Genomic DNA, 72,089 nt, shown 5'->3' with positions numbered 1-72,089 from the left:
TAAAGCGCTGGCTCTTGGGTGGCAAATGTGAGTACTGGAAACTTAAATGAAAGGTCAACTTTCTCTGGGAAATTTTAATAATTTTAAATCCTAAGGAACCAAACTAATATGGTACTTACATACTTGTCTATGTAGTTTAAAATTTGATCACTCTTTAAGAGGTAGTTTCATTAATTTTTTCATAATGGCAGCACCATCTCAATTTACAGTAGGATTTCAACCTTATTTATATAGGAGCAAGATGAATGGAAACTTTAGCTCTCGTTTCCCCCATTTATCCATACAATTGATTTTTAGTCTACTTCCAAAAAGTTTCTGAAGATGTTATAATCTAATAAAAATACCGTAAAATAATCTATTAAAAACCAGTTGTGCTGGAACAGTGATGGAAATAAGTGTTATGGTGGATGAAATGAATAAACTTGAAAAATAGTTATTAGAGTTTGTGCTGGGTTTTAGGGTCCTTGACCCCTATAGGGTCCTCTGTATATCAGCTTCATTTACAAGAGTGAAAGTAACCCCTTCTTGGGTATGTGATGGTGGTAGCATCTGCCATTCATTACATGTCTGAGCTGGTAACTCCTGAGTTATTCCTTCCTTATATGCAAGTTTTCTTAGTACTGGTAAGAAATTAAATTTAGAGATAGGCACTAGTGAGCCAAAATTTTGGGAAATGATTGAGACAGAAATCCCTTACTTCAACATGTAAGGTAGTATTCTGTAAACTGATCTTTTTAAGTGCAAATGAATTCCCTAGTTTTACAATCAAGTTATGTAAGACATAGGTAGGTCTGCATTTGAGAAGTGTCAAGAACGCAGACTTTTACATCTCCACTTTGCCTTCTCAGAATGTAAATCTTTAAATCATCTTTTTATACACCGGCTATGCGCCAGTGTCAGATTTGTCCTTTGCATGTGTATGAAAATTTCAGTCCTTCCTTTCTGTGAGTTTAAGAAGCTTATATAGTCCCTTCCATGACAGCCAAATGAAGTTTTGGTGTCAGGCACCTTATATAAAGTTTGCTTCTCTTCTGAATTTGACCTCGTATAATTTCTCAGCAATATTGAAAACTAAAATACAGCAAAAAGATTGAAAGCAAAACAAAAATAAGGAAGAAGTCCTGTTTTCTTGTTTTTCTCCTCTATAAATTCCAGTGCTCATAGAAACTCTGTGAATGAAGAGAAATAGTTTTGGTAAGCATTTCACATTTTTATGTATTGAAATCAACAACTAATCACCCTACTTGAATATGCATAATTAAAGTAATTACACCATTGGATATATCTCCCCTTATCTTGTCTACTTAAATCATCAGGTAGTACTGTGTGCAGAAATAATTATTTTTCCAAAATAATTTAAAAAGTCTTCATTATTAAAAAAAAATAAATAGTTGATATTCATCCTGTTCTCTTCTCAGTTCCCTATAACCTTCTTCAGCAGTACTACAATAATTTTCTGGACATTCACTTGTCACCAATGTTTTAAAAGGTAAAATATTCGACCTTTAAGGTACGCTATTTATAAGACCATGGAAAAAGTTGTAAAATCAAATATATCGTTTACAGATTGTCAAAGCTTTCCTTTTTTCACATTTGTTAAAGGAAGGTTTTTTTAAATGGTAATAAACAATCTCTCTCTGCCACTCCTTGCTCATCACCCCTGCCTGGCCTGTCTCAGCTGATCATGTTCTGTCCAGCAGTAAGGTGCTCAAGGTACTGTGCTGTGTACCTGATTGCTACTGATCTGCACATTTAGATACCTCATACATAACATAAATAATGCTCCCCCACCTTCTGAAGTAGTTCTTAATTGGAAAAGAATTTTTATACTCAAATTCTGTAACACATTTAATTACCAGCTCTGTAAGCCGCTCAAGAACATTAGCAGTTGCAGGCCCACCAGGTAACAAAGCCAATGCTTAAAAAAGTACAGGAAATTCAGGAAAACCAGACCAATCTTTACTAAATTAGGCTTTAACTTTTGTGGATTTTATTGTCCATATACCTGATAGATTCAGAGGTTAAGTAATAACATGTGGGCTTAGGCAAACACACAGATGTACATAAAAATATGTTCTTGAGGAAAGCACATTAAAAGGATTTGGTTCCATTTTCACAGCTGTAATTTATAGACTACCAAGGGCATTTTTAATGGCTTGTATCAGACATCAGCAGGCTGCTATATGTGGCTGGATTCAGGTCTCAGTTCCACCAGAAGAGCTATCACCCAAAGCTTTCTGGTTTTCATCCTCCTTGGTCTCCAGAATATGGGAATTAAAGGTACAGTGGCAATCCTTATCAATGCTGCCAAAATGCTGAAAAATTTGACTTGAGAAAGATGAGGGAAAGGCACATATTTTCTGTAAACTCATTTTTCACTTTATGTCACTTTATGTTGGTATTTCTCTACTTTTTGAGCTGCACTCCTCCGCAGCCCAATCTCTACTAAAAAATTCTTTGGGTCAGATTTCCATATTTTACAGTGAGTTACCTACTCCTCGGGTAACCTAATTGGAATCCAGCAGTTGTGACACGTTTCTCTTTTGAGTTGCAAATGTCCATTTAACTGTTAGGTAAAGATAGTCAAATGGGACTCTGCTTGAATTAACTCCAGAATGGAGAGCTCTTTAAGCTCTAGGTGTTTTGTTATTCACTGCATTTCGATCCCTAAAAGGACTTAGGAAGTACAGAGACATTATAAATCTCTGTCACAGAGCATGCAGGGACCTCAAAACAAGCTGAAAATGCATTGCTTTCAAGCATTTCAGGCATGACCTTAAACAAAGAAACCTGCTCCCCTTGTTCACCTCAGCATTTCATGACTTGGCTTCGACAGCCAGCTTGTCCAGACAGCATCTCCAAGGCAAAGATCCAGGGCCTACCCCCACCGCTGACTTTTCCATGCAGAGGGTCTCCAGGCTGCCGGTTGTGAGGAACGTTGCTGAACCATGGGAGACAATCCCAGGGAAACGCCGCGACCTAGCCGTACCACTAACTAGATAGGAAGTTAAAGATATATGGGTTCCTGTAATGATGGTGATAATAATTAAGCTATGTTATTTTGGTACCAGTTTTTCCACAAGGAGAGCTGTTAATTAGGCTACGGTTTTCTCATGTCTCTAGACCTTTACTTTTCTCCCCAGGCGAGAAATCTCATTGTCATTGCTGACCCTGAACTTTTTCTTCCACCAGCATCTCCCTCAGGTTTATTACTATGGTTGGACACTTGCCAGAATTTGCCCTCACCCTGACCTTGTCTTTGATGAAATACTTGTTTATACCTTACTCAGTTCTCCACTCAGCTAATGCAATCCCCTTCTTTAAATTCCCTCCTGAATGGTCTCCTTGAGTTGTCTGGATTTAATTCAGTGTTGCCAGGAGAGCACAAGATCCATACTCCTGTTGTAGCAAGCTTATTTGGTACGGGATAAAGAGTGGCAAGCTGAGGGATAGGATTACAATACCTTTTCTTTTTCTTTTTCTTTTCTTTTTTTTTTTTTTTTTATTTCTCCTCTAACATGCTCTCTTGTTTCTGCTGTCAGAACCCTGTGTGGACAGATTGTTATTGAATGTGTCGGGGGTGGCAGGGACCCAGCCAGACACAGGAGATGAAACTTGGCTGCTGCAGGAGGAGGAAGGCAGGTGGGCAGGCTGAGCTACAACAGCCTGAGAATAAAAGGACAGGAGGTGCTGGTGGCTGCTGGGACTAGGGCTGTCAGCTCTCACAGCTGGTTCAGAGATCTCAAAGCTCAATGCTGGTCATGGTTTGGAGGGGAGAAGGAGCCTGTCCTGGGGGAGCTTTTGTCTGAGGAGTCATAGTAAGAGAGAGAAATGGGTGAAGTGGGAGGATCTGGAGGAGTTGGGTATTTACACTGAAAGCTTTCTGGGACAGGTAAGAGACAATATGTTACTCATAGCAGGGTGCTTTTGAGGATGTTAAGTCTTACCTTTAATTTAAAAGGATTGCAATCACTTTTAAGTTCAACTAGTTTCCATTAATAAGTTCAGCTTTGGGATGAAAGAGAAAACAGGAGGGAGATATTGAGGTGAAGGGGAAGGACTAAGAAGGAAACAGTTTGCTAAAATAACAGGAAAATTATGAAGACGTGAGCAATGTGTAAAGGGTGATTCTGGAGCAATGTCTGTGGAATTGGGTAACTGAGACCTAGGAAGGAAGGGTCAGTGAAATGAAAACTTTTTTTCCAGAAGGGAAATAGAAGAAAGCCAAAGACATGAGGGCTTCTGCTCTAGAAAACACTGCTTCTCTGCAATAGTAATCATTTTTAATTGGAGAAGTGTCTAACATGTGTTCCACCCACAGTTAGTTTGGTTGTCCCTGTAAAATGTGTTCTTTGCTCTTAGTTACAATGAAAGACTGACAGTGAAAAGGGTCTTACAATAGGAATAAATTGACTTGGTGTTTTTCAAGCCAAATTTCTATGACAAGACTGTTTCAGGGACCAAGCCAAAATTTAAATATTTCTAGTGATGCTAAAAGGCAGAGAGTGCATCTCTCTTATTACTCTGCTGGCCTATTGACTCCAGTGTGCTCTGCACAGCCCACTCTTTGATTCCTCTATCAGGACCCTATTCCTGATTTAATCCAGTCTACTACTCCTGGAGCAAAATTTTTCCAGAAGGAGACTAGACAAGACCAATGTCTGAACACATTGCCTTTGTTTTAGGGTTCAACAAAAAATCTTAATTCAAACAGCTGAATTTTATAAAATTAGATCACAGTTCCTAAGCATCTATTATCTTGGTCTATCTTTATGTGTATCTACTGTCCTCAATGTTTTAGCACCAGAGAGGTGTTTGCTCAGATACTTTTCTTATTTCAGTTTACAAAGAAAATAATGAGCTACTGTTTTGCACAATCTAAAGCTTTTTCAGAATGACCCCATTGCCTACAATGAGACAGGAAACCTATTTTGTAAATTCATGTCTTACAGATGCCCCAGATTACTAATAATTGAGGATATCTTGTTAGAGTTAGTTAGTTTTATTCCATAATAAATTTTAAATTCCAATTATATTTATAATGTACAATTATCTAAATAATTAAAACCACCAAGGAAGCTATTATTAATTACTGCTCTTAATTTTTGGCGGAAGTTACAAGATCCTTGCTATGTTTCTTCTGTTTCTTAATGGTGGACATAGCTTCCATGAGCTGTCAGTAAGTGTCTTCTTAGAAAAAAATAAGTTATAAATTAAGTTCTCCTCCTGTAACATCAAAGTAATTGAAGAAGCCTTTGAAACTTGTGGGTGAATTTTACTGTTTTGATTTCTTGTGCTTCAAATCTAAGCTATATCTCAGAACATCTGGGCTCTAATTCATTTTAATCTACAAATGTAAAAAAAATACGGCCTTCTCCAATTGAATAGAGAGATGCTCTTAGAAATAATAACATCCCTAGAGTAGACAATCAGCATCATCCACGCATAAACCATTTTAGGATTGCAGAATATTATTGCTCAGTTTCAAATTCTGTCCTGGACTTGCTTAGTGATCTTCATTACATTATATGATGTTTATATGCCTGTTTCTTCTTTGTAAAAATGCAACTGATGTAAACTATTTTGAAGTCTGAAGCCATGAAGATCACACATTACATTGTTGTTAGAATAAAATTTTTAACTGTGAGGGAGTTATACTGAGTGAATATTATTCTCACTGATTAATGGTGAGAATTATCCTCAAATGTTTGAAATCAGTACTCTGATATTGTGGACATTAGCATACCTAAAAAGAAAAAAAAAAAATACAGGTCAGCAGTCCATACTAATTAGAACTGTAAAAACCACAAACAAAACCAAGTTCAGAACACAGCTTAATGTGCTTCTATAATGTTACTATGATCAAATTTCAGTTAATTGCTAAAACTTCATCAGGCATGTGATTAGATAGAAAAAATATGTTTAGATATATGAAAATTGGTGTTTGTAATGAATGGATACCATATCCAGTTAATACCTTAACCCCATTTCAGTTTTACCCACCAAAATAATAACCCAATTTAACAGCTTTGATTTAACTTTTTACTCTTTTGAAACAATTTTGCTTTGACTTTAAATGTAGACCAAATTATATAATTTACAACTTCAAATTACATTCAAGGAGTGAATTGTTGCCACCTATTTTCATTAATCCATCCCTCCCTATCTAATGCTTAAGGAACCACCCTATTACAAGTCCTGCACTGAAAATAAATGGGAAAGTATGTAAGCATTCATTTAATGAAGTCCTCTCCAGCTTCTAGGGGACTTTTTTTTTTCTACTTTGTAAGCCTTCTGTCTTCTGTCTTGGTTTAAATATTGTACAAACATCATTTGACCTTTCTATCATCGTCTCATGGAAGTCTATCTGTAAATATATTTACATGGTGCTAGGTGTATGCATCCAGGGGAATTTTGGCTAGCAAGATTTTTAAGAAAAATGTAAAAAGAAAGCAGAAAATACATCTTAAAAGCATTGAAAAATGCTAAGTGGGCATATAAATGCATGAGATTTTAGATCTTCTACTCTCCAACTCAGCTTCTATTGAATTGCAGGAACATCCAGTAAAACCAACATTTTTTTCCTATAGCAGTTCCTTGAAAAGTTAAGCTTTGTGCCACAGAGCTCCCAGAATCACTTTAGGTTATAAAAATTGAGTTTTTCAACTCAGTGCCTTCCTCAGCCCAAGCTTGTCTGGTACCTTGAATATCCCTGGAGATACCCAGCTGGACAAAGCATAAAGTAGCATGATCTCATTTTGAAGTCAGTCCTGTTCTGAAAAAGGGGGTGGACCCTTCAATCTCCAGAGGCGCCCTCCAAGCTAAATCATTCTATGATTTTATAACTGCTGGCTTTCATTAAATCTATAATTGTTCATTCCACACCTAGATTTTACTCAGTGCTAATGGATATATTCCTGATTGATTAGCACTTAGAAAGAGAGCGAGCAGTCTGGCTCATTACATGTGCTTCTAGGTATGAATTTTGGCCTGTCCAGTGCGTTAATTAAGCTAAAACTTGCATGGGACACTCAAAGGCTGTACAGAAAAGCAGTGTCTCTTCAGGATGGCAACTGGTTTCTGTCCCCAAGCCAAGGAATAGGTTAGACCTGAGCTGGCAAATGGGCAAAGTGATGTAGGATTCATTTAGTTCAGTCCTAGTTCCTTCCAGGGGAGACTTTTTTAGTCTTCCCTAGGCATTGCCAGGGCTAGCAATATGTTAAATCAGCCTAGCTATCTGTAGCATTAACATCTTTTCCCATGAACATGTCAATTTGCAGTATTAATCAGAAACATATGCATAAACTCTGAATTCCATTGTTCCTTCTTAAGCATAATACACATGACTTTAAAAAGTGAAGCATAAAACTAGGAGTTAATCATGCTTAAAAGGCCTTAAAGGATATTGTCATAAAGTTCCTTTACCTTTAAGAAAGTTAAAGTTGCTGGGGTCTCCTGGGAGTCTTTTCTCTTGACCAATTATCGGTCATTGCTGAGAATTGACAGCAGTTTTAGCCATTGAAAAGTAGAATCAACTCGTGAACCCCACCTTAAAGTGTACACCCAGAAGTCTGTGGTGCTCTTTTGTTTTTCCTGACTGTGAAGCGTGGCGGAGCTCCGGCTGGCCTCCGGTTCCCTGCCCAAGCCATGTGGCCGGGCAGGGGCCGGGCCGGGGCCGAGCCGGGCCCGCCGCGTCTCTCGTCTCCCGGCCGGGAGATGAGGCTTGCCCCGAGCTAGGTCGGGCTGGGCCGGGCTCGGCCCGATCTCTGGTTCAGCTGGAGGTTTTGCTGTAACTACATTCACTAGAAAACTGCTGAGTGAAAGAGGAAAGGAACTCTGAGCTTGCAGCAAGCAAAGACAGAGACTACGCTCTCTAAAAGCAGCTATGAAGAACTTTCCAGCGCAGACGGCTCTAGCTCCTGTTCAGCAGAAATCACCGAACCATCTACAAAAGCTTAGGCAAGATTTTAACTCTTTCTTATCCAGATGAGACTTGCGGATTAATCTTTTTATCCAGAGAGAGAAAAAGAGAGTGATCAACATGAAAAGAGACTTTATAAACTACTAGTGGCAAGAAAGAAAAGAGACTTCAAGAAAGGTAGAGAATTAAGGAGATGCTTTAATTAAGCTGAAATATCTTTCTGTTAAAACTATGGAAATGGACAATGAAGTCTTGAGAAAAACCCCTTTAATTCATAATAGAGTATGGAGAGGAATAAGGTGTTCAAAGTGTAAATTTAAGTAATAAGTGAAGTAATTGTGGTATAGTGAAGTGCTGAGAAATTTGAAGCCTTGAGAAGCAATGAGAAAAACTGTTTCTTAGTGAAGCTCACAGAAGCAGATGAAGAATACTTTTTTTGCCTTTGACTAACTTATCCTTAAAAATGCTATCTTCAAACTCATGACCCATAACACATTTTCAGAGTGATGTAGAATGGGAGGGGTGGGCTTTAATAACAGTAGCTCTGAGCAGCTGATATCAGAGAAACGAGAAACTATAACAAAAATAGTTTTCTTGTGACAAACTCCATAAATTAACAGAAAGGAACTTCTGTTTCTCTACAGAAACTGAAGAAAAGACTATGGAAAGAATTAGAACTGTTTAAACCATCAAAATTATACAGTTTTTGTCTCTGTTGTCATGTAAACAAAAGAATAGTGAGCAGTGAGAAATGAAAAGGTTTTTCTAAAAGTTTATTCTGGTGTTCTTATTCTTGTAGTTTGTCAATAAACTCTTCTTTATTCCTTTTAAGTTTTATGCCTGGTTTGCTCTTATTTTAATCCATATCTCACAGCAAGAAATAAATAATTCCTTTTTTCCCCTTTTTGTTAATTACTGGTTTAAAACCACGACAGATATTTTCAGTATCCAGTGATAGGAACCAGCACAAGTGCAACCCTGTTTGATACATTTATTCTCTTGTGCTCATGGCCTTGGACATGTTTCCAGGTCTGAATATCTGACATAGAATATCATCCTATTTTTTCTCATTCTCCAGTGGATCTACAAAACCCACTGAGTAGATCATAGAATTAGAATGATTTTGATTGGAAGGGACCTTAAGCATCATCTAGTTCCAACCTCTCTCCTATGGACAGGACACTTTCCACTAGATTAGGTTGCTCAAAGACCCATTCAATCTGGCCTTGAATACTGCCAGGGATGGGGCATCCACAACTTCTCTGGGTTACCTGTTCCAGTGCCTCATTGTATTCAGAGTAAAGAATTTCTTCCATATATCTACCTTAAATTTGCCTTCTTTCAGTTTGAACTTTTTACTCCTTGTCTTATGACTAAAATTCCTGAAAAAAAGTCCCTCTGTCTTCCCCACGGGCCCCCTTCAGATACTGGAAGGTTGCTACGAGGTCTCCACAAAACATTCTCATCTCCAGGCTGAAGAGTCCAAATTTCCTCAGCCTGTCTCCATAGCTGGATTCAATTCTCTGGGTGGGGTCTCACAAGAACAGAGTAGAGGGGCAGAATGCTCTCTGTAAATTAACTCAGAGCAAGAGATAGGAAGGAAAATGAGGTCCTCATTTCCTCTTTTCCTGACTAAGGTTGTCTCTTCACATGCAAGACCTGCAGAATAAAACTTCCTAAGATGCCATTCTGCTGGTAATTCAAGGAGCAACCATGGGGAATTCTAAAGACTTATTTGAGGCAGTCCCCTGTATTACTGGACTTTTCCAGATTAGCTGTCTAATCTTTTCATCCTTGAAAAGGGTAGGCTTATTTATTCTTTCCATCTGAGGAACGCTTTCAGGATTAAGACCAACCCATAGGGTTGCAATGTCTATTTTCAAAATGTGTCTTAGGTGGGGTCATACGGTGAGGATCACCCTCTTAAATACCACATAAGAACATGTCTTTACCTGTCTACAGACTATCAATTTCCAAATGATAATGAGAAAGTACTTCAAGGAAATGTCTTCTTGGAAAGGTCCTCTGTATAATTCTACAGATTTCTCCAATTTGACCTGAATTATAGATATTTGGAGGAAAGGCTGCACAAACTAACCCTTGAAAAAAATTAAAAAAAAAAAAAAAAACAAACCAAACCCCCAAACCAAAACCAAACAAAAAATAATAACAAAAAAACCCACCCTGAAACAAAACAACACAATGCAAACAAACAAACAAAAACAAAAAAATCAACAAACAAACAAAAAAAATCCCTATCAACTTTCCTCAAAAGCTGTGCTGCAAAAAAACTTCTGTCATCAAATTTATTGTATCCACTTCATCTAACAATGAAATCTTTATATGACGTCTTTCCCACCTTTAGTATGTACACATTTTTGTGCACACTGTACTAAAGACATGGTGCCATGATACAGTCAGAAGTTTTTCAGATTTGATGATACAAAGTTCAAGTCTTTCAAGTCCTACACCCTGCAGACCTCAAATTAGTCTCAGATGGCTTGATGTCCTCTAATACTGATCTTGTATGTCTGTGAAGGCTCAGTGAATTGGTTTACTATTTGTGCTTGGTTAAAATGTGTTTAAAAAATCTGATCTGAGCAGTTTTTGATTTATTTGCAGCCAATGTTTAGGAAGTTCTTCAGCAAGAAGATTGATTTATTTTTGACATTGTAAGTGGGATTTTGCATTTTGCATTTTTTTGGTTTTGTTTTTACAGCTCTGCTTTTGGTTCTTTTAGGCCCTGGGGGTTGGTAATCTAGTTGTTTACTTAGCTTTGGTCATTCTGAATGCCTATTCTTCCATTCTTCTTCTTATCTCTCAAGCAGTATCCTCTCCATCTGTTCAGTAAGAACTAACCATTTTCAGCCTTATCTTTTAAGACCATCTTCAGAAGCAGTTTTGCAACAGTTTTCTGAAAAGGTCTTGGCACTTAGAAAGTCCAGGTGCAAAACCATTTAACTGAGATTTCAGGGGAGAGTATAAAGAAATGAACAAAGGTATACTGTTGCTATTTCCTTTCTCTTGTGTAGAGATCTTCTTGGTTTTTTACTGAGCTTTAATCTCTACCCATAAAAAAGCAACATATATTTATATTTGCTTCAAGTAAAGCTCTTTATTTATTCCACCAATATCAATGTAAACTGAACACTATTAAAGGAGGAATAAGTGACTTTTAATATGAGTACCTTTTCAAGCAGCAGATTTAATTTACAATAAATATATAATAAAGATGAATGAACATAGTTCTTCCTTCCAATTTTCAAATGGGAAACTGAATTCTGAAACTGGATTAACTCCTGTGGGCTGGACCATTTATTTGGTTTTCTGAATGTATTTTCTAGCAGCCTTAGCCCACCAACATGATGTAGTTTTGTACGGTAAAGCTATTAATATACTGTCATTAACATCCAGCATAATCAATCATTTGTCTTATTGCTGGGTGTCTTACATACTTTGACTTGTCTGAAGGAAGGAGACTGTAACAGTAAAGGACACTGTTATCCAGATCACCATCTTTCCAGTGATAGGTGCCATAAATTATAGAAAATGGGAGAAACAAGAGCTGCTCAAAATTCCTCTAAGTCTTATGAGAATTATGGCACTTCCGAGTATGTCTGTATCCTGAATTGGTATAAGAAAATCTAAAATTGCCTTGTAAAGGAGTTATATGTCAGTTTAGGTAAATGTCTAAAGCAATGGCTCGCCCAAATCCCATAAAGAAGTGGGAGTGGGAAAACAGGGAAGATTTTCCATATGGATTAAAATGGTTAAATAAAGGAAATTCAAACTAGAAATACATGCTTGATTTTAAGTGCAATGAGATCACCTCTGAAGTTCCACAGAGATCTCTGCTTAGACCTGTGTTGTTCAAGAAAGAAATAAATTATTAGACAAAGGGGATGTATGCTCGTGCGAAAAAAAAATACTGCTCTGTTGCAAACTGATTGTCTCTAAACTGACTATTATTAAATAATTAAATCCTGGGCCAAAATATGAAATGTCATAAGAATTTCAGCTCAAGATCTGGTCCTAGTCAAAAAGTCAAATTGAGCATTTCAAGCTGCTTGTGAAAACGAGGGCAGCAGAAGAGCCACTGTTTGAAGAACACTGCTGTTTGACTTCATCTGGGGCTCTGAATGTGGCAGCAAGAGAGAAGGCAGCAGCTGACCACAAGGACTCCCACACCCTCCCAGCCACATGACATTCTGCAGAAATGTAATTTATCTTCAGCCACTGACATTTGTAAACAACTCATGACATTCGGGAGAGCAATCACAAGAGTTAAAATCTTCACCCTCATTCAACCAAATGAATGAAGATCCATACTGATTGAATCAGAAAAAAAGCCATACTGAGAAGTAAATAAACAAGCAAGGAAAGAGAGGCCCTTCAGAGAGAGCTTGACAAGTCAGAGATGGGCAATCAGCAAAGGCAAATGTCAGATTCTGCACCTGGGATAGGGCATAGACTGGAGTTTAGGACAATAAATCAGGTAGGATAAAACCTGAATATAGAAGGAGAAACTGGGGATTCAGCTCAAGCGTGCAGTGGAGACTTCATAGGGAAGGTTAAGCTAGTGTGCACCTCAGTTATATAGCCTGCTCTTGGGCCTGGACTGATATCAAATGTTGTTGTTTTGCACCATGGAGATACCAGTCAGAGTTTGTTTTCAGAGTGTGCCCTGTTGCTGCATTTGTAGTGAATTTGAACTCCAATCTAAAGATAGACTCTTCTGTGTTGATTGTAATACAGTCAGGTCTGTCACAGTCCCATCCTTGAACTCTTTCAACTGATCTCCAGCTCTATCACCAGCTGTGTTTCCATCTTGAGCTCTCTGAAGCTCATCCGACTCCATGTTGCACTGGGTTCGGGAAGAAAAGGGAAAAGCACTGGAGTGAGTAGAAAAACAAAATGGTGGGGTCTTTTTAATTTTTTTTTTTTTTTTTTTTAAATTTAATCGCTTTTAATGTTTTGAAATCATGGTGTTCTCCCAGGCAAGAAACTTGCCACCATAATGAAGGAAAAAGAAAAAGTGGGTCATGAAGAAAATCATTGTGGTTAGGAGTATTGTAAGTAGTATGATTGTAGTAATTATTAATTAATAATTACTACAATAATACATTAATAAGTAGTATTAATGTAGTAATTATTGTAGTAAGCTGTTGCTCTGTTTTAGATGGGTTTACATTGACAGAGAGCTGCAGCCTTTACCTCTTACAGTTCAGGATGTGCTCAGGGTAACACAGCAGTTTGGATTAGGATTTCCTTTGCCTTGTCCCCATGTACTGTGCTTTGGTTTGCATTGCAGAGAAGTCTTTGTGCCCAAACCACATTCAGGTTAGATAAAATGTTGTACACCCAGTGTACTACCATCGTGGAAGGAACAGTCAGCTGACATAAGTGACTTGACCTAGCCTAAAATCCTCCCACTAAACAAAAAACTCCTTCCCATTTGCATGCCATGGGCACCAACTCTTCAGCACCAGCTTTGGCTTTGCAGGTCTGCTCCTCTGGTGCTGTGTCATGGAGTAACAGCTTCACCCTTTGGACAACTTAGAGCAGACTGGGAGATTTTTATTTCTAGTTTTATTCCTCAGGCGTCTGGAGGGGATTGGTGCTCTGAGGAATAACTATCCTATATAAAGAGCCAGCAATTTTATTATCCCAGGAAGCCATTACTACATGGCCCACACAAATATTCAGCAAAGTTATGAGCCAGGCCATCTAAAACAGTAAGGCTTCAACAATAATACAGATTGTGATATTAAGATCTTATTTCTTATTTGGATTTTGACTCTCCTTGATGTATGTTAAACTAAGAAAAAAACAAACTGTTTAGAAAAAAGAAGAAAATGTAGAATACTAATTATTCATGTGTTTCTAGCACCTCATTTTCAAATTATTGTGAGGTTCATGTCAAAATCTCAAGATCTGGCAGTGCTGTTTTAAAGGAAAGCCGAGTTTCTAGAACAACAAACAAGAATGCTCACAGATATAACTTTGTAAAAAAGTACATGCTAGTGAGAAGTTATGGTGGTTATAGTGATTAATCATTTTCCCCCATTCCACTGCCAGCATTGAAATAGGACCAAATTCAATGGTTGCTCACTCTGAAGAATGCACTGTGATTATTCAAAGTATTTTTTTCTGAGTTTGTTCTATCTCTGTCTTCCACAAGGCTGGACACTGCTGCAACCAAAACAAACACAAACACACACACACAAACAATAAGAAAACAGGACTAAGTCATTGCTTGTCTTCCAGTAGCAAATATGTGCTAACTTTTCTATTTATCTTAAATGTATCTTCCTTTCTCTCCAGCCCAGTAATGTAAGATTGCAGTCACATACACAGCACCTGTGTCTAGTGAATTTTCTGGGTACTAACCAGGGGAACAGTAATTCAAAGCACATGTTAACTGATACTGATTATATTGTTCTAACAGTGCCATGTGAAAAGGCACCCGATTATTTTAGATGTATTACCATATCCTTAGATGGGCTCTTAGATGTTTAAAGTCTGTAGTATTCTGAAAGCTTGCCTTAAGTCAAATAGAGACTGTAAAAAATGAATAAAAAACCATGTTACTTCCTTATGCTGTAAAGGAGCACCATTTAACTGATATAATCTTTGTATCTGCTGTCCTACCTCTCTCCTGGGAAAAGGAACAAACTTTTATTCCTACTCCATGGTTTGTTTCAGTTGCCTGTATTGTCAGCAAGTATTTGCTTTGCCTGAAAACACACTGTACTTTAGTCTCAGCCAGTTTTTAGGTTATTTTTCCAACATAAACACTTTGGGTATGACTCTTGCACTCTGTGTTTTGTTTATTGACTCATTTGCACTTGAAATATGTTCTTGGAGAGGCTTCTATTTTGGTGTATTAGTTCAAAACTGTTCCCAGTCAAATAATTTTAACTTGCAGTAGTTATTATATATGTGTTCAAAGACAGGAATTGAGGATTTTCTTTTGTTTTTGTTGATGTAAGTTCACTGAGTAAATTAGTAGAGGCCAAAGAGCTTTCTGGGATTTCTTTTTTTGTCTGTTCAAATACATCTTAAGGTGTACCTATAAATGACTTTGATCTCCTCCTCTGGATGATCCCATATAAGTGTGAATTATTACAAAAAGTTGATACAGCATACCTCTGTTATGACATGTAGAACTGATTTGGGAAAGAGAAGAGTTTGAAGAATTCATCAAAAGATTTGATATTTCTGTTGCTTCCTTACCAAAGTTCTTCATCCTGCCTGGTTGTTCAGAGGAGAGCTGCCTGATTTTCACAAGTACAATGTTAGACAAGCCATTAGACAGATGCCCAGAGGTAATGTCTGTAAGTCTGTCTGCAGGGAAGGATCTTTAAAAACAAGACTATTCAGTGTTGAGAAATATTTCTGAGAGGTTGTTTGTTTTTCTGAAGTTTTGCTTTTCAACATGAATCACTGGAGACCATGAAGAGAGAGCTTTTTCATCTCTAGACAACTCTTCAAAGACGTGGATGGGAATTTGGTCACATGATGGGTTCCACTGAAGGAAGATGTACAATTAAAGCTATATATTATTTAACCAGTGGCTTTTGACCTTTGTCAGTCTGTGAAGTTGTAAACATTTTCTGCGGTAGATGTGGTCTCTTCAGAAATTTCACTAATATGGGTAGTTCCATGCATACATGAAGGTGTTTTTCACCAAGTTTCCCATTTGCATTAGAGATAGTATGTGTGTCACTTTAGCCATCTACAGACCATTCTCCAGAGGGGTTTTCTCTGTATCAGAATTCTGAGCAGCTTGCAAACATAAAAGTGAAAAAATTAAAAGATGTCTTGCTCATTTAGCCCTAGATGTCAGTTTCCAGTAGCACTAAGCAAGTATGAGTTACAAGCAAGGCAGAACTTTTTTTTTCTATATTGTTCAAGAATTGTGAAGGAAAAGAACCTTTAGGGCCTCAACCAAAATATACTGAAACACCTGTGATATGTTTTGTCAAGAAAAACTTATTGGTACTCCTGCTGAATAAAAATTGAAAAAAAGAAAATTCTTTACCTAGATTTGCTTTTATTAAAAACATGGTCTGTCCTCTGGTTACAGATTCCCCTGCTGTAATAACTGCACCCTCTGTTCTCATCATGACAATTAGACTTCATGAAAACCTTTTTTGAGGTCTTCTCACCAGAAGAGGAGAACTTTAATGTTTACTCAGAACTGCTGAGGAATTTTGCTTCTTGAATGACTCCATTAGGCAGCCTTCCTGATTAATCAGCACTTGAGGTGCCTTAACTCATTGTGGCTTCCTAGCAAAGAAGGGATTTCAGAGGTACACCACAGAATGATGCAGACTTGTCTGTTACATCTCACATCTTCTGCTGTGCCTGTAAGGGCTGGTGTAACACAGAGCTGAACTGATTTTGTGTTTGGCAAAATGTGTTGGGAGTCTTTGCATGAAAGTTGTTCTCCAACAGCAACCCCAGCTACTGTACATAATTTTCTCTGCTTACTCTCATTAGAATAACTTATCTAGTTGGAAGCATAGAGAGAATGAATTTAGGTCATTCAGAATGCCTGGGCTGGCATTTGGCCAGGATATGAGAGTTAACAACATGGAACTTGAAAAATACATTAGTGATGTTCCTTTATTTCCTTGCATTGTTATAAAGAAATTGCTGTTTCAGTAGTGACTGCTGCAGGTGACTACACATCTGACATTTCCCTTATGATGCAATACAGCTTTGTCTGGATTTCTACATTGCTAGGGAGGAGATGGGTCACTCTGGGGTTTTTTTATTGCTGATTGAAGAAGTTTTAAATGTGGATGGGCTACAGTTAAATGTAAGAAAAGAAAGATTACTGAAATAAGAGCTGCAGCTGTGATGAAGAAAAGAACTGTCAAATGAAGTATAGCTGCTTCATGTATGGATGGGTTTGCTCTGGGGTGACAGGGCTTAGCCATTTATCTGCGCATAGCTAAGTGTAACATTAATTTAGAGGTGAAGTCAATCAACACCACTGCATGCTAGAATGCTCCCTTTGAAAAAGGAAACACTGAAAACTTGGATATTGGGATGTTTTTTGAGGTTAAAATTTGGAAGACCTAAATTCTGTCTTCCACCAGAAGTTCCCTGTGCGATTGTACTCAAAGCACATTAAAACTTGAAGATGTGGGTTTTGGACAGGAGCCAGACACCTAAAAGTGATTTGCTGTGCCATGGAGCTATTGCAGTGCTCAAGCACACTTAGTAGACTTGAACATCAATCTCTCTATTCCTTAGTGTCTGTTCCTTGCAAAACTCTAAGTAGTCCCTCCCCACCAAGGAAGTGCGGTTAGAGCAAGTGCCACAGGCCAGAGCTACCCCTGGCACCTGTATAAATGCAGTGTTGAGAGAAGTGGATAAAAACAATGATTCAAACAGAAAATCTGTTTAGTGTTGTGGGCATTCCTTAATAACAAATATGTTTTGTGCTTTCTGGTAGCTGATCCATATACAGGATGGAAGGCTAGTCCTGTTTCCAGAAAACAGGATGACATCTGTCTTGCTTGACTCAGCTGACAGTGCAAGTTGTCCTTTCTAAACTGCAGATTCTGTGTGTAGTCAGGGAAGGGGGAAAGCTCCTCCAGGAGTCAGCTCATGCTGTCTTAAAATGGTTGTTTAAGCCAGAGAGGGCTGAGGACAAGCCATTTTAAGGAGTCTGTCGCTTTTCTCAATCTAAGGACAAGGATCTCTGGATATCTACCTGTTTGATGGCTACATACAATTAAATGAATCACACTGTGGACTCCCTCCAGATGACAGAAGACCCTTGAGGAAGTTCAAGTGTTTAATCTTTCCTCCTGATTCACAGGATATAATGATAATAAAAATCTAGTTCCTTAATATCCTTCCTTTTTATAAAACATTCTTACTATGTAGTCTGTGATGAATCTTTTCTCCTTAGTTCTTGGAATTACTTCTTTTCATGCCATAAATAGAATGAATTCTGTTAAAATCTCAGCCACTAAGAAAGAGAGGCTAATGTGGTTGAACTTTCTTCATGTCCATGGACAGTGACAAATCATACCCCTCCTGTGTCAGTTAATAATTAAAGTCTGATTGAAGTGTTGTTTACCTGAAATGAGTCATCTGTGGTTAACAGCGAAAACATCAGCAACAAGAAGGTAGTGAATGGTTTAATTGGAATCTTGGCTCCTTTTGCCTATGCCAAAGCAAAATCAAATGCAGCCTCTGTAATGCAAACCACTCTCCAGTTCCAGAGCCATGCATACAGCTTCACACTGTCACCTCTGCTAATATCCAAAGCCAGAGAGGTGCGTGTTGATGATGGACTCCTCAGGAACACAAGGCTTGATCATTTGTCTCAATTTTCACACTGCAGCAAATCGTCCACTCTGGGAAACCAAGACAGGTTTTTCCAAAGCAAAAATCTTAACCTGTATGCCACAGCTTGAATGGCCTGAAGGACACTTTTATACAGGCTATAATTTGAAGAGTTCATGAAGGCATATTGGCTGTCGCTGGAATGAAGCATATCCAGTGCTGCAATTCCAGCTGTGGGAGAAATACTGCACTTGCAGCGTCTGCTATGGCAGAAAGACTGGGACATATTTTATACACATTTCTACTCTTCCTTATATTTTGTAACATTTTCAGATCTCTTGTGAAAATATATGTAAAATATGCATCTCATATTTAATGAATTACTTTAATATTGCTGCAAAACAGACAAGGGTATCTGTAGGTCATTCAGAAAACTGACACTATTGCATGAAGTTCCTCACCTTTTCAGTGTTTTCTTCCATATTCTTTATTTTTACTTAAATCAGTGAATACATGTGTCTAATGTGGGGACATCTTGATCTCTTTACATGCAAGATGTGTGAAGTTTTTATCTATATTCCTTAAAGGGCAAAAATAAAAAAAAAGGAAGAGGGAAGTGATGTAGATGGATCAATATAAACATATATGACAGTAGCTTGGAGCTGCATGCAGTAGCCTAAGTAAACAGAGTGACAGGATGGCTATTCAAAACAAGCTTGTCATGTTTATGCTTGTTATCAGCTTTCCTGACAACGATTTTCCCATCAGCTAACTACAGACTTAATTAGGGCATTAACACAGTCCTGCCCCCACACCTCCTGCCTTTCCCCAGCTAAGCACTGGGTCATTGCTGGGAGGAGAGAGCACAAGTAAGGAAATGAGAAAGAAAGAAAGGAAGGAAGAGAGAAAGAGGGAGGAGAGAAACAAGAAAAAAATTGAAATAAATAGGGAGCAGAGGAACAAAAAACAAACTGTAATTTTGAATATATTGCACATGGTGGAAGGGAAACCAACACTGTTTTTCCACGGTTTTTTTACCAGGTTTTGCAAGAGAGTTCACAGGAACATGCAGGCCAGGCTACACTGCTGAGAGAAGCGAGACTAATTTCAGTGATCTCCACTTGTAAGTGCTTGCAAATGCAGCTAATATGAACTCCTCCACCGTCTGTTAAAATACATCCTCACCCTCATTCAGAGCAGCCACTCTGTGTAATAAAGATTCTTCCTATGCAGAAGACACTTACAACATGGAAAGTTGTAAGATGCTTTTGGCAAGCTGTGCTTTTGGGGAATAGAGATGCTAATTGCTCACAGGGAGCTTGCACAATGACTTCACAGCAATTAAAAGAGTGCAGTGCATTTTGCAGTATCCAGTCCCTGTGGGTAATTTACATGCCTGATAACCAAAGTAGAGCTCCATGGCAGACACCAGTAGTGACTGGAGTAACCTTGAGCATTTCTATCACAGTGTCGTTTTTCATAAAGACAGATTATCAAATAATACTACATTTAAACATCTGTGATTTTGCAACTAGCAAAAAACCTGAATTTCCTGTTTTTCTTTATTATTTCAACAATTTCCTGTCATTTATCATCTCCAGTATATGTGCTAGGTCATGTCTTGGCAGCAGGAAATTTTGCCTTGCTAGTCTTTTCCCCCGTTCACTGACATAAGATGTTTTCAATTCAGTCCAATTAATTGTAGCTTATTGCTTCTGACCTGTCAGAATGACCTGGTAAGTGGAAGCACTCATCAATTCAGACTTCTTCGTCAGTTATGCCACTGAAATGCACAGCTGAAGGTCAGTGATGTGGCAACCTATTGAATGCAGTGTCAGGAGGAGCCCAGAGATGGTGGTACCCAAATCCAAGACTGAACTGCAGCACAGGTATCTCTGCAATGCTCATAAGCAAGTGCTTTATCCACTATGTGGCTTCCAGGCAAACAGATACAATGGTTTCCATTTGAGTAAGGAGTAGGCGTTAAGCATTAGCTGTTAGAAACCCAGGGCTTTTGTAAATCAACATGTCCGGACACTTATTTTTTTTTCCTGGAGGAGCTCTTGGAATAGTTGTTCATATTTGATGGGATTTTGGAAAAGGCCAAGGAACCTTTTCGGGAAGAAGTGCAAAAGTCTTAAAAAAAGTAAATCTATGCTGCTCTAGATGTTTGTCAGTCTAGGGCAGAAAAATTAAATAGACAGTCTCAATCACGGTTAAGAAGGAGGTAATGGATAATAACTAAACTAGTACCAACAAACACATGGAATATGGAAAATGAAGCTTATTGTTTCTGCTCAGGCTAGTTCACTTGAAACAGATAATAACATCGATATAACAGGTTGCTGTAAAATGCTGGACTGATGTTGCACTGCTTTTTGATTTAAAACTCAGATAAAATCAGTATCACAAAAGCTAAACTTTGGAGGCATATTGGATCTCCAAATATAACTGTAAACAGGGAACCATCAATGAACAGCTGCAGGGTTCTGAGGAGATCACTGTTTTTCCTACAATATTTAATGTTTTTATAAAGAAACTGGAAGTGCAAAAACAATTACTGACTGAGCTTACAAAAGCACAAAGATCAAGGGAAGAATGATAAAATGAAAAAAGAATCACTCACTGTCACAGAAAAAAACCAAGCCAGTATGTGATTTAGGTAGGTCAAATAGGAAAAAATATGGTAGCAAGAAAGTAGATACATCATATCTATAAGACGAACCTGAAACTAACAAGAAGGTTATGAGGAGCAGAAAAATATATTTGGTTTTGCTAGTATTATGATTATAACTTTTGTTTAATATTGTGACTGGGAGCACCTGCTTTCAGGAAAGACTCTGATGCTGCAGATGCACAGAAAAAAAAGTGCAACTTCTTTATTACAGGAGGTGCCAGTGCAACTTTTCATCTAAAAGGTTCCAATTCTGCATAAAAGGGATGTTTTTGAATTGGAGTGGGGAAGCACCCAAACTGCATGCTAAAGGGACAGAGAGATGGATGGAAATGCATTGAAGCCACAGATGTGATTAAAGGACTGGAAAAACCGCCTTATATGAGCTGCTCATGATGTTCAGCCCAAACCCAAAAGAGTCTGTGGGTATCTTCCTTACACTTTGTAAATTTTGAAAGGTTAAAAACTGATAATAGAAGGCTTTTCCAGTCTTTAAAACTAGTTAAATATAGTTAGACTTGATAAAGGCTTCTTTTTTTAACAGCACTGATATAACTCACAATGTGTAAAGGGTGAATCAAGGCTAGTTGTTTTTGTTATGCTCTAGTTAAAAAAAGATTAGTTCAGAGAAGTCATTTGTCTTGTATTGCTTAGGAGGTCAGACCACATCATTTTTTGGCTTTATTTATCTATGAATCTAGGAAATCTATTATCATATTCTTTAATCTCATTCTCATTCTATTTGCCAGAAGACCCAAAGAAGAATAATAAAAACATAAAGCTATTGTTATTACTTAGGGAATTGAAATTTTAATGAGCTTTGATCTAAGCATCTTACCTCTTAGGGTAAAGTATATCCTCACCATCACAAAAGGGGCGATAGCATCCTGCTCTGTTTGCTCTTATTGGCTGCATACACTTAAGATAAAAATGTGAGGTAATTCAGTGACAGTCTTCCCACAGTGTATCTCAGAATGACTCTGGGTACCAGATATTTTTGACTGTTGTCATTGGCTTTCGCAGTACTCTCCCAGCTGAGAAGGCCCCAGTGAAATTATATGTTCTTTTAAGATGGGTCAGTTAGCTGAAAGAAGGCTGAAAATACCACATGGAGTTTCAGCTGCATAATTTCCAGTGATTATTGTGGGACCCTGTGCTCCTGGGCCTTGGGCAATGCTTTGAAAATGAAGGGGCTATTGCCCAATCTTTATATCTCTGAAAGGAGATAAAATTAGAGCACTTTATGAAGTAAGCCCTGAAGGTTTACTGAGCAGCTGCCTTCAAAGGAAATTTCCTTGTCTCAATAAACAAAAAACAGAAGCACCTGAGCCTGAACACATCAGTCTTATTTTTGGGAATAGTACCTTTTGAAAATCAGATGGCTGAAAACAAGTGTTATCATCATTGAGAAAATATTATTTATCTGTATGTGCTTTGTCCTGTAGTGATATTAAGTAGTTCTGCTTATATAATTCCATTAGCCCAGAGTAAAAGCATCAAGATGTTTTGAAGTACCTGAGTTGCCTCGGAAAAAGCATCTTAGTTTACAGCTCCAGTTTGACTCTGAATATTCCAAAGAGACACTAAATTTTCCGAAAATTACTTTATTTTTTAAAGTACTCTGAAAAATTATCAGTAATTGGAATAAATTGTGCTCTAATCATAAATTATATACAATCTACTTGAAAATTTAGCATAGATTGATTTTGTTCAAACAGTTGTATCTACCACCCAATAGAGACTATTACAGAGGAAATGTGTCTTTTTCAGGTGTAATTAAATTGCTGACAATGCAGACTAATCTAGCACATTATGGTAAATCAGCTGAGTCAAGATTAAAAAGCTTTTTTTTACGTGTTGATTCACTTTTCTGTCACTCCAAAATTCCTTTTTAGTATGCATTGTGTTTCTGAATGTAAGGTCTTGGTTTTATCTACTGTCAATCAACCCAAGGAGGCCAGGTTTATATTTGGATAGGAATTCAAGTAAGGAATTGAAACAGTTCCTTTCAATTTTTTTTCCCTGGGAGTGGTTTAACAAATGTCAATTACAGTATGGAAGATCAGGTCCTTTTGTGGATAGATCTTCTCTGTGCAGAACAATGGTCACTTTGTAATTATTTTAATAGTGTCAGTCACTACTTCTAAGTGTTCTTTGCTGGTCATGGTGAGGATGCTTGTCAAGTCTGAAGCCACAGGCAAATTAGGCAAATTGCTCATTTGCTCATTAGTTGGAGTACACGAACTTGAATATTTCTTTGCTCTAGACATAACGAGCTTTCTGATTAATGAATAATTCCTCTTTCTGATTTTATTTAAGGTGTACTTACTGCCAGGAGCCTAGTGGGAATAGAGGGAATTAGGATAGAATACTGTAGTGAGATTTCAACACATACATATAAAGAAGTGTCCATGAGCATCTCTAAAGTCTAAGTCAGAAGAAATCAGCCAAACCTTTTGTCCTGAAGGCTGATACTTAAAGTCTGCAATATCCACATGACATTGGCTTTCCCTCCTTTCAGCTGTGATTTGGTAGCTAAAGTGATACAGCTAGGTGGTTTTTACACTAAATTCTTCTGAACTACCAAATTAAATGTCTAACAGCTGGCATGATGTGGAAAAATCTGCTATATCCCTACGCAAGTGGTCTTACGAAGCATCACAGACTTTTATTCCTCCTGATCTGGTCAGTAAATTGAGCAGCAAGGAAGTATTTTTAGAAGGCATAAATATTTCAGCACTCCCAACTGGAGCCTGTTGTTCTATGGGATCCTCATGGTGTTATCAGTGTAACAGAATGATGCTGATTTATGTCATCTGAGAGATGTCTGGAGAGACTGAAATATGTCATCTCACCAACACTATCACTCCAAAAAAGTAGAGTGATAACATCTCAGTACAATTTCTGCAAATGCTTGGTTTTTGCTCTCTTTGTAGAAAGAACAAGCATGAGGAGCCAAAGCAAGCCAATGGCCACAGAGAATTCATGCTAAAAGATAACATCAGCTGACAATCTTCTTTCTCCTCTGTATCAGACTTCTTGGTTGGCAATGAGTTTTCATGTACACTGTCTTTAACCTCGAATATTGCAAACTGTCCTGGGAATCAAGATTGGTAGTCTGCTGATTCATTGTAGCTTTGCATAAACTACTGAGCTAAAACTTTCAGTGTCATGTATGTCTGGTGCTGCCTTAGCCATTTCAGACCCCTCTGGCCTTATGCTGAAGGCACCTGGTATTAGGGATGGAGAGGGAATCTTAACAGCATCTGCTAACAAAGATTTCATGGGTGCTGCTCCTCTTTGATGGAAGTGAAGCCTCTCCTCCTTTCTGTGTGTGGGTTAGGGGAATGAAGGGGGAGACAAATCCTGCCCTCTGCCCTTGTCCCTCGGCTGGCCCTTACAACCTGTAAAGCAATATCCTCAGAGACTGACCCTGGGTGCTGTGATCCAAACGGTGATATCCCGTGTGTCTCCAGCTCTCTAGACTGGAGTTAGTTATCATGTCATGTCCCACAACTGACAAGCACAATGTTATTGTGATTTCATCTCAAAACATAGGGATATAAATGACAATGAATATAGAAATTATGACCATAATAAAATTGAAATAATAATAATAATAACAACAATAAAAGTAACCATAGTAATAAAATAGTAATAGTAGTGTGTCAGAGGCACACAATGAATGATATTACCATATTTAAATGAGCAGAAAATGAATCATCTCCACTATGTTAGTCAAACATACAGTAACTGTGTACTTCCCTTTTCTTCTGCTGTTCCACTCTGCACACCCACTTTCTCTGAGCTGTTGTCCAGCATTTGCTGCCTCCTTTCCCACCTCTTCCAATGTTCCTGACCACCTCAGCCCAGTTGCTTCAGGTGGACTGCTTGGCCAACCCCACATTGCCCAAGCCCCCAGTAACCAGCCTGCACCTGAGCAGCACCTGTGGTGCCAGTGGGACCTCAGTGGGGCTCTGGGGAGGCTGCCTCTTCAGGGGCCTAAGGAAAATGAACACCAATCTGATTATTTAAGCAAGCTTATTTCTTGTGCAGAGTTAAGATATGGATGAGTTCTAAGAGGTGGCTAACTTAAAAATATCTTTAGAAATTTGGACTGCCTTAACCCTGAATGTATGAGAGCCTGAGCAGTGATTGATGTTTGACATTGTCTACAAGTAACAAGTGGGCAGAACCAGGATTGTCCTAATTCCTCCCTGTAAAGTTATCTCTGCAGTATTTTGACACTGACTTCAAACTGCAGACAAATCACAGTGCAAAAGTCTCTACCTCCATAAAAGTTGATTCCTAAATTCCAAAGAACTCTTATTTTGGGAGGTCTTTTCCAAATTACTTTAGAGCTAATTTATCTTTCCTTGGAGGCTGAATGGCTGAATCAACCCTGCAGTGATTGGTCCTCAGATGTGTTCAGCGCAGGGGTAAGTAAACAGTGTTTTATCAAGAGGTCTGTCTTGCAAATGATTTAATCAAGTAAATGCTACAATGACTAATAACATTATATTCTACCAAAACCTCCTACTGCCTTTATTTGAGGAATTTAATTCCTTTGATCAATGCTGTGGATAAGTAAAAAGAAAATAAAATTACAAAGGAAAGTCTTATATTTAGAAATGTGCAGCTCCAAAGACTGTTATGGTCTTAGACTGGATCAGGCTAATCTCTAGTGCATAAATGATTATGTTTGCAAATAGTAACATCATGTGCTGGTGATAAATCACCTAAATTTTAACCTCTCAACAGAAGGAATGCTGTTAACAGTTGCTTAAGACGAGAAAAAATATGCCCCCTCCACCCCATCTGTGAAAATGAATTAGCCCCTAATTTTTCAAAGTATTAAATAAGTATATGCCTTTTCTTTCTCCGGGGGAACTCGCTTTTCTAAGTGTCTGGGGCCAAAACAGTTTTGGCCTTGTCTTTTGCATCTAGCAGTTTTGCATAACTGATTATTTGATACTTTGAAGGTAGTTTATGGCTGCAAGCCAACCTAAGAGCTTGCTGCTACCACAGAAGAAGGTCTCACTCCCTCCTCTTCCCCACTCTGCGCTTTCCTTTCTTGCCCTGCCCTCTCAGAGCCCTATCTCCACTCTTTTGGCTCACCCTTTGCCTCTTGAGTCAATTCAACTCACTAACTAAGAGAATTATCCCTTTTCCGGTTATTTTCTTGCAGGTCAGGGAGGTGAGTTGATTAACAGCAGCATCTGAAGACCACTGGTGATCTGCAAATAGTAGAGTGGCAGTACCAAATAAGCAGGAACATACATGGAACACAAATGTGGGGGGAGGTGGGATTTGCACTTTCTTTGGCAATGATCTGTTAGATCCATCTACTACATCTTGTAGAAGTGAACCATGGGTGGTTTGTTGCCATTGAAATGTATGTGATTGTACAAAAATGTGGAAAAGTGCCAACAAGTTATCGCAGCAATGCTTTACTCTCTTCTGTTTGGATTCCCTCTATCTCCTTACACAGCAGTGGAAAGTCAGACCAACTCTTCTAGACAGTTAACTCCATCTGAGAATCTTAAGTAGTGCTTGAAGGGGTAGGTAATTTCAGAAGAGGACTAAAAGTGATAAATATATGAGGAATTATTATTATCCAAGGTCTGGACAATATTTTTAAGTTTGGAGGCACTCACACAGGTCAAAAGTACAACAAATAACTGTAATCCATCATCAATGGAAAAGATAAACACCTCAAACAAATGTGTCAAAGATGTTCACCATATATGGGTCTAAGCTGAATCTTCTATGTGTTTTACAAGAGAAGATCTGGTTAGAAAGTGGAATTCAGTCTTCTGTTCTGTTTATTTTAGCTAACAGGAACTAAAGCTTTACCTCCCACTCCCCCTGATATGCTAGGCTTTCTTGTTGCACTCTAAAACAAATTAATTAATAACTTGTAATTAAAAGAAAAATGGTCCTCTTTTCTTCATTTTGCAGTTAATAATGAATGAGAATTATGTGAAATATATCAAAACCATGAATGCTTTTGCTCATGTGTTTTCTAAAAACTGTCAATGTTGATGACTTATGAACATCATTGCACAAATATGACGAAGAATACTTGTTGCACTCTCTAATAGGAGAAACAAGGTTGTGTTATAGAAATTGTGGTATCTTTGATGAGGTGTGGAATCTATATATCTGCAGTGGTAAAGTTTGATTTTACCCTTTGCCGCTGTGCAAAGGCGTGTCCCTGTTTATCATCGCATTTGCTTGTGTTCCACAAGGGAGATTTCTTCACAGTGTGTGATCATTTGGTTGATACACTTGGACCATATTCAGCTGTTGGCTGAATGCTGAAGGAGAGAGCAAAGGAGCCCTGTGAGCACCTTCTGATATTACACAGTGTCCTGTGCTGAGATGTAATTGTGACTAAAAGCCTGTGCCATGGTCACTCATTATACAATCTTCTTTGTCCTTGATTATGTTACAGGTATCTGCTTTCTCAGAACAGTAAAATAGCTAGAAAGGAGTACAAACAGCAGGGAAAGACAAAGAAAGACTGACTAAATATAACAGTTGTGGATGACGTGATATTAAAAGGAGCCAATGTATCATATTCATAGAATATTTTTCCACATGAAGGTTCTTATGTGTTATCCAAAACATTTTCTACATTCTTTTTTTTCTACATCATCTTCTCTTCTTGTTTCCCTGTTAAGGGTTTGTTCCTTATATTTGTTCAGTTTTGAGTTCTTTTTAAGCATGTCTTCAAGAATAGAGAGAGCTGAGTATCTTTCATGAGCTCTTTAGTGTCATTATTGGAAAATTTTCCTCTGAACATGGACCCCAATTTCCTGTTAAATGTCAGTGGGTCTGTAAAGGCCTTTTGAAAATAGTTTGCATTGTATTTGAAGGGTGTGTGGGGGAATTGGGGAAGTAAGATTTTGAGCTACTTTCTTTGGTGCCTCTCAGTCTGAGATGGATTGAAACCACCAAGAAAGCCTTTACTGTCCCAACTTTTGAGGACAAAAATAAGCTTGAAAAGGAAAGACTGGATTTGGCTCTGAGGAACTCAAAATTATATTCTATGTACAGTTTATTGTTATAGTGCTTAATTTAAGAATGCTTTTGAACTCAATTCTGTTAACATAAAGTTTACAGACTTAAGTCCACACATATAGTAGAAGAAAAGAAAAAAAATCAAGTTTCTTAATATGTATCTTGCTCTGTAATTTTCAGATATTTTTGCAATGTTTCTTGACCAAAGGGCATATGAGGGAATTAAATGATTATTCTCTCTGTTTTCCTTACTATATTTTATTTTCTTACTGTTAATTCATTGAGGAGGGAAAAAAAAAAAAGAATTATGGATTTTTGTAGCGTTTTTTGGAAGAAATCAGAAAATTATTTGTAAATATCATACATAACTGAATTGTGTATCAGCCATTGTTGATTCCTAAAGCAGACTGTAGCAGTTTCAGGAAAGGACTTAAAAACAGTACTGAAAAATTTAAATTTAGCTATACTAACCATAGTACTTCTGAAGCTATGCAAACATCTAATTAGGTATTTTATATTTACCTTATTTGGAAACTGGCCAGGACACCATGACTGATATTACATCTCTTATGAAAAACTCCAAGACATCTGCTTTTGTCACAAGTGAAAAAGATTCTCTCTTCCTAAGATTTCTTTATGTCTATGTTTTTAAAGACTGTTCAAACTGCTGCTCAACCATAAACCTGCTGCTTTGAACAAACATCTAAGGACACTTCCTTTCTCCCAGGACAAGTGTCCTGAAGTGTTGCTTAGTTCTATCATAGACCAATGTCCAGGCAGCCCTTGTGAAATCCCTTTCAATTTGGAGGAAGGCTGCAAAACAGTACATAATGGGGGAAAAATACAGAATGTGTTGTTATCTTTGAAACCATGACTTCAAAACAATCCTCCTCAGTATTTTTCATTCTACTTAGTATGCATGTGATCAAATTCAAACTCTAGACAGATTGAAGAGACATTTTTTCCCCCAGAAAATTAAAAGGCACTGTGTATGATTGAAACCTACTCTTCTGCAGGAGAGAATTCTGCCCTTCTTTGCTTCCTAGTTTTATGTTTGGTTTGACAGATCTGGAAAGTCTGATTGCAAAATGTAGTAGTAAAATTGGCAGTACAGTTGGATTATCCACAAGGAAGAGTGCTTAAAACTCTTGACTATATTGCCAGCCCATGCAACTGGGAGGAGAGATCTCCTTTCAACACCAAACTGTTTTCTTTTTTTGAGGGAATATTTACCAGCCTCATCAGTTTGGCAAAAAGTCATGCCCAACACAGAAACTCATGTCCCCATAACAAAGAGATGTCTAATCTCAGCTTCTGTCCGGAGCCATAGTGTCATCGTGTTTTTGGGCACACATGTCTTCACTCACGGGGATGCCCTGGCTGGCACAGAGATCTTTGTTGATACTTTGCTGAGTTGGCTGCTGAAATCTTTGTTTTCCGGAAAGAAACCTCAGGCCCTGACAAAAAAGGAAAGAAAAGAAGGAAAAAAAGAAGACCCTGTTTCTCATCTTTTATGTAATGACCATATTAAGCTTGATGGAACAGAATGAACTGACTTCCTGATTCATGAAACATAATTACCCATGGGTAACGCTCTGCTTGTCTTGCCACAGACTGTGTGGTGCACAGCACATAACATTTTACCCACTGCTGTTTTTAAGCTGTGCCAGGGTTTTACAGAGACCTACTCACCTTGTCTACCAAAGTTGAAGTATTAGGTGTATTCTTAGAAATTAATTAATGTATGCTTTTAATAATCTGCTTTTTCTTTTTATTCAGTGGTTTTCTTCACAAGTAGTTCTTGTTGACTTTATTATATGCAAAAGAAATATTGAAATGTACACTGTAAAATAGCACAGGGGGTTTCACTAGAAACTGCAGAATTACCATTTGTAGTGTATGATAGCACCACAGATTTTGTCCAGTGTTACTTCTTTTTACCAGGGAAATAATGCAGGGAAAGGTCAAAATGTTTCTTGGCACTTTCACAAAAATGTCCTGTGAATTTCTCTTTTTTGAATTTTCCACCTCTTGCATTCTGTGCGTTCTTCTGGATAGTTAGGTCTGAAAGCTGATGGTCTTTGTCACCCTTACTATTTAGTATTCGGTCCTCTCACAAATGCTTTCATGCTCGGGCTATTAGATCAACTGAAGCTGGTTCTAAGAATTCTCTGTCCACCCTACAATGAACAGTTTGTTTCCATTCAAACTGGTAGAAATAAGTATCCGAGGACATGGGAAGATTTTTCACTGGACAAAGCTTTAATTAACTGCTGCATACATATGGACAGGCTTTGGGAGAAAAATACACTTAGCCAAGAGGAGATGTATTTAAAAGGAAAATAAACGCATTTTGGCTACATGATGTTTCCTATCTACTGTAATACAGAAGTTAAAGGGAGCCACATTTGAGAGGAGTTTGCAGAGAATTTTAGGTATCTCTTCTACTATTGACAGGATTCTGTTCTCTTACTGATGGTAAACAGCCTGCCAGCATTTTTGGCTATTTTATTGAAAACACACCTGAAAGTTCTCTTATGAAATAAATTAAAATGAAAAATACAGTTTTGAGGGTTCCTTTTCCTGCAAATAGGAGTATTTTAGAACCTCTATGCAAGTATACAAACCAGTTAGGCACTGTCGAGTTTCAAAGTCAGTTGGCTTGACACATTTCAAATCACTGCAGATATTCACTCCCAGCTTCCCAAAACAGGGTGATTGCATTCAAACTGCCTATTGGGAATGGTCTTGGCCCATGTTACCTCCTGCTTCTCTACTAATTGACCTGAGAGTTTTGCAGTTGGCTGTGATCAAAACTGTGCTCAGGGGTTGTACCAGCGATGCAAAAGCTCCTGTGGTAGTGGTTAGCCTGTGTCCCGGCCATGCTTGGTTAGCTAGCAGAGATGTAGCCCAGGGTTTTTGCTTCCTCAGGCATATATAGTTAAATGCATCCTCAGACTCAGAGCCAGAACTACCCTGACTTTCAGCAGAGCTTGAAAGCAAGCAGAAAAAATTTTCTTTTTGTGGCCATTGTCTTACAGAGTTTGTTTGATTGTAGATGCCCTGGTTGATAAGAAGCACAAGCATACATGTCATACACAGTCTGCCTGAACAAACCTCTTTTTTTGTAGTAAATATAACTGAGGACCATCATACTCTGTTATAAAATGTTCAAAATTTTTCAAAGGATATGAAAATTTCTGTGACTGCTCTAAGCATCCATATTAAATATTTTTAAGGAAACAAAAAGAGATTCACTTCTGCAAGAAGGTGTTAATATTTTAAATTATTTTCATTTAAAAAAAAACCTAACCAAAAACCAAGTAATGCTTCTGTGAAGGCACTCCTCTACTTCCATTTTGGACTGTGATTGTTGTTTGGATAGTGAGATGACCCTTTTGACTGTTCATAAAATAAGTTTGTACAAAAATACCGCATGTGTGAAAAGAAGCATCTTTGTGAAGTTCAGCTGTAAGTGGTTGTAGGTCAAAATGCTTTCCAGAAGGGCTGTCTGCCTCTGTGAGTTGAAGTTTAGGGACAAGAGAGGGTCATAGATGTTTCCACCAACCCATTTTCAACCTGTCACCTTCTCCCAGATGATGGAGAGAGGCAGTCTCCAGCTTCTGGGACTGGACTATACACAAGGGCTGTGGCAGCTAAGTGTTGAAAGATCTTTCTTTCATTTGATCCCATTAATATCCAATGCTAAAGTAGAATAGCTCAAATGACAGCAGAATTTGACAATAGTAATCAGTTTTTCATCATTTTCCTCTTATCTCTCATTGCCATAAGACACTGATTTTTGTCCATTATGTAACCTTGCTGACTGGTGAAATCATGAGAATGTGAGCCAAGTGAACTTTCTCACTAATCATACCTTTTCTTTAGAAACATTCTTCTGGAAAAAAAAAATACATTGATTTTTCTCACCATAGTCTGAATTTTCTTTGCATTATCATTTCCAAAAGTTTGCTTTTCTTCATTAAAAAAGCGTGAACATTTTCTCTAATTAGTTTCTAACAGCAAACAACATCTTGACCTCATTTGTCAGAAAATGCAGAGCTGAACTGTATCATTTAACAAGGGAATACCACACATTTATGATTAATGTATGGAACTTTCTATGACCCTACTTGACTCCCTTTGTGAATATTTAATGTATTTATCATTGTATTTTCAATCTCAGACGACAAAAAATCAAGATCTCATAGCACACAGTGCTTTATCTTACCAAATGAGCAATAATAAATGAAAAACAGAGCTTGAGGTACTTTTATAATAACTACAAAACATAAAACACAATCAAAGGCTGCATAAAAGTTATGTATTCCATTTCTTTCTGCTCCTCTTAAATGGAAACAGAAATACCCTGAGGCAAAGGGAAGGCGGGGATGCAGAGAGACATGCATGTAAAAAAGCCAACAGGCTATCCAGACTGGGATGTTAAGGCACTGGAGAACACACCAAAATCTCACCAGCTGGCAGACTGGCACCTGCAGTATTGGAAAGGGTGACTTGACTGAGCTGAATGCCATTTATCTCCTCAAATCTATTACTAATTTTTCTTCACATAAAGGGTGAGAGCAGCATTTCCAGAACACAAATCCTGGTGGTGGAAAAACATGGTTACCATAAGATCTGAATATAAACCCTTTTGTCTTGTACAGAATACACCATTCTGCAGAAGGATGATATCACTTCATAGGCTTCACCTTTGTGCTCCCTGTCCTTCTTGGAACAATGCTGTGCACACCAGTCAGACAAAACTCCCATTGAAAGCCCGGGAATTTTGCTCGAACCTAACATTAAGAAGCAGCTCTTGTTTTGTCTCAAGGACAAAAGGACAAGGAGGATTCCCACTGTTTTTTATTTAACTTGGGGCCACATTATAATGTTCAGACCTATCCATGTCCTTCTCTATGCAGCAAGAGGACTATGCAGTCTGCATGTATTTTTAGGGTTCCCTCTTCCCTCACTCCAAGGCAGTGTTATCTAGATGGCACACACACCCTTATAACAAAATAAATAATAATTAGGCTGGTGTAGATTTTGTGTGAGCAAAGAGGTGTCCATATTTTAACTTCAGATTTGCTTTGGAATTTCCTTGTTCTGCTCCCTTCATTTTCTTGGGTGGGTCACAGCTTCATACAGTACAATTTTCTTCCATCTTAATTCATCATAGTTCAAATATGTGAGCTCACAGCTTGGGTGTGTCTGAATTATAGTATACTGCTGTGTTCAACCTGTTTAATCTGCTGATAATCAGTAATTTGTGGCTGCATCAGTATAATTTGTCACTTTATATTCGTATAAATTGCCCCAATTTTAGTAGTTAACGATATGTATACACTGTACTTAATAAAAATTAGTAAATACAGTGCTTTGTTTGTTTTTATTGTCTGGCTTTGCTGAATACCATGGCAGAAGCAAACATGATACCAGGAAGAGAAATTGCTGTTTTGTAGGTGTCTGTGACAAAATTCTCGACTATTCTAATAAGAACAATTTTTTTTTTTTAATGTAAATTTAGTAAGAATATCTGTTTTTGACAGCAATGTTGTTTGCCTACAGACCTATCTACTTTATATTTTTATATTTTCTCATTCCCATCAGACACTACTCATTTTATGGCTAAATAGCTTCTCAAAATGCAGGTTTATTTAAATTAAGTAGAATAGAAACACATGGATCAGAAAAAAGCAATCAGCTAAAGTAAATCTAATGGTTTGAGAAGGCCACATAATAGCCATAGATTAAATTAATGGCCATTTTAACAATATGGCATGCTTCTGGCATAACATGTCCTTAATCACAGAGGAGAAAAACCGGCTGCATGCAGACATGGGGAAATGTGAAAGTGCTACTGCAGACTCATTTTCAGCCGCAGTTTGTTACATTTCCACACTTGGTTTTGCATGAGTCGTGTTCTGTATTCTGAGGTGTGAAATGTGGATTACAGATGCACTGAGAGACTGAATGATCCATGAGCAAGCCCTGTGCAACTGGATCCTCATGGCTTTCAGCTGGATTCAGGGGACAGAGCTTCTGGAGAGTAATATGGAAAACTGGGATCAGGTTATGTAACAACTTTTACTATAAAATGTATTTTGGGGGGGGCTGAGATGGTCCTACAGACTGTAGTTTTGAGCAGATATCATAAACTCTTTGTTTTTTTTTTTCTTTCAGAAACAGCCACAGTGGGCATCAAGGTGATATTGGCAGCTATGTTTTTAATGCAGCTGTTAAAAAGTTGATACCTTTCACTCTATCTCCACTTATCATTCAGATCTATTCACAGAAGTTATTCTAAGTCATGCACAGTGACTCACAGCTGTTTATAAGTAGCAATACTGCTGCCTCAGAGTTTGTATTTCAATGTAGTTTGTGTAATATGCTGAATTACACAATATAAATTGACAGTAAAGCAACTGTTCCTATGTGGACCTAACATTTCACTGAGATCACCTTAACAGAAATGAGCGGCCCAAAGAATTCCTAATTTTCAAGACTCCTTAGATAAACTTGAATTTAAATGGTTATAAGTCAGTTTTGTGTTACACTGCAGGGGGAATAACTCCACACACACCTTCCTCTGAAATAATCTTTTTTCATCTTTGGACAATGCTAGCAGACAATTTTTATTATGGATGTGCAGAATAAAATACCAGGTCAATCTTCAGTTTATGCTAAGTCTTCCTGGATGATTAATAAACACTGAAATTATAGTTATACTGGAATGATACCAGTGTAGCTCTAGAGTAGCAAAAGTGTACAGTTAAAGACATGTTGCTTCAGAGTATTACATGACTAACACTTGACAGAATATTTATTCACTTGTCATTTATTGTTCCCAAAATGTTTCTGTGAATATCTTGGCATTCAAGGAAGAATTGAAAGATTTTTAAGAGTTTTCTCACTGAAAGTGATTAATACCTGTTCATGTCTTTGTTTCCAGTTCTCTGAAGGTCATTGCGTGGGCTACACAAAACTTCTTTGAGTATGTAAAGAGCTTCATGTTGCCTTTCTGCTCCTGGGATCCCAATAGCTCTCACTGGAGTGTTCTTAGATGCAGCCTCTATTGACAATAATCTTTGAGTTCTGTGTCACTCCCCAATATCATTTAATATGACACAGTCTTCATAACACCAGTACTAAAACAACTGAGAATTTCTTGAGGCTAATAAAGTTTTGGGTTATTGCTTTGAAGTAGCGCCAGAGGCACTAATATAAAAGTTTCTCATGCTGTTACTTTGTCTATATAATGTGGCCTTGGTCATACTCCTGTTTACAATTTTTCTGTACACAAACACCAGCAAGATAGTACAGAATTATTTGTCCTCCTTGTCTGGTTTTTCTTTCCCTTAAAGATTCTGTTGATAGCCTCGAGGCTCTCAGCTTTTTGTGCTGATTGGTGTTGTAAAGTGTGAGTTTGAGGCTTTTACCTGTCCACCATCCACATGGCCTCTCTTAGGTAACCAACACTCATTTGGGTGGATATGATCACAGGACATGGCTGTCTCCCATTAGCTATAAATCCAACTATAAAGCTAATTTTCTAATTTTATTTTCCTGTTTTTTACTATTATTGTTATTATTATTGTCATCATTGAATTTCATTACTAACATCTGTCATTTAAAATTATCAAGACTTCTCTAAATACTCAAGTAAAGCCACAGTACTGTAGTACAGTAGGACCAGTCAGAGAAAGCTGGTTCTGGAATGGAGAAGCAGGTGTAGGAGTGCAAATTGGATAACAAAATGCACACAGAACGATCTTCCTGAAAGCAGCCCCGATAGTCACATCCCTTGGCTTTTTAGCATGCTATTAGACTTGACTCAGTTTAGGATTTTGTGTTCTTTGATAGTGTTATCATGCAACTGCACAGTTTGATACCACTAAGACACCAAAAAAGGGGTGTGGAAGAAGACAAAATGACGAGTTGCTTCAATAGACATGTCTCACCATATAGACTCAAGAGAATAATAGCATCAGCTCTGCTGGGAATCCTTAGTAGGTTCCACTAGCATGACTGTGATGGATTATAGCACTGGTATTGTAACACTCTGCATAAAAACCATTTAGAATGTAGGATACCTGCCATGAGTAAAATAATTTGATTGTGCAAAGTTTATGCATAGCACGAAAATGAATTTTTTTTTTTATCAGAATTATGATGTGTGTTTATATGCTAGCCATTGTAGGATTTTCAAATAGAAGATGTGTTAAGATAGTTAACAACCACTTCCATTTCACTAGTGCATTTTAATTGTAGTGTGAGCTGCAGAGATGCCCTAAGGATCGGCAGATGTCACTACTGGGTACCTGGAAGAAAATAATTAATTCTGAACACAGAGAGATAGTTTTGTGAGGAATGGTAGATTTTGTCAATGCATATTTTAGGAAAAAAAATTTTGAATGTAATTGTGTGAGTTCTTACCCTTTCTTAATTGTACTTTCAGCTGTGGATAAAAGTAAAATCATAATCTCTAGGCCAAATGGCATCTTTGTTTAATTTAATTTGCATAGAATTAATTAATTATAACTGGTCATATTTTTGCTAAGTAGTTTCAGTGTGATTTTGGATTTAGAACCAAATTGGAAGTCAAGTGAGTTTCATTTGTGGATTTAATGTCTCAAGTCTCTTTAAAAATCCATGTTCTGGTGTTCACATTCATAATGTAACATCTTAACATGATGCAATAGCAGCTGCGTGTTGTCATCTTTTGGAACAAATGTAATATAAACACTATTATGTAAATGTAATAGAAACAGTGAATACTAGAAATAAGGAATAAGGAAATAGGAATAAGAAATAAGGAAAATACCTCAGGGCACTTTTTTAATTGTAGCAGAATTGTTGTCCTGTTTTGATTCTAGTAAACACACGTTGCACTTTTTCAGGTTTTTCCCTCAAAAGGCAAAATTGATGGTGGAATTGAGAGTAGACCCCACTGGTGGAGGTGAATTTGCATTGAAAGCACACGTCTCTGTTTCTCCAGCTGCCGACCATGGCAGCATGCTGCTTCTTGGCACACACTCCTACAGTCCTGTAAGACCACATTCAGGTGGTGCCTTCAGGATATTCCCACAGCCCAGCTCCACTCCATCTTCTGGGCTGCCTTTTATACTCCTTTCCCCTTTCTTTCACAGACAGTTGAACATACATAAAAGTAGTTACAGCAAAAGATCTGCTCTTATGTTGTCTTCCTGTTGGGCAGTGGGCCATTCCTGTTTCTTGGGGAATGCGTGTGGGTATTTTAGCCACCTTTATCCCCCAGATGAATTTCAATAGGTTCTCACATTTACTCCTAAACAGGATGGCAGGTTTACCCACTGTTGTCAACATTTATTAAGTCAAAACATAGCTGTATTAAGTGTGCTTTCTTAAGGGCCTGATCTAACAGTTCTTAGATGAGTAACTCTTCCAAAATATCTGTCTGACTCATTAGTTTCTTCCCACATAAACTCCCTTCTAGTTTCATTTGGCTTAGTGGCATTTTTCACTTCCTATCCTAAGCTATCAGACAGCGTTTCTGTGAACTGCAAAGAGTGGCAGGGCTTCCACCTAAGAAACTTCTGCAGTGGGTGATGTGTAGAGACAGTTTAGGCAAAGTGTGCTGGAAGGTTTGGCAGTGTCAGAGGTAGAATCCAGGTAGGGGGTCAAGTTAACTTCAAAACTCTGCAGCGTCTTCTTTACGGGAAACATTAAAACAGGCTTGTCACCCATCACAGGCAGATGGTCATCTTGCTTAAGAAGCATATTTCTCTGTTATTTTTATAATACAGTCAAGGCAAATACTTCATCCCCTTCTGTGTTTGATTGCTGCCACTCTTTCCCTCCCTTTGTGCTCCGTTGCCTGGAGAGCACTCCTCTCCCCACTCCACTGTCACAGGCCACTAGTCTGTGACAAAGCTCGGTCTCAATCTCCCACAAAGCTGAAAAAGAAAAACTCACAAAAGAGTCCTTTTTTCTTCCTTTTGGGTTTTGCCTTTTTCTTCACCCTGGCTGCAACAGGGGCTGCACACAGCGTGGAGATAACTTGCAGTAGATGAGAGAGGGAGGCATGTCAGGGGTAAGAGAGGGCAGCAAAGCCCCTCTCATGATGCACAGGTGGAATATCTTACATCAGTGATACTGCTGCTGTCTCAGCCTTTGCCATTTGTCACTCTTGCCTGCATTTCTGCCAGGTATTTTCCTCCTTCACGCTTTTGAAAATGGTTCTTTTATTAAACTCTCATGTAAGCAAGGCTTGGGTATTTTGGGACAATTAGTTCAAATGGAACTAACATTCTTTTTCTTTTTATGGAAATATATAAATTAACTGAAATTATGTTTACAGGAATAATTAACTGAATATTATAGAATTGTATACAGCTACTTTTAGTGGACTGACACTTCAAAGGTGTGCTGATATCACCATCAGAGCTTAAAGCCTGCTAAAGATAATTAATTACTACTAATGACATAACCTGAACTTCACAGGACAGTGTGATAAAGTAGAAAATCTACTGGAGAATCTGATGCTGGGGTTGTAGCTCACACTGATTTTCAGGTTCCTCAGAGAGTATTGCTTAGTCACTGATTGTTTCACTAAACATATTCAGGTTGCTTAATGAACATCTGTTGGTACGGATCTTCACTGCAGTGGGGACATAATCTAGACAAAGTCAGTTCTATGACCTTGAGAACCAGAATCCTCTTTTCATTTTTCCTATGAAATGTCCACTGAGGTTCTTCAATGACAGGTAAGTGGGATTGAATACTTGTGGTTGACACAAATTATGAATGAGAATGCCTCAAAGTTTTGGCATGTCTATAATTTTGTTCTGCAAGTGGATTTGCTGCACGTACTGAGAACTGCCTCTCTCCCAGGGTGCCTGATTTGTGACACCTGTCTCCTCTTTGCACTGTTCCACAGCCTCCTGCTGATCTTTGCTTTGGGGACTTTTTTGGCAAACATTCACAGAAACCATCCTCTAAAAGGGCAGAGATTATCACAAGCTTCAAATGATGATTTCACATTCACATTTCACCTTTTCTTAATTCAGCAGTATATTATAGTTAGAGTACACAACAAGGAAGTGGGAAACTGAGGTAAGCTTCCTTCTCTGTTTGATGGTCAGAGTAGTATTAACACAAATTCAAATTATAGGCTACCTTCTTCAGTTTGGTACTGCTGTTTTTCTCTGTCTTGTGTAATCTCCCTGACAGTCATCTTGAGGCTTCTGGACTAGGAGGCCTCAATGGATTTATAAGGCTCAGTGTTGAAATATTTGAGCTGGTATCACTTCCTACATAGGCATTTTCTTGTAATCAGAATGATAGAAATGCTTTATTTCCTCACTAAATGAAGAAGAGAGAAGGCAGAAGGGGAAAAAGACTAATTTTATTCCAATTGATATATTTGTCTGTGGAAAACTGGAATCTTATTCCCATTAATGTATTGGGTTGGGAAAAGCTAGAGTCTGGAGCTCTATTTCATACACCAAAGATTTTCTCCAATGATTGTTTCATTCAAACATCAAGGACAGCCAGAGACAGACATAATGTACATCTCCCTTTAATCGAGGATTGATTTTTATTTTACTAGTTTATATTACACTAGTTTGATTACTACCAATGGCATTTCCTTATAAGGCAGCTCTAAATAAGATATCTGTCTGTATGATCCATGGTTTAGAAGTTAGCTTATGTTTAGGAGCTTCAGTTGTCTCACTGTTTTTTTGTATGTGTTCACTTCTATACTACAGTTGTGTATGAGAAAATGTGATCCAGATACACTACAACCTTTACCTGAACAAAGCAATATAGTTTTTTTGGTTAAGTTCTGATATAACTCCATTTCATATAGCAGAAAATGCATCTTTGCAAAGCTATTTTTTATTTTGTAGTTTTACAGGGTGAGCTGAAGTCAGTCCTGGAATAACTCCATTAAATCTAATTACATTTTTCTAGTGGAAGATGTCCCTGGCCACAGGACAGGAACTAGATCAACTTTAAGGCCCCTTCCAACCCAAACCATTCCATGATTAAATTAACTTTAGCATTGGTTTGGCCCAGTGTATTTCTATTCTGAAATGATAAATTGTCCATAAGAAGTGTAGTCTTTTACTTTGCATGTGGTTATTTTCAGAAGAATGGCAGCTATCATTTCTGAGGCTAAACATCCTAAAAAGTAACTCTGTGAATCATGCTGAGATTGAAAAATATCATGTATACATAGCATCAAAGGCACCAACATAAAGCTATAGTTTAAAAAGTCAGTATTCCTGTGGTATTGAAAGGAATTAATCTGAGGAAATGACAGAAATCATTCCTCTGAGAGGAGCAGCACAGAAAAAATGTATTTGTGTTAAAAATGTGTAAGTGCTTTATTGTTATCTAAAATTGAATTAGGTTCCAAGTGAATTAAGAGAAAATAAGACTGTTTGGAAGCGAGCAGTCAGTCATACTAGTTGATTTAAGATCAAAGACGGAATGTGACAATCTGTGTCCCTCCTTCACCCAAAAATAAGAGGATGCTATGTTCAAATAAAATCATCAAAGAAATCTTCTTCAGAATAACATCCAAGGCATTTTCACATGTACAAATCATAGAATCCTAATAATCAAGGAATATCTGAAGTTAGAAGGGTTTAATAGAGATCATTGAATCAAATTCCTGATCCTTGAAGGAATACCAACTAAACCATATGACCAAGAGCATTGTCCAGACACTCCTTGAACTTGGGCAGGCTTAGAGGTGTGACTGCTTCCTTGGGGAGCCTGTTCCAGTGGCTGACTGCCCTGATACACACCCTGACCATAGAGATGTGCAAATACATCTTCAACAGGGAATTATCTTTGCTACTTGAGAAGAGAGTGACATGAGTTACCTCATTTCACACTGATTCCGCACAAAGTTTTCTTAGCAGAACAGGAAATTCTGTTTTGAAATCAGGGCATACAATGATCATTCTTTATGAGTAGTTTCAGTACAGAATTAAAATGCTTTAGTGAGTGCTTCTATTTACAGAATGAGTCATGAATTACAACTTTATTCTTCAACACTATTTCAAATCAAGAAAATAAGGCAGGGAACTATTAAGCCTCTATCTCTCCCATTGAACTATCATAATATAGGCCATAGAACTTAAGTATTGTGATAAACTCATCTTGTAATTACCCTGCTCCTGTGATAACATTCTTCCACTTTGTAAAATTCTTCAAAATCCAAGCAAAAAAGTAGGAAATCTAAAAGTAATAGCTGGCTAGTTTATTTTCTGATACAACACCTGGGTTTCTTTTATCCAAAATGCCCTTATTGAGAGTGGAAAATTAAGAGAAAAGACCAAAATATTCTGCATCTTAATGGCCAAGAGTCTCTCCTAAGAGAAAAGTTAATGAATAAGATCCAGATGCCATAAACTGTCTTCTACAATCTTTCTGAGTAAAGGCACTTTTTAAAAAAAAAACCTGAAATTTGGTGTATTAGCTTGCTTAAATGGAAAGGGGAACGAAACATCTATTACAGAAACAAACTTTTTTTTATTTATTCTTTCCAAATGACATTATTTTCTCTTTCTATTTTCCTAAGACCAATGAGTTTAAAATCTCTTTTTTCAAGTTCCCATTGCTCAAGAAATCATTTGATCCCAAAATAATTTAGATCATAATTGACCTCTGGGGTCATCTAGACTAATATCTTGAATGAAGCAGGACTAACTTCAAAGTTATGTCAGGGAGGAGAGGTGTTACACCATGTCAATACATCTGCTCAAGTTTTTAAAATCTCCAAGAAGAGATTTCAACCCTAATTGTTAGAAAACTAACTTCTGTTTTCTTTATTCTCATATTTTAGGTTTATACTGATGAAAAGCTGTAGTGAACAGACAATCTGAATTTAATGTCATCAAGGACAATTTTCTCTTGCAAAGGCTTGGTTCTCTAGACAATGAATGAATGAGATATATATTTTTTTGTCTTATATTTCAGGATAGCAAGCTCCACCAGTTTCTCTGGGTCATCCTCTGAAGGAGGCTCCCTTTGAGGACCTAAAGAACTTTCCTCCTTTTGGATTATGCTCTGATTTTCTATATTTGCAGACTGTTCGTCAAAACAAGCTTGCAAGAAAAGTCCTGTTTCATTATTCCGAGGTGTTTTGATTGTATTTATTCTAGCAGTAGTGCTTGTATGACTTCACCACATGGGTTCATTTTATGCTTACTATGTAAATTAAGACTCATTTTGATTTTGAGCCAGGAAAGTTGCTGTTTATTTGTGTATCACCTTATATTCATATATGCTTCCAGAATTTACCCTGTAATCAGTTCCACTGTTTATTTTGAAGTTCATTCTTCCTTCATTTGTTGCATCATTAAGAAAAAATAAAAATAAATCTGAACAAATTTTACAGACTTCTGCGAACATTTACAAGAGATAAGTAAGACAGTGGTTTGTCTCTGCTTCACAATCAGAGCTTTATTCTCCAGTCTCAGTTCTTGGACAGACTGTGATTTTAATCTCTACTATTTTCTCAGAAGATCATATGGACTCTGCAAGACATTTGCTTTCTTTACAAGACATGATACTGCACAGCCTGATGCCCTTGAGTTGTGACTGCCCCCACATTTATTGTGTTTGCTGTTGCTGTCTCTACAGTTTATTTATCCTTGCATTCAGTCTTTCTGACCTTGCATCCACTTTGTATCAATATATCTCAGCCCTTTGACTGTTTGCAAGCACTGTCATCTCTAGTTCCATTTCACTGAAAGCATACACTTATCATTTTAAAAAATCAGGTAGATTTCTGTTGGTGACATTTCCTTCAACACTGCTGATCTCACAAACATTTTGTTTCTAATTAATCTCTTGGTTAAACATTTTGTTAACACTGCTTTTGTTAACACTGCTTAGTTCAGTTTATTATATCTCCAATGTAATCGCCAACAGTAGCAGCTTCCTGTTTTTGCTTTTAGAAAAGTTGTGTCTTTCATTTTTGATTTTCTGTTTCTCCTCTTCCTTGGTAATGGGCACCCTAGATATGAATTATCTTTTAAAATTTGCTGTTATCTTTTCTGGCCAAGGGGGTACTTCTTCAATCTTCTTGTAGTTCCTGGTTAGAGCAATTGGGTCATGCTTCACCTTCTTTCTTAATTTTCTCTTGAATCATTCAGGAGGACTAAACTGCAGGTATAATTTTTCTAGAGATTCCTATTTAGTGTCTGTCATTTTAACTTGGAGCCCCACACTAAAGACACTGAGACTTTCAGCTACACCTTATGTTTGTTTTCTCATCATTTTCATGTAAATTCTTTCTGAGCTATCTCATGTGCTATTTGTGTTTCCATAATAATTTTGCTTTTAAATGTATTAATTTTATTCCATATTATTTTGTGTATTTCTCTTTTAATCTGTAACCCTTTCTCAAGTCTACATAGAACAATATACTTTTGCTGTCTCAAATTTTTTATACTTTGGTCTTTCTTAGAATATGGGTCCTGACAACAAAATCTAGAACTTCTCTTTACCTTCTCTTGACAGTCTGTGCCATCTGTTTCTAGTTTGTTACTTGATTAATGGATTCAACTGATTAAATATGTTAAACCACCATATTTTTCCAGCTTAGTATTCTTTCATCTTAATGATTTGAATTGACTTGCTGAATTACCAGATGAAGACTAGATCCAGGGAAAAGGAGGCATAAAATAGTGACAAATTCCTTAGTCTGTCTCTGTAATAGAGGGGAATTATTGGGATGGATCAAATGTGCTCATGAAACTGAACATTTCATAGCTTTTTTAAATTAGGCATTCTCCCTATCAAAATGTATAATTTTCCTGCTCTTTCCTGTACCTTAATTTCTTGCATTGAAAAATTTGTTATGTGTTATGTAAGATTTCTTGATAATCCCAGTCATATTGATATTTATATCAATAATGATATATTCAATATCAATATAGAATTCATATATTCATATACAATATACATTACATGACATATACAATTCATAAGTCTTCAAATTCCTGTAAACTTGTGCATTTGATTTTATACAAATTTTCCAAAATCTGTATTTGTTGATTCTTCTTAACACAGTGTTAGTGAACTTTCTTAAATCAATAGATTATCAAAGATCAGTTTTTGTAAATTACAATCATTTGATATCTGACAATCCTCTGCTCCTTGGAACTTTTCCACATCTACTTTTCCTCCTGCAATTTAGTTTCTTAAGTCTTTGTGTTAAGTCAATACTGACTTCCTTTCCTTGAATAAATATTCAGGAGGAGCATTAACAGTTCTTGACATGTTGTTGTTGACCATTTTGACTGTATTCCATGTACTGTCACTGTGTGAGTCTTTCACAGATAAAACGTCTCTCTGAAGATTGACTGTGCTTTCATTTGTTTGGTTTTGTCCCTGTCTAACTCATTATATCACCCCATAATTATAACCTAAGAAACAAAAAGCTTTATTTTTTATCTTCTCTTGCTGTCAATCTGATACCTTTTCCCCCACAAGGTTGTCCTTCGTAAAGCATTTTCAATTATTAAACCTTTTATCTCATCTACCGTGATATATGAATACTGTCCTTTTTCTGAAGAGTCTTTTGGCTCATTATGTTTTTGTTTGGTTTGGTTTTTTTTCTTTCTGGTTTGGTTTCCTTATTTTGGTTTTTTGGGAGGGGGGTTGTTTTTTTTTTACGGTTTGTTTTTGTTTTATCAAGTCTCACCAGAAAACTGACATGAATTCTGAAGGCATCTGGTCTTTGATGCATGTTCACTCTGGGTCATTTTCCTACCGTATTGATCGCATCATGTTGTGAATGATATTTATAGTCTCTTCGTCAGCTATCTTTATCTTATCTCTGGGAGTTGTCTCTCTGGTTTTAACACAATCTTTTAAAGCTTCAAGCTTGTTCATCTACTACCAGCCTTTATTTCGGTTATCTCTGATTGCCTATATTATAATTGACTCATGCCTCTTTTGTGTGGTTCTTTCATGCTGCAAATCTTGCTTTCTTGCACTTTCTTCTTTGCTTTTATGAAAGAGTGGATACTGTTGGCTTTTGGAAGTCAGATGTTAGTCCTGTCTCTTGAATCAATAAATACACAGGGCTGATTGTGGTACTTTCATTCTTTTTCAGTGACTTTATTCAGCACTTTCAGATCTTCAGTGAGCTTATTGACTCCAGCTTCTGATCAATAAAATGTGTTTCCAGGAAATTTTGGAAGTGTTACAGACAACTCTATCACTCTCCACCACACTCCTTCCTCATAAAAATGTCATACTTTTTGCTATGATTGTTCTCTTTTGATATTTAATTTTCTTAGGCACCACAGCTATGGTGAAAAGGGCTATTGCTTGGAGACTGTTCTGTGTTTCTTGGCCATGCTAACCTGATATGTGCCAATAAGATTACCAAATGTCATATTCCCTCATCATATGACAGGAGCCAGTATCCACTTGAAACAAATGCCTACTAGCTGAATGTAGCTCTTGGCAGCATTTTATTTTGTAAGTGGAAAACCATTCCTTTTTCTTTTGTTATTTATTGCAGTAGCATAGAAGATGAAGGGTTTTTTTCTTTCTTTTGGCTTCCACTGAAATTTTATGTAAGCCATTGCAATTGAGAATTAATTAATATTCACATACAGCAAAGTGTTGACAATAACTTTCCAAAATTGTAAATTTGACATTTAGCAGCATCATTTAAGAGAGTAAGAGCTTTCCAAACTACAGTTGAAATTAAATTAACTGTGATATAAATGTTTATAACTTTAGTCACTTACTGAGTGGCTAAGGAAGTTTGTGTTACAGCTGGAGACTTCCACATGGATGTTACGAGATACTTCCTCCCCAGTTACCTTGCCAGACGTTATGTTTAACCTCAGGTATTCCTATTAAAAATGCTCATTATTTTATTTTGCACAATTCAAACTACAATTCTGTGTACCAGGACTAGTTTTCTTTAGTGGTTTCTTATTGCAAATGTTTTAACAACAGGCTACTGCTTTAGTGCATAGCCTGTGAAGATTTCCAAAGCAAGATGTTTGAGGACACTGGAAGTCATACTCAAGTATAGGGTATCTGCCTCCATCAGACCTTGTGTTCGTTTACTAGGTGAAAATGATTCAGTTGTCATACCCAAAATTTACACATTCATGCAGCAAATGAATTAATTTTTAGTTACTCAGAGAGAACACTCTAGACTATTTCCTGAAGAACTTTTTGAAGTGGCTTTTGCATGAGCCTTGAAGAGTTCTAAAGTTCCTCCAAATCTTTCCTTTTTTAGAAAAGGGATTTAATAGTTTCTACTGCCTGAGAGAGTTGTCTTTCCCTATCACATTCCAGGGCGACAAGCATGCATCAGATGCTTGGCTTTTTACATCCCCACTAGTACTTGAAGTGGTATGAGGCAATAGCTGCTCTGTTAAGGCATTCCCTGATGTCAGTAAACAAGAGCCCACAGTTACTCTAAGTGATTAAGTGGTAAGCTGCCAACACTTGTTTGATGAAATTCATAAGGCCGTTGTTGAGGCAGTATATGTTGTACAGATGAGCAGTCATAGACTTCAGTCGGGGAAGTATTGATGCATGTGCTTGCATCCATCACAGAAGGACTAATTTAAAAAGTAGTAAAATTAACCTCTTTGTTATTTCATTCTGAGCAATAAGGGTGGAGGAATGCTTTATTTACCAAATGACCAGGACATGAACTCTTGAGTTTCCTTGTGCATTACAAATGTTTGGAGTTACTCCTTTTCTTCCATTTAAGAAGACCACATATATATATGATAGTGTTGTGATCATGATGATGATCTTTCAGCATAAGAGGTGTGTTTTCATCAGTACCTGAACACTTCTAAAAGTGTTATCAACAGCCTGAAAAACCCTTTGCCACAGGTGGTTTTTTAGCCAGCTAGATCCTTCCTTCCCTCCTTCCCTCCTTCCCTCCTTCCCTCCTTCCCCCCACTAAAAACATCTTCCGAACTGTAAAGTAAGGAAAAAACCAGTTAAAAAGAATAATTTTTTATCAGATAGCCTTTTCTGCAGCCCTGTCAGTCAACACCCACTCCACCCTGCACAGAGAAGGGACCATGACAAAAGTGTGTCAGGTACTTCAGATCCTTCAATATGTGGCAGAATTAATTAGCTTTTTTCTGTGAATTGCTTGTTTGTCCAGGTGTAGGAAAATGACCCCTTATCGACAACTCATGGCTCTTTAGCAGTGGAATGTGCAGACAGACCCTGCAACAGGGGATTTATCTGGCAGTGCTACTTCCATGGAATGTTTCTTTTCTGCCTGTAAAGCAGTTCCTCCCTCCCCACACCCTGCCATCCCTCCACTCAGTACATATCTCTGCAGTCCCCTGAGTCTGTGATTTACTACGTTTTCTGGAAACAGGAAAACTAAATATATTTTCAAGCATAAAATGATATTCATGTCAGAGTTAGGAAATTATTTTTTTTTTCTTAGATACTTTTTTTTGCTGCTTTTTCCCCTCTGGTTTATGTGCAGATTTTTGTAGACTTACTGTTGTAGGAAAGATACTTCAGAACATATGCAAAGTCAAATGACAAATTTTGTGATGGGTTATACAATTCTAATATCAAAATCAGAACCCTCTTGCTCCATGTCTGTCCAGGTAATTCTCCAAGCCTGCCTGGTCCCTGTGCCTATCATTCTGTAGCTAACAATTCAGGTATCAGTGGCATGAGAAGAATTTTATCAGCACAATAGCAGATCTTTATATCGCTAGGGATATCTCTAAAAGAGTCTGTTCTGGTGGTCATTATGTGTAAACCTTATATGCAGAATGTCTCACCAGTGATGAATTTGACTGTCCCCTTTGAATGGAGTGGTATTTGTTTGCTTTACAGAGACAACGCCTGATAGACAAATATTTCTGTCTCTTGTCTGGATCAGATGAGTTATCAGAACCATTCAAGTATCACCAAATAATCAGGGATAAGAATGCTGACAGACTAAAGTTGCTGTGGAAATTAGAGAAGACATGAACTGTATGTAATGGAGTGAGCCAAGGCCTTTTTAATGCATAGAGCCTTCATTACTGCTAAGAGAAGGGAACTTGCCAGTGACTATCAAGACAGAGGACTATCCTTAAACCTCTCTTGACATATTTTTTTCACTTTTCCTTTTGCTTTCTGGTACTCTCCTCTTGAAGGAATATATAATATTGTTTGTGTATGATATGTACCTCTAACTCCAACATTTGCAAGCTATTTATGTGTGCTGCTCCTCAGTATAATGGGAAATTGCCCTGTGCTCCTGCATCATGTTAGCAGTTCTGTATGAGGAAAAGAGAGATTTCCCTTCGCTTACAATCTGACATTTGCAATATGGTCTGTACATGTTTAATCTTGGTTTTTCAAGCATCTGTAGACGTATGCACAGAAGCCATGCTCATGGCATGTCTGACAGCTTGCAAATGCTCACTGTCTGTGTCATAGCCTGTGCTGAATAGCTCCTCTGCCCATCACCTTGTGGGTGTTTCTCACATGGGGGGACCAGGCAGCTCACTCTGGCTACCAGCTTCCCATCAGGTGCAGTTCAAAGCATTGACCATCAGCTGTATACCTTCCTCCTGTATAAAAACTGAAATGCCACTCCCAATAAAGATATGCTTTGTTAATTTTTTTCAAGAAGAACATAACTGATTTTAACTGTTTAGTTAATTGAATAAGCACTAATGCCTCATCTGTCTTTGGATGCTGACTTTGTCATGGATTACCCCGGCCTAATTTTTAAATTATTCCCAGCATATTTCTAATCTCAGTCATCCATGTTAAAATGTAGGATTTGGAGGGCAGGAACTTCATTGTCATTCGTAATTTATGTAGATGGACACTGACTCTGAAACTCCAGGTTCTTTGTCCTTCCTCTGCCCTCACACGCACTGGAAATGGGAAAAATTTCATGACATAGTATGAGAGATGTGTCCTGAATAAAACTAAATTATATTGAGAGATATTTTGTCCAGTGCAGTTGTCTCAAGAAGAAATGTCTAAATTCTTGTGGTTACAAGAAGAAAAATTCATCTGTCCAATACTGTCCCAAATCCAAATAGGAAAGGTTCATATTTCATCATTTCATTAGCAACTCTACATAGTGTTATTATATGCTTATGCCAGATTTTTATATAAGACAGGCAAAACGTGGCATGTGAGAGTGACGTGTTTGGCATCCAGTGTGCCAGACCTTTGGTGTTTAAAAGGACTGTATACTTCTGGGGAGCTTCAGACCCAGCATGTGCTTGCTATGGAGTCAATCACTGCACACAGAGTAGATCTGGTGTGGAGCTCTAGGCTTGTTCTGTGTGCACTGGAAGCTGATGGATCAGTGTGCAAGTGGTTATCCAGAATCTCTTTTGTATAACCTGGAATTCCAGGCCAATATAGGAAATTCTGCCTGGCAGAATTTCTGAGCACAAGAAAGAAATAGGCAGAAAAAAACAGTGACATCATAGTTCTCATACTCCATAGAGCTGCCAACCTCATCTTGCAGAAGTGCACCTTTCCTGTATTCCATATGAATCTCCATTATGGATCATTTTTCATCCTTCTGTGGGCAAGTATGCAAGTCTAAACTCTGAGCCTGTGCAGTTCTATCAGCATCAGGGGGTAGGCTGGTGTACTTCTGCTCCTAATATGGCCCCGTTCTCTGGCTTTTTATTAACTGATGGGGCTTTTTGTTTGTTTAATTTTTTTTTTCTTTTGGTTGTTTTTTAACAGTCATAGAATAGTAAATGATAATAATAGATTGCTTCACGGATGGGTGTATCAGCATATGTCTGTAGGGGGATGTGAGAGACTGAACCGTGGGACGACCTCCCTGACATTCTCCAAAGCCTTTTTTCTTTTCCCAGGCTTTTTGGGAGGGCGTTTGTCTGGGGGGGGGTGGAACTCATTAGGTATGCTGGAAAAGAGATTTCTTATGTTTGCTTGCAGATCTTTATAGCCTTCATGGAGTGGGATGCACAGTTCCCATAAATATGTGATAATGATCATTTGGAGTGTGAATGTTAATTTGTGTAATGGGTTCCCAAAATATGGGCCATGTGCCTGCTGAGTATGTCTTATTTTAAAGTAAATGTGCATACATAATACACACACAGACACATGCTGCCTGCATATGCATCCATAATTTAAAATCTAAAATTATAATTTGTTTTTGAAGGAGACAAAGCCACAGCTCCCCCAGTACAGCCGTAACCGTTGAGCGGGAGCCCAGCCGTCAGGATGGTTTTGCGAGCCCTGCCGGAGATCACAGTCCCACACGGACAGCTGCAGCTACAAAGCACCCCAGTGACCTAGATTCAGCTCTAGATTACTCTGTGCTTTGGCCTCTGCCTCCCATCACTGCACCAGGAGTCTGATTTTGTTGCACAAGCTAACTTGCTTACTGCTCTGACCCATTTTACCATAGCAACCTGGTTTGCTATACCAGAGGCTAGAAAAAGCACACAGGCGACTTTTTCAGGATTCCAAGATTAAATTCACTCTCTGCTCTTTTTTTTTTTCTTCACTGCCCTCCTTCCCCCCCCAAGAATGTGCTTAGCAGACATGACGAAGAAGAACTAATGCTTTCCAACAGCACTGGAAGCCAGGAAAAGATTTAGGGGAGGTATTACTTATGTACTTCTAATACATTGCTTATCCTGATGAATGATTTTGACTTATTTTGCTTTCCTTAGCAAAATTAACCAGATGTTTCCCTTGCCCAAAATGTCTCATTCTTGATTTTCCCTCATTCATCCCCTACCCTTTCTCCCAATATCCTGCCATTTTTGGTTTCATAAGTATATTTCATTTTGTCTTATTATTTTGATTTTTTGATAACGCAGGAATAAGTGCAATCAGATGTGCAGGACTAAAGTTGTTCTCACTGCAGTATCCTTGCTGTTGCACATGCATTTGTGTGTTTAAATGGGTCTATGTGTTAGAAACAGGAGGAGGCAGCTCTTCTCAGACATTAATTTAGTCTTTTACAGTTGTGATAATCTGGGGTGCATCAGGCACAGCATGGCCAGCCGGGCAAGGGAGGGAATTGTCCTGTTCTGCTCTGCACTGGGGCAGCCTCACCTCCAGTGCTGGGGGCAGTTCTGGGTGACACAATATAAAAAAGATATAAAGCTATTAAAGAGTGTCCAAAGCAGGACTACAGAGATGGTGAAGTGTCTTAAGGGGAAGCTGTATGAGGAGCAGCTGAGGTCACTTGCTCTGTTCAGTCTGGAGAAGAGGGCAAGCTTCCTTACCGTCTACAACTTCCTCATGACGGGAAGAGGAGGGGCAGACACTGATCTCTGTGGTCACCAGTGACAGGACCTGAAGCTGTGTCAGTGGATGTTTAGGATGGATATTAGAAAAAAGTTCTTCACCCGGAGGGTGGTTGGGCACTGGAACAGGCTCTCCAGGGATGTAGTCTCAGGACCAGCCTGACAGAATTTGAGAGGCATTTGTTCAACACTTACAGGCACATGGGACTCTTGGGGATATCCTGTGCTGGACTTGATGATCCTTGTGGGTCTCTTCCAACTCAGAATTGTGATTCTGATTATGAGTGAGGAAAAAAAAAAAAGAAAAATATAACCCAAAAGACTATGTATAACAGTGGTGCAATTTGAGAAAATCAGATGATGATGATTTTTAAATATTATTTTGTCCTTTTTTTAATGTTGTTGAGGTAACACTTTATGTTTGCTAAGTTTAGAGATGCGGACATAGATATAGGAATATGTAAAAAAATATGCAAAATCACAAGAAAGTAAAAAGGAGACAAGTGTTATGAAAGAAATTGGTTTTCTCCTCCATGTTTCATGTATTTCTGAGATGCTCTTGAAGCACCTGAGCATTTTTGCTAGCCAGCCAAAGGAACTTTGCTCAACACCTCCCAAATCCATCTGTGACTGTTCCTGTCCTCATGGACACTGGGAATAGTTCAGCCAGGCTTCCAGGCTGACAGGCATCAGAAATATATTTCATTTTGCAAAATAACTTGAAATCTGCTTTGCAAATCACACAGAAAGTCCCAGATATTCACAAATCACAAAATTCTGTAGTTTGTTTTTGGCAGTGCTGCTCTGGGTGAGTGATTTAGGTTTCTTTCTGCTGTAGACACATAACTCCTGGTTGTGTTGTCTCATTTATTTTTAGCTTCAAAAAACTGTTAAGTGTCTTCATCTTTTACTAATCAGTACCAGTATTGTAAAAGGCTCAAGCTCCGTATCTGTCCCAGCTGACTAGTAAAACAAGATATGAAAGTGGTACTATGTGAGGCTCTCAAAGCACAGTACAAGGTGCCAAAGAGGTTCTGATGAATTTGAAAAGTACATATCTCAACATTCCTTCTTCAGAAGAATTGTCCTTATCCCCAGATAACAGCTCATAGATATTTGAGCTGTTTTAGCTGAGCTCTCTTTCAAACATTTTGGCTTTCATACAGTGGAGAAGTTTCTGAGATAGATGATGGCCAATGGCTTGAACTGCAAGAAGCTGGTAACCTGTGATCCTTCTAACCCCACATGTATGAAACATCTTCAAAGGCATGGCCAGAAGAGCAAATCAGCACAGACTAAGGGATATTGTGTGTTTGTGAGGCCTGCCCATATAGCTCTCCTTGCCAGTGCATTGTAACACCATAACTGGGCTTACCTCAGAGTTGTGCATTGTACCATAGCCTCAGTGGGGGACAGAAGTTGTATTCTGTGTAAATGCATTTCTGAAGAGTTTTCAAATTGTAATTGCAAGATTGTTCATGAACAAACCACTCTGGGAGAGGGGAGATGGGGCAAAGAGGAATACATCAAGGTCTGTTACATTCAGAAAGTTTCAGACTACTTATCAAAAGACTTTTAATAAATCACATCTCTAGTGTCTTTTAACCCTGCAAAGACATTCAAGAACCTCAGACCTTCTACCTTATTGACAACCCCTCCCCAAAGAAAAAAAAAATTAGTCGAAAATACCCCTTAACATGCTACTAACTCACCTCAGCATCTGGGTATTTGACATGAGTTCACTTGGACTGAAAGTCATCTGCTGGTCCTTACTCAGAGGCTGTAGGTCTGGCTTTTGGTGCAGCCAGGTCTGACAGGTGCCAGGGCTGCTCTTGGTGAGCAAGACTCCCACCACTTATGCCTAGACTGACTGCACACTTTCCTCCTCTGCCATGTCCTTTGACAGACCCAACTGCCTGACTAGCCTTGCCACAGTAGTGTAGTGCTTAGCTTTCAGCACATAAATATCTCTCTTCCTTCATTAGTGGAAAAAAACCTTGAAATTATCCAAACCTAGCCTTAATTAAGTCAAATTGATGAAGTCAAATGGAAAAGATACTGTGTTGACAGCCATTGTTGTGCTCATGGTACTGTAATTCTAAGTTTGTCTTCCAGGCTGGCCTAACCTGCGTGGTGAGCATGGAAGTCAACAAGAAAGTAATTATAATGTACAAGGCATGACAGCTTCAAAGACAAAATTACCCTTCTTCAAAGGTTTCAGAGACCAAAAAAAACATAGTTTTCCCAATAAGTTCGGTCTTCTAAACGTTGGTACTGAGCATCATTTGCTGGGCTTCCTGAAGAATTTAAAATCTTTTACGTGTAAAGAGATATTCACTCTCATATATCCACTGATATATGCCCTTCAGTCATTTCATAGACTGCATGGGAGTTATTAACTTGTCTTTTGGATGGACTCACCTTAGTGAACTGATCATTTCTTATTGCTTCCTGAGGCTCTAATGCTCCTAATCATGGGGATTATTAGATTGCTTGCAAGATGAAGCACCATCAAAGGTGCAATTTGCAAATGTGGGGTTTAAAGAAAGAAATGGTATGTAGCTTGAGCAAAATTACAGTGGCCCTTGGTGCTGCAGGCTTTGCCACTGTGCAGAACCTTGAAAACCACCCAAAAATTGGATTTTTACAGGCCTAAGTGACGTATTTTCTATCATTTCTCATGTACAACAGTTGCAAACAGACCAAGGGATATTCCAGACCACATGACCTCATGTTCCATGTATCAAGTAGAGGGAAGAAGGAAGAAGAGAGGAATATTTGGAGTGATGGTTTTTGTCATCCCAAAGCATTGTTACTCATGATGGATCCCCAATCTCCTGGAGGTGGCTGAACACCAGCCCATGGGAAGCAGTGAATTAATTCTTTGGTTTGCTTTGGTTTTGTGTGCAATTTTTGCCTTCTCTATTAAACTGCCTTGATCTCAACCCATGAGTCCCCTGCCTTTTACCCTTCTGATTCCATCCCCGGTCCTTCTGGTGAGGAAGTGAGTGAGCACTTGTATGGGGCTTGGCTGCTGGATGGGGTGAAACCATGTCAGTCATAAACTGCAGATGCTGTTTTGCAGATCCTAATTTTAGTGTTCTCACATACCCCAGGCAAAAATTGCAATCTGCGTTCTCCAGTACAAATCACCTTTGATCTGGCACAGTCTTTTCAATACACTTCTCTTGTCCTATTCATCATTCCAATTCATCTTTGGAAGCCATTGTGTTTAACTTACTATTTTGCATGCTCCCAAAACACCTAGAGGTTCTAGCTAAGGTTCAAGAATATATGAATGAAGTTTTCCTTTTCTCTGTCATATACTGGTGAAAGATAGGAAGTTCCTTTTTTATTTTTTTTCTAAATGCATAGCTACAGATAAGTAATTGGTAGCTGGAAAGAGAATGGAAACAGTTCATTTAGTTAGCAAAAACCAGAAAGCACTAGAGAGCTATGGGAAGATGGAAGCATGTAAAGAGGGACATAGCAAGCAGAAGGGATGAAGCTGGCACAAGAGAGCTTGCAAGAGAGCTGGGAGGGGATGGAAGTCTCAGGAGCATGGGTAGGACGTTCCTCAGCAGGGAATAGTGAAGCCAGATTTGGAAGACAGTGCTAGTGTCCAGTGTTTGTGAAGACATGCAGCTGCTTCTGCTTTGGATGAAACTTTTATGCAGCTGCTGGCTCTGCTTAGGAATGTCCTCTGCCTCTGGGGCCATATGATACACATCAGCGTTGGGAAGAGATAGAACACTAGCAACCCTTTAATTCCATCCTAAACAGTGCTGTCACACAGGGTGAAAAGAAACATTTTGTGTTTAAATAATAAGTTAAACGACATATTTTTCTATTTGCTTAATTAATTAAAGATTTCTTTTTTCATTTGTGCCTACTCACTTTTCCAAAAATCTTTTCACAGTAGGTAGGACTGTAGACAGGTACATTTAAAATCACATAGAAACAATGGTTTCCTTGATTAATATTAATCCAGCAGGAACTAAAAAAAAAAAAGAAGAAAAGAAGAATTAAGTTCAAATTCAAAGCCAGTGCTTTTGGATAGGTGATATAAAATCACTCCATTTTTTATATCAGATAGTGATGTTTGAAACCTGGATCATCCTACCAAAAGAAGACAATGCGATGGGCAAATGAGGGAGCCTGTAAAACTGAGACTTGAAGACCAGCTACAGGTTTGCTGTAGTTGCAGCTCCTGAGAGGAAATTGTGACATGCTGTCCACCTCCAAATTACTGATGGCAGTAAGATTGCTTTGCTTAGAAGACAGAAGTTAACATCTCTTTTGAGCAGGTTTTGGTGTATGCAGACACTCCAGTAATGTTTGGATTAAATCCCAGTAGCACTTTCCTGAATATCTCTGTTCTTTGTGTAATAGGTGCAACGACAAGAAGGGTACTTTGTATGATGCATCACATCGATTTAAAAAAAGGATGGACTAGGCCTTTAAAAGCAAGAGAGAGGACACAGAGGGTAACTGAAGTGAAAAAAAGAGTGACAGAACGAGGCTTTGTGCTCCATAAAAAAGCAAGGATTTTGTTTTTTGTTGGAGTCAAGTTGGTGTTGATGAAGGAAATGCACCTGAATTTAAGAGTTCAAGAATGTCTGCTCACAGATTAACCCTTTGTAATATGAATATTTGTCTGGATTCAACATCACTGAGTGTACTGCTAAATACTGAATACCTGTGGAAAATGAGTCTTGACATCTGATTAGGAAGAAGATTTCCGTTTTCACAGTGTTGTGACATATTATTTGTAGGGTTGTGAACTAGCAGCATAATGGGCTTTAAAATTTACTTTTTGTGTTGTAGGAAATTATCTATGGTCAGACAAATGTTTCTGATTTTATAGGTGAAGGATATTGTACCATTTAAAGCTTTCCAGATATTGGGATATGAACCCTGTATGCAAATTATTATAGAGAAAAACAAAAATAACAATGGTTTTAATTTTAATAGTTCTGTACATTTAGCATAATAAGCAGTCTAGTCAAATAAGACCTATATTGAAGATATTAGACTCCTGTAAGGCAGATGAAGCTGTGCTACTTGCAAACTGAAAAATAAAATCAGTGTTTTAGTTATAGTTCTGTCCAGTGCTTTCTAGTAGCAGAAATATTTGCAGGAAAAATAAAATATTAGTATGTGACAGAAATACAAGAACATCAATATGAAAATTATATTCGTATGCCTACAGTTGAAGATGCCAACATTTTGTGACAATACTATTTAATCCCTTTGGATATTTTTCCCCACTGCACCATCTTTAGAGTTTTCAAACTCCAGCAGATATATAATTGTGTTTCTTAAAAGTGTATGAAGTTGTTCACAATAAGTAGACATTTAGTTTTTATTAAAGCTTATGTCCACATTAACAAGTGTGAAGTCCTGTCCAAATTGGGTGCATGGAATGAACAGAGAGCTGAACACCAGGTGTCTATGCCACACATTTTTGCACTGGGAGTCACTTAGAATTAGCTGTGTCAAATCCTGTGGATCAATTTTCATTGTAATTTAAAAAGCAGAGAGGAAATCCTGAAGAAAACCTTTTTTCTTATCTTCATCGAACCTCAAATTCAGTTACTCGGATACTCTGAGTCTGTTGTGATACAAATAAAACAAATATTCATTGTAGCTCAGGATGCACAAGCTATGCCTTTAAAAAATGCACTAACATGTTAATGTAGATTCATCCTGTTTTACTGAGCATTAGAAAATTTGTTTCACATGGCACAAGAGGCAAAGAAAGAAGTTTAATTTCCATCAGTTAAAGTTCAGGTAAGAAAATTCCATCCCACTGTAGATGTAACAAAGCTGTCATGCATACAGGCAGGTAAAACAAGTTCCAGATAATAGTATTGATTGCTGCAGTCCCAAGAAAGCTAGACATGCCTTCTAAAGGTGAAGATGTGCCATGCTCTGAATAATCTGGTCTCATTTACAGTGTTCCGGTTTGTTCTTCATGGTAATTACTGTAAGGCTAGAGGTCTGGTCTCTAGAGATGACTGCAGTTTAATGATGTTTGGTTGCCAGTGAGTTATCTTCAAAATTCTACTTAGCACAGAAGAGAATATAAAAATATGATTCTTTTTTTCCACTTTGTGGGAAAGAAATCATAGAATAATTTATGTTTGAATTGATCTCAGAAAATCATCTGGACTAGACCTTGTTCAAAGCATGTCCAACTTCAACTGTCTTCAATGAGAACTAGCACATGCAATAATGCAGCTTCCTCCAGTAGTTCAAAGAAGTATTTTCCCATTTATTTGTCTTTAATGAGCACTCTATAGCAGATGTCCACCCTCATATCCACTTGTTGATCCCGCCTCTGAGCCCAGCTCATGAGCTTGCCCTCTGTCCCTTAGCCATTCCATAGTTTTGCCTTTTCAAATAACTCCTCTGTTCATGTTTCATAGTTTTCCCAGCTTCATTTTACATTTCTTATGAAATGTTTTGTCTCCAGCACTTTACTACTGCAGGCACAGTCAATGATAGCAAAGAGCAAAGAGCTGCTGACTTTGCATGCTGGAGATGCACACAAGCCAAGTCATTACCCTCTTTTCCTGCCATGCTCAGAGTAACAAACAGGCCAGACACTGAAATTATCAGCAGAGAAGAAAAAAAAAAAAATCAGGAACCACAAAATCTTGACGTGTATGTAAATAGAATGCAATGTAACCTTCCATTTTTGCCAGAAAGTAAAGTTTGTTTGTTGTTGTATACTAGTAGAATTATTTGAAGTAGTGTGAAGGGAATGAAATAAAGACATAAAATATGGCTTTAATAGAAGAAAAAGGTATTCAATAAAGTTTGAGGAATAAGATTATGTATTTTTGGTGCATCTCTAAAGATAATTCCAGAGAGATTAATATATACATATGTATGGAATATTTAAATTTATATATTATTAAATAACTGTTATCAGAGTAGCTCTGTCAGAAAAGTGTGACTTTTCTTAACAATTTTTCCTTATTCCAAATTTTCATCACTATTGCCTGGGTAGACAGTAAGGAAGAAGGTGCAAAAGTATTCTTTCATCCATTCTGTATACACATGTCAGTATTATATATGCTCAAAACAACTTGCAGGGTTTTAGGGAACCATTCCAGTTTCCTTATGAAAAATGCTGATCATGTTGAAGTTAGTTGAATTCAAGGAATTGGAAATTCACTCATTTACATGATGATGCAATGAGGTGTTTATGTTATGTTGCTTTATCAGTTTTTGGAGATATTCTTATAAATATACATCATGACTGGTCTTTCAAAACAAAGCTTCTGTTTTATATCAAAGCCCTGAGACTTAAAAAAAATCTTCTCATTACATCTATTATGCTGAAGTAAACAGTGAAACAGCAGAAATTATTTTGTATCTCCATTAATTGGAGTGTGATTTCTCCAGCATATTGCCTTCATAAATGGGGCTGGGCTTCATTGTTTAAATGGCTTTATGGGTAAATTTGTCTTTTTCCAGGGCATCTCATCCCCAATAACAAATACTGCTATTTATAGCAAATTATCAGTCCTGTAACAAAAAGAAGTTTGTATACCAAGGACTATGTGCCTATTCTCCAGTAGTTCTTTTCACTATTATTCTACTATTCAGTATACTATTCAGTAGTTCTTCATGATTGTTTTGAAGCCACACTTTGAGAACTGGACACTGAAATCTTCAAGTCAAACACATGCTAAAACAGGACAGCCTGCATAACAAATTAGGCAAGAAAAATATCTGGCTATCCCTTCAGTTAAGAGGCAATTAAAATTTCCTTCATGGATAAATAGTCTGTAATTGTTATGGCAGTCAGGAAGAGAATCCAGTAAGGAGTTTATGCAGCTAAAAGTGAAACAGAAATCAAGTAATCTCTAAAGAGAAAGATGGGAGGAGAGCTAAAGTCTTCTGCCTCAGCGACCATTTCACTTCCAGACATTTTTTTTTTCCTTTTACATGAAAATTGAAAAGTGTTCATGGCTTTAGCAATAGGCCTTTGGTTGTTCTCTGTGTGTGTGTGTGTGTGTGTGTGTGTGTGTCTGTGTCTGTGTGTGTGTGTGTGTGTCTTTTCATGTGATAATGAAGAGATTCTATGGCAACCATTGAAAACGAAGGCCTGGAAACAAAAGCTGAAGCAGCAGAGGATCAGTACGTATTCACTGTGTCTGAAGGAATAACAGCAGAGACTCCCTCTTCAGAAAGGTATCTGATGGCAGGCTCTAAAAGGGACAGCTTTGTTTTAACTCAGGCACAGTTAACTCACTCAACAGTTAGTGACAGGATTTCATTTCTCTCAAGTTTCACTACAGGTTGTTTTTGCTTTTTTTCACACAAAACCATATCTATGGTAGATGTGCAGTTAATAATTGGTTAACACTGACCTCATCATACTTCAGGGGCCAACAACAGAAGTGGGAGACAGAAAAGGAGAGGTTTAGCAGCCAAATGCTGCTAACTTCCTCATGACTGCTTACAGTGTCAAAAAGAATTCACATATAAATAGTGTAAGCAAGATTGAGTCTATATAGGACTGATGTAATGTGAAATCAATGCTTAATTGCAGGTTATGAGTAATTATCTGTTGGTCCAAAAAAGGGTTTGACATCTGAGCAAATGGAGATATGAAATATCAAACCCAGGTGTCTGCAGAACAGCAAATTACTGTTTTAGTGATTGTGCTTTCCCACAAAGATGAAGCAGCGATCTATGTCATGTCATGTAAAGTGATAATGGAGACATGAAATAGCCTGTAGGATAAGTTACTGTAAGTGTTCCTATTATTGACTTCAGGAAGAATATAAGTTCATTCAAGCCTGACTTTGGAATAAAGCAAAACAGAAATCTTTAAAGTGAGAAATGATGAAAAATAAAAAATAAGTTTAAGAGCAGGTGAAAAAACAGCCTTTCTATTTGCTCCATAGTGTCACTGGTTTTGTACTACTTAGTTGAGAAACAATCACAATGCAGAGATACACTGAATTGGCCGTTACAGGTTGTCTATTCTTGTTTCAAACATTTTCTTTTTCCTTAACCATATCACAGTTTTTTAGTAAATTATTTTATTTAAAAGTATAATAAAATTTAAAAGAAAATTATAGCAAGGAAAAATTTGCTAATGAACATGATGATATATCCTCTGCTTGAAGTAATACTGTGACTTCATTAGCATGAGCTTCCAACAGGCTGCTGCATTACCAGAAGAGTGCTACAAAGTGAACACCCAGTTCATGTTTTGCCCTCAGATGACTAATAGTCATAATATCTCATATGAGACTTAGAATGATATGCCAATTGTTGAAAACTATTGGTGTAGGTAATTTTCCTGTCACTGGTTTTGCAAAACTACTGTATTTACGAATAAATTAATAAACTCCCAGTAAGGAGTTCCAGGCTTCCAAATCAAAGACAGTATAGGATTAAGTTCAAATTCATTGATAAATTCTTTTTGATTTTGATAAATTCAGGCCAACTTAGGCAGAATCCAAGTGAAAAGATAAGAGTTGAAAAGGAAGGCTGAAATGGTAAAGAACAGTTCTGGAAATAATAAGGTTCCATTATCAAGGGAGGATGAATAACTGCAGATTTATTTCTCAAATCTTACCAGTTTATTTAATATTTCTTTTCCACTGAGTCCTGTAAATAGGTACAACATACACTCTTTTTCTCTGGTTTGTGTGATTGTGTCTTTTTTTTTCTGGATGCAAGTTCACTCCAGTGTGTTACCCTTTCATGGAAATAAAAGCACAAGGTCTCCAATGACCCAGGCTTCCTTGCATGCCTCAAAAACCTGAGTTCTTACTCTCCAAATATCTCCTTTCCTCTCAGGATATTTTTTGTTCTGCAAAATAGTGGAAACAAGCAAATATGCTTTATGAAGTTTCCAGAATAATTTCTAATTCTATTTTTAACACAAAAAAAATGTGCAGACTTAGTCAAACCATAAAACTTCCTGCATTTTCCTGAGTAATTTTTCTGCTCACTCTCATTCTTTCTTTGAAGTTAGGGAAAGTATCTAGCTGTTCAATCTTCATCTTCTCACGCTGGTCTTCTTCAGACATTGAATTCTCTCCCTCTTCCTGACCCTTCCTGATGACAGGGGATCTGAAGATGGTGAAGAATTCAATACAAAAAAATTGCACCAGATAGAAACTGAAGGAGCAAAAAACCATTGAGACTGATGACTTGCTGTAAAATATTGTATGTTTTTTCCTTCAAAGAAGTCTTGAATAGCAGCTTGTGGAAATTCCACTTTTTCTCTCTTCCTTTTCTCATGTCAGATACTGGATTTCCCCAAAAAACTTTCTGAAATACAAAAGCAGAAATGATGAGTGGGGGTTTGTGAAAAATTCTGACACAAATACAAAAAAAATATTGTTGCTCATTTATCAGCAATGACCAAATTGCGTTATTACTCTTCCCATGATTCCCAAACAGATTTGGACTTAAAATTCATAGTTAAACTGCTAAGTTAAAATAGAATGTCCAAAATATTTCACTGCAATTTAATAGAAGATTACAGCTCCTTCACCAGTAACAGCAGATGTGGACACGGTCATGTCACAAAACATTTTAATTCCAAACTTGTGATTTATTCAAATGGAGTAAATTACATGTCTGCTGAGTTAAATGAACCCTATAAAAAATTGTGAACTTGATATAATTGTCATATAAACACGATGAATATGATAAGACCAGTCATGCCATGTCTGGTCTGTGGTAACTGGATATGAACATAAAGGTCTCAGCTGAAGTCCCTGGACAAAGAAAGGTGCCTACTGTCACTGGGGATGCTCAGTGATGCATGGAATTATATTAATCTTGGGTTCTATTTCTAGGCCCAAAAGCATAGTGGTTTTTTGCCAGTCTGAAACTTCTGGCAATCCACCTTGGAGATGGCATAGTGTGCCTCAGAGATAACTAGATTATTTACTTTTAGGTAACTTGTATTGAAACAGATCAAAAACTATCAGAGAAGATTCTTGGGTACTGCAACTTAGTCCTCTGTAGTGCTAAAATCTTGCCAAAGCAAAAGACATGGTTTGGGCTCACACCTGTTAATATCCCCCCCAAAAAAATCAACCTTGGGCTTAATTTTGCAATTAGTAGCAGCCAAAAGGAATTCCAATAAGTGTTTGGGCATCACCACTTTATTTTGGAAGGTAACAGGGTTTAATTTCATTCAAAAAGGAATTTTGCTGGGCTAAGGGGAAGAGACAGTGTGTGAAGCAGCCTATTGAATCCTGTGCTCAGTTTTGGGGCCCCCATTACCGGGAAGATATTGAGGTACTGGGGTGTGTCCAGAGAAGGGCAACAGAGCTGGGGAAGAGGTGAGAGCACAAGTGAAGAATAAGGGAGCTGGAGTTGTATGTCTGGAGAAAAAAAAGAGGCTTGGGGGAACTTTATCACTGTCTCCCAAGTACCTGAGAAAAACCTGTAGTGAGATGGGGATCAGTGTCTTTTCCCATGTAACAAGAGATATGACAAGAAGAAACAGACTCAAGTTGTGACAGAGAAGGCTTAGATTGGATATTGGGAAAAAAATCTTCATGAAGTGGGTTATCAAACATTGAAAGGGTGCCCAGAGAAGTGGTGGAATCATCATCTCTGTAAGTATTTAAAAGATGTGTAGCTGTGGCACTCAAGGACATGGTGGACTTGTTAGTGATGGGTTAATTGTTGGACCCAATATTCTTAAAGGTCTTTTCCAACCTCAGTGATTCTATGATTCTACAAACAGGAGAGAGAAGGGAAAAGCCAACATATAGGGAAATAACAAAGATAAGAAGCATTTCTGTTTAGCAAATGTGACAAAAAATAATGAAGAGAAAAGGAGAAGTAAAACTAACCTATTCAAGTGTTATAATGGTTAGTCTCTTCTTACTTTATGCAAGATATTGCCATCAGGTATTCTGTCACGTGGGGGAAGGAAGGACATTAACATTAAAGAAACAGGACCTGATACTCTTCAAGAGAGCAACATCTGCTCAGAAGAGAAAATACACTCTGCTCGTGTAAGAAGGTCAAGAAGGTCAAGAGTTGATTCAAAGGCATTAACGATAAAAAATATTAAAATTATGTTACCATGATACATAAAAGTAATTTTTTTATGAAACACAGTGCAAACTATAAATCAACTACTATAAAAAAGAAAAAGAAAAAAAATGCTGAAAGCAACACCCTGAGTACATAAATGTGGCGTTATGCTTTACATATATAACATGCTTCATGCTCTTTTTTTAAGACAGCAAAATAATGCTTTTGGGCCAGATGAAAGATAAGGAGTGAAAGAGGTACTCTTGGTGCTCTGGCATGATTGCTAAAGGCTGAAAATATTTTGTCTTTAACCCTTTCTGTGTGAGTCATTTGATACCCTCTGTATCACTGTACCTTGGATACCAGGGTAAAGAGGCAGAAGGTCATAAAAATGCATTGTGACCTTTATTGCAGGCAATGTGGTTAGAAACACTATCCCTGATCTAATACTGAAAGAAAGCTTTCTAGCCAAAACCTGCCTATTGACCTAGAAATGCTAGTTTGAAAGACTTAAAAAAATCCCTATTAGATAATTATATCATCTGGCTAAAAAAATGAAAGAAATATTAACTTTTTCCCCTTAAGCTGTGTATTTTTATTTAATGTATTAAATGTGCCATGTACATAGGCATCTAGGCCTAGTGTTCAAAATTTCCATCAGTTAAAATAACAGCTTTGGGATGATTTATTGCTCAGGTAAATTAACCTGTGGAGTTTTTTGTTTGTTGTTTTTTTTTTTTTTCCCACAGCATTCAGAGCTGCATATTTCAGCATATCCAGCTGAAATAGAAGTGCTGATGTCCATTTTGTGTGTATATCTAACTTTCATTTGCATTGTATTCTGTGAAACTGTAGTCTATTATAAAAAGAAAAAGAAAAAAAGATTAAAAAGGGGCTAAATGGCGAAAAACCTGTGCCCAAAGATACAGACTCAGATTTATGTTTTCACAGGACTGGATGTTGTCATCACATGATACTTCAGTTAATAAAAAATGTGTGCATGTGCTTAACTTTGGGACTGAAAATATTTCTCTTCAGGTAGGAATTTTCAGCCATTCAATGTTAAGCATGTCTTTAAATGCTCCACTGCATGAGGTCCATCATGATGTTTTCTTGAAAGCACATTTTGGAATAGATTTAATTCTAGACACCTTATTCTAGAGCAGGAATGGGGAAATATTCTCCTACAGTCAAATGGCATTGTCTTTCCCATGATAAATTCCTGGCCTATTGAAAATTGCAGCTGGTTCTACAAACTTTGATGTTTCAGTTTTTAACTTCATATTTCAAGGACCGAATAGGTGAAAAGGCAAAGTAGAGAAAATAGAAATCTCATGGCTCTGTTTCAGCCCATTTCTCTGTGCCTGTGAATTCAAGATAACTCTATAATGGAAAGAAATAGAATCTGCATGGTAAATATTTTCAAGGTCTGAGCATATTTCACTATTTCACCAGTTTTCATCATCCACCCATCAGTAAGTGAAACCAATTGTCGAGACATCTGATGTACCCTCTTGACAAAAATCACATCACATTTACATCAGTACAAGGAGAGGTTTGTGGAAAGGTGTCCAGGTGCTGGTATCACCAGCACGTGTGCTGCAGTTAGAGGTGATAACACAAAGTATCAGAACAAAAACCAGGTTGAGTCTCAGGTCCCTGTTTGAATTTGATGTGCTAGTGGGTAAAAAAATCTTTGCCAGCAAATGTGGTATGGCTGTTGCTAAAATAAAATGTGGATCTATGAAAGAAGCTCTGACTCTTCACAGCAATATTGTAACATTGACAGTGTCCACAGAGCATGTGAGAGAAAACTTGTTTCCTGTGAATGCTCATTCAAGCAAAGTATTTGGAAAAAGGGATGTGAGTATAAAAAATCCAATTAGTTTTTTAAATTCAAATTAATACTTTGCAGACTCTTTTCCCCCCAGAGTTTTCACAGCTCTGAACAACACTGCTCTAATGACAAGTTTTCACATTTTTATGCCCTTTCAATTGATCTCTCCAGTACACATGCTATGACAGAAAAGTTCCCTGTGGATTATTTTTTATCTCTTATATCTATTTCTGGAGCCTGAAGAACACCTCCAGCCATTACATACCTCTTTTAGAAATGGAAGCTTTGAATTTCATCATCACCTTTTAATGATCAACCCTTTGGAGAAAGAGGTTCTGGACGATGGCCATTACAAAATATAGTACAAATACAATGCTTGTTCTATAAATTGGAATGGGGGGAATTCTGTTAGAAGAAACATTTTGCCAGGTTTTGCTGATCATCTCTTTTAACATATTTTCACATTCTCTGTCACTGAAACTGCTATGTAGACAATGCAGGAGAAATTTCAGATGTGAAGTGATCCATTATTCTGATTGCCAGCAGGCGGGGAGACTGTGGAGACTGAAAACTGCTTCATAGCACCAAAGCTAGAGATTAATACAAAACAAAACAAAAATAAAAATATATGCTAATTTTGTCTAGGGTAGAGTTAATTTTCTTCATAGTTACTGGTATGGGTTTATGTCTGGGATTTGTTCTGAAAACAATGTTGATAATGTAGAGATGTCTCTATTACTGCTGAGCAGGGCTTACACAGTGTCAAGGCCTCTTCAGACACCACCCCAGCAGAGAGGGGCTGGTGGTGCACAAGGAGCCAGGAGGGGACACAGCTGGGACAGCTGACCCCAACTGACCACGGGGACATTTCATTCCATATGGCACCCAACTCAGCATTTAAAACTGGGGGAAGAACAAGGAAGGGGGATGTGCAGAGTTATGGTGTTTGTCTTCCTAAGTCATGGTTACACGTGTTGGAGCCCTCCTTTCCTGGGGATGGCTGAACACCTGCCTGCCCATGTGAAGCGGTGAATGAATTCTTTGTTTTGTTTTGCTTGTGTGTGTGTGTGGCTTTTGCTTCACCTGTTAAACTGTCCTTATCTCAACTCAAAAATATTTTCCACTTTTACTATTCCAGCTCTCTCTGATCCCACTGCTGGGGGTTTGAGTGAGCAGCTGCGTGGTGCTTAGCCGCCAGCTGGGGTTAAACCACAGCAAAATACAGTAACTGAAAGTGAAAAGAAAGGAACAAACTCTAAATAAAGTGAAGAGAACTGTGAGAGCATGGCCATAACTAACTCAGTCTGCACTGACATCAGAAGCTTTGGGGTTTTTAAAATTTATTTTAATGAGATTTGGACTGGATTGCACAGAGTAAACACAGAACTCTGAGTTAAGCTGATATGTGGTTGTGTAATAGGTAATTGTATGTAATTGCCGTAACCAGCTAGGTTGGCTCTGTGTCTAGAAGACAGAAAGGGACCAGTCACTAGACTGCCAGGAGTAGAAGCAACACTTGAACTGCAAAGTACTTGCAGAAGTTTATTGAAAGTTTGCCTGGATAGAACAGGAGGTGTTTGGCAGGTTCCACTTTACCTGCATGCCAAACAAGTATAGAAAGCTATTACTCAAAGTGGACAAATCCTGGTTTTGTACTGACTTACATAATGAATAGCACCTGATGTTGAATACATCCTTAAGAGATTTGCCTAGCTTAAGTTAAAGTGACTCCATTACCAGGCATTTCTAATATGCAGGAAAGTTATTCCTTGATAAGAAATTGTTGATTGCTGTGTCTTTGATTACCTAAAGTCTTTCCTAAAATGCAAAGTAATAGTGAGCAGAAAATGTAATCATAATACTGGCTCTGTTTTTACAAGATGCATCTTTGGCCTGTTAAGCTCTCATGGATTGGAAGGCAGGTCTTTAAGAAATACCTTGTAAATTATTCTTTGAAACTTTTCCAAAATATTTTGTCTTATCTAGCAGTAACTCTGTTTCTTTGGTTTACCTGGGCATCAAAGGTGGCTATAATCTACTAGTTATAATCCACTCATTGCAACGTAGAATTCTGAGTTAAATTTTATGTTATTTGTTATTAGTCACTTCCCAGATACTATTAAATCATTTTATATTGGTAGTGAGGATATATAGGAAAAAACCTCCAATTTTTCAAAAGGAACTTTATCATGAATGTTTTTTAATGGAAAATGTCAGATTAGGGAATTTTATTGACAGAATTCAGTCAGCTAATATTAGCTTAATTAATGTCTGCTGGTGCATGTCTGAATATGTAGGTGTACTTCAACTAACATTTGCACATCCAGGGGAGTTTCCATGAAGTCTAGACATGCTCACATCCCTCAAAAAGAGAGAAGTCTGGCAAAGAAGGTGTCATAGCTGTGTTTTCAGCATCCCTCATCCCAGTGTTAACATTCATGTGCAGTTATATGATCCTCATCCTCTTCACTGGGGAGCTGAGATGACCATTTGCCCATCTCTCACAGGTGCAGTAACTCATAGGTGCTGTTTCAGCACTCTTCCTTCTGCCCATGAGAGGCACTGGACCTGTCAGAAGTGTAATATGTCTTGACATTTGTTCCTTAACATAGCTCAGCCTCACAGAAGCCTGGCATGTGGCTTGCTGTGGTAAAAAGACCACATTTCCTTCAAACACTTTCATTTCTGTAATCCTGGGTGTGTGATGTGCTGCCCTGAAGGAAGCTTACTGCTGTTGCCTTGCTTCCAATTGAGCTGCTGTGGCAAAACACCTTCCACTAGAGAGGCTTTGGGGAGGGTTAGGTGATAGGTGTGGGTCAGTGTAAGAGACACTTTTTAAAGGATGTGAAATTAGGCCATTCATGTGCTGCTTCAAAGCTGGGGAACTTTCTCAACAATGGGGAGATGGGAATATCATGCAGGACAATTTGGGTGACCTGGATAGCAAGTGGGATGGAAATTTGCATTATGGTAGACAGGGTCAGGCACTGGAGGATTCCTAAGGCTCTGGTGTGTCAGCAGTGGTAAATAAGGGAAGAAGAGCAAAAGGGTGCTTTAGTCAGCTGCAGGATGACTATAAAACAGCCCTGGAAAGAGCCAACAACAATACTAGAAAGAAAACTGGACAAAGTTTTTCCAGTCAAGGTAAGAAAGTATGACTGCACTATGCAGGACCCTGAGGAAGTCATAATCTAAATATTCTACATAATTTTAATCAACCAAGCTCCAGCAGGATAAGTTAAAATAGGAATGTGTGTAAGGGGGAAATAATTTATCAGACAAATGGAATACTCCCATTACAATCAAAGCCTATAATAATATGGTTTCACTAAGTGAATTATTCTCATCAGTAGGTCAAAGTGGGTAAAAAGTAGGCGAGAAAGAACAATTTAAGGTAAATGACGTTGCTGGCACACTTACAAGATCAAGTAAGTGTAAATGTGCAAGAATTCCTTGCATTGTGGTGGAGAAGCAGCTGAACTGATCCCAGCAGTATTGCACATCAAATGAGCTCAAACCAAACAACTTAAGCCTTTCTACACATAACATCAACAAGGGTCTGTGGGAGTGCTTCACATATTCTGCTCAAGAAACAGTTTTCATGAACTCAAGAATCAATCAAATTAATATATGGGAGAAAAAAATCCCAGTGAGGTCTATTAAACAGCTTTCAGCTGAGGAGATCCCCAAGCTAGGAACAGGTTAGGAAATCCTTGACCTAAGAAGCTATGAAAGTTTCAGGGGGTTGTTGCCACATGTTTATCCCATTGTTATATTCTTCCATGGACATTTGTTGTGGATCTAAGTTTTCAGTGTGTTTTCAGTAGTTTCTCATAAAACAAAAACTAATCAAAGAAAGAAACACCACCTAACACCACCCTTCTGTTAATCTTCCCCCCCACAAAACCCACCAAAAAAATCCATAAACCCCTAGGCTATTTTTTTTTTTTTCTACTAAACATAAATGCATAGGATTTTTGTCATGATCTTTCCTGCCTGTAGGCTGGAGAAAACAGAAATATCCATCAACATGGTAGACAGTGACTTCGGTGTGAAAGGACAGGCTGTTTTAAAACGTGTGATAAGAAGAGCAGAAAGCAGTAGGCTTTGTCATTTGAGAAAACACAGTTCAGACAGTGTCCGAGATACAGTGGAATAAGACAAGATGAAGCAGCATATCATGAAATTGCCAGTTTTTAAGGACTGAAAATTGTGAGCTGTAGCAGAAATTGTTTTGGTGCCTTTGCTGCAGAAGTGATTGCTGCAACACCACAACTGACTGTGTTTGTGGATGAGATTTGTGCATGTGAAAGTGTAGCTGGGAGTCAGTTCAGTAACATGAGCAGGTGATCAGTCTCTGTAACAAATCTTCCTTGTCTCCTCCCCTAGGGGATACCTATCCATTTCTGTATAACCTGTAGTTCTTGTTCAAGAATAGAGTACAGAATTTAATCTTTCAGGAGTTTTTTTTTTGTTTGTTTGTGGTTTTTTTCCCCATTCTCTATTTTCTTCTTTTCCCCTCTGGTAAGGCAGGGCTAATTATTTCTCTACTACATCAAAGTGGGACACTCACATTTCTGTTTCCCAAATACTCTGCTCCAGAAGTGATTGGCTAATACAATCAGCACCCCAAAAAGATAAAGAGAGAATAAGTTTTACATGAACAATTGGAGAACAACCTACTTCCAAAAAATGTTCCCCTTTTCTCTCCGTTAATGGAAAAATATTTTCTGCAATTTATATATTACCGTTCACTATTGTATTTTTAGATATTCTAGTTATTTATGCAATAAATATTCTTTCTTATTGAAAAATTTTTGCTTTAATATTTGACAAAAATGTAGCAAGATTATCCGTAATTGGCTCACTGCTTATTAGTTATGAATGTTTTTCACTGCTCCTTGCAAGGGCACATTCCACTGTATGAGGTAAGGAGAAGAAAATTCTGTTTGCTTCTCTGGCCTCCATTGCCTCAGCCTCTGTCCACTCCCATGAGGCTTTATCTTTTTATTTCTTCTCAGAGAGTCCTGACCTTCATGTCTTTGTTAATTTTTTTATACCTAAACACTGATCATGTCTTGTCTACAGCTGCAGTAATTTCTGGTGTGAGGAGTTACAGAGTATAGTCCAAGTGAAGTAGCACCACTTCCTTAATGCAGCAGCATCTGTTTTTCTCATTGTTTTTGTCCCTTCTGTGCCTTGCAAACCTTAAAGCTCTGCATGTTAAGCTGACTTTCACTATTGGTAGAGAAAATGTCTTCACTGCCTCTTGTCAAGCCCAGGTCCATTTTAATAGCTTGGGGCAGCAGATGTAAAATTTTGCCCACAGCTGAACTGTGAGAATACGGCTGGCTGCATCCTGACTTCATGCCAGGATCCCTGTCCTCCCTAAAAAGGAAGCCTGGAAGCCATGGACCCAGATCTGAGGCTGGGAAGAAAGGGCACCTCAGGGTGTAGACAGCTCTTCCCAGCCTCTGAGGTGTTCAAGCATCACAAATGGCTTCAGCCCTGGCATTGAGTTCCTTCTTCCCTTATGCTGATGGGTAATACCTGCAGCACTCCAGCTGTCTCCAGAACGTTCCTATTCAAAGGACTTTGCAAGACTGAGGGCAAGAATCCAATGGATTGCATAAGGCTTGCAGCAGAATTTCTGGTCTTTACTGTGGATGTCATTACTTGTTCCTCATGTTGTTGTCACAGTTTGAAAGCATACATTAACAATATTGTTACACAGCTTTGATTCTGATAATTAACTTCTTTTGATTTTGCTTGTTCCATTCCACCTTTCTTTGCAGATTTTCTTTTTGATCAGTAAGCTTTCTGTATCAGAAGTTCTTCAGATAGCATGTTTTTTTATCAAGCTACTATGGTTACTGACTATTCTGATAAAGACTTAGTATCCTGAGAGTGTAAATCTATTATTGTTCCAAAAATTTCCAGAAAACATATATTTTCTTTATTATGATGTAGATATATTTATTTATGAACAATTACTTAAAATTTTAAGTTTCTAAATTATTATATTTATTCTCTTAATAAATATTTAAATAATTAAATAATAAATAAACATGTTGGGATTTCAGTAAACATAGGAGCTTCCATTTAAAGACATTCTCTGCTCCTGGGTTCTTTATTAAAAAATAATTTTCTTTTTTTTTTTATATGACAGCTTTCATTACAATTACTTTTGAAAAAAAAATACATTGTAGGCAGATCCTATGCTCTCTCACCCATGTTTGTGTCTGCAAATCACAAAGTGGAAGTGCTTATATTTTCTTTTCCCCAAATTTACAGTGATTTCCAGTCATAGAGTATCACATATTCTCTCTGGAGTGCAATACAGGATGGTATATTTTTTACATACGTAAATTTTTACATAATTTACAATATCATCCATTATTAGACTCACATCCAATCAAGAGTTATTTTACTTATGCAGGAATTATGTATATTATGTAATTATGTATGATGTTTATAAATAGAAAAATATTATGAAAAGTCATATTTTTTACTTCTCTAAATTTATTTTACCTGTGAAAAACTGATGTCAGACTCCAGTGTTTCTTTTTGATTTGTTTGTTCCATGTCTATTAGTGTCTTCCTACTCCTTTTATTTTTCGTAGCAACATTGACTCAAGAATGACTACTGAAATTTAATACAAATATGAAAAACATGCCTAGTAGAATTTAAACATAAATTACCTCATTCTATCCCTGGCCTGTGATCCCTTTTCCTTTAGCCTGCTGTGTTTCTCTGAATGTATTCATTTTTGGAACAGTTAATTACCATAACAGATTCTTGTTTAAAATGTAAGAGCTTTCAAACAAAATAACTTCCATATTCAGACATGAACTGTAAAGTGCATCTGGGTGGCAGAGCCAAATGAGAGATGTGCAGCAGCACAAGTCCAGACCACAGTTTTTTAGAGAAAAACTAATTGATTCTTCTCTCCTGTCTCCAATCTGAACATGGCAGCTGTATTTTCCTTTGCATTGCGGATG

Source organism: Poecile atricapillus, chromosome 3, assembly GCF_030490865.1.
Source record: "Poecile atricapillus isolate bPoeAtr1 chromosome 3, bPoeAtr1.hap1, whole genome shotgun sequence".
Taxonomy (NCBI): domain Eukaryota; kingdom Metazoa; phylum Chordata; class Aves; order Passeriformes; family Paridae; genus Poecile; species Poecile atricapillus.
The sequence above is the reverse complement of the archived record's forward strand: the minus strand, read 5'-3'. Positions refer to the sequence as shown.